General features: G+C 41.4%; 4 protein-coding genes across 4 annotated transcripts; all 4 read right to left on the reverse strand.

Annotated features, from left to right (window-relative positions):
• Positions 1-40,206: 40,206 nt before the first annotated feature.
• On the reverse strand, positions 40,207-40,761 carry LOC308084986 (gamma-crystallin M2-like; the record flags this gene model as incomplete). Its single annotated transcript, XM_080427997.1, has 1 exon — positions 40,207-40,761. The coding sequence occupies one exon, from the start codon at positions 40,759-40,761 to the stop codon at positions 40,207-40,209; it is 555 nt and encodes a 184-aa protein (XP_080284123.1).
• A 6,461-nt stretch (positions 40,762-47,222) lies between these two features.
• On the reverse strand, positions 47,223-47,777 carry LOC308085096 (gamma-crystallin M2-like; the record flags this gene model as incomplete). Its single annotated transcript, XM_080428168.1, has 1 exon — positions 47,223-47,777. The coding sequence occupies one exon, from the start codon at positions 47,775-47,777 to the stop codon at positions 47,223-47,225; it is 555 nt and encodes a 184-aa protein (XP_080284294.1).
• Positions 47,778-52,045: 4,268 nt separating this feature from the next.
• On the reverse strand, positions 52,046-52,597 carry LOC308085657 (gamma-crystallin M2-like; the record flags this gene model as incomplete). The annotated part of the gene is made up of 1 exon (XM_080428896.1): positions 52,046-52,597. The coding sequence occupies one exon, from the start codon at positions 52,595-52,597 to the stop codon at positions 52,046-52,048; it is 552 nt and encodes a 183-aa protein (XP_080285022.1).
• Positions 52,598-59,669: 7,072 nt separating this feature from the next.
• LOC308084985 (gamma-crystallin M2-like) lies at positions 59,670-60,224 on the reverse strand (the record flags this gene model as incomplete). The annotated part of the gene is made up of 1 exon (XM_080427996.1): positions 59,670-60,224. The coding sequence occupies one exon, from the start codon at positions 60,222-60,224 to the stop codon at positions 59,670-59,672; it is 555 nt and encodes a 184-aa protein (XP_080284122.1).
• Between the last annotated feature and the right edge of the window lie 11,865 nt (positions 60,225-72,089).

A 72,089-nucleotide genomic window follows, 5' to 3' on the forward strand; every position in this document is an offset into this window, starting at 1 on the left:
TGTATATTCCACACCGTTGGCTATTATGTCAAATCACGGCCCCGTGTTTAGATGTGTTTCACACCAGTGACAGAGAAACAAAGACTCGCTCTCACAGGGGGAAGTAATGCAAATCGATGTTAAGTTGATTATGAGGTCGCCATGTTTGTTATCAAGGTCAAGTAAAGAGAAAGGGATTTGTTGCATGTTGTGGGGGGGGCGGGGGGAGAAAACGGACGACAGAACATTGATTATAAATACAAAAGCCAAATGATTGAGGGGAGGGGATCGTTCTGCTGTTCATTGCTCATTAAAGCTCATGGGATATGCATGAGAAACGCAGTGACTACATTGTTTGGAAATGTTTTTTAGCGGAGTGCATGCTTACATTTTTACCTCATTGTTACCACTGACTAATCGACAAAACGTGACGTGAAGACTTATCCAAAAAAAAATACATCTCCTGTTGCAAGCAGAAGTTTTTCACTATAGCCGTTCAAGTAAGCCTAAATGATGCATGCATCAATGACCGCGCTGCACTATTGCCCCGCGGTGAAAAAAAAAATATGGCACCCGATATCGCTTTCTTCTGCTTGTTTTCATTCCGGCTGATTTAAATCGACGTTCATCATCGCCTGTGATTTAAGAGCGCACCAAAAAATCATCTGCTGTTGCATGAGAATAGGCCATATGAGGAGAGAGGTTCTCACACACTCTCCTGACGTTTTGCATCATCCAGGTCTTTTTTCCCTGTAATAATCAAACATCCACCTGGTATCATTGGTCCTGATGCACTTGGGTTTGTTTCCGTGACCCACAATGTTAAGAATGTATATTTAGATCAGTGGTTCTTCTAACCTTTTCACGTCAAGAACCCCCAGATTGATATGTATTTGACCTGATCTGAAAAAGGTTTTGTGCCAGCGACCCCCAGAAGAGAAGATTTGTGTTAAAACAGTAAAAGTAAAAAAATAGCAGATGTACAAGCTCGCAGCGGGGCACAAAGTGACACGCAAAAAAAAAGGCGGGTTAACACACCATCTCTCTCTCCTATTCTGTCTGTGAGTCTGTCACTCCTCTCTCTCGCTCCCCCTCTCTCTGTAAAGCAATTTAATGGACTTGCTTGTACGTGTTGAAAAGCCGGCTCTCTTTTTTTTTTTTTTTTTTTGCGTGTTGCGTGACGGGCTGGGTCGTTGATTTATTTATATTCATTTTTGCGAGACGGGCTGGGGCGGGTTCGGCTCCCGTGTGGCGCGGGTAATAAAAAAAACCTGACCCGTGCATCACTACACTACAGTGTGTCTCTCTGCATTCTGTATGTGTTTACCTTGCTTATTGTGAAGTCGCTCTGGTCAAGAGCGCCTGCTAAATGCCTACATTGTAATTGTAATGCACCATTTGTACTTTGTCGTATGACTATTTCGCATGCGAAAATTACCAGACCTATGAGCTCACGACGTGTCATGCATTGGATGCGTTGTGACTTGTGACTTATAGATTTGCTATTGCTCCATAGTACAACACCGTCGTACTATGGAGCATAAATTGCGTGTGACGAGGAAGACGATGTCAGCAATGGAGCATACATGTATAAGACCCGACATGAAATTAGCTTATTCTCATTTTGCTAATCCCATCGTCACATCGTCTCTGTCGGGTGGAAACCTCATATGTCCAAACTGTTACTTTTCAGGATTCAAATTCAAGAATAGCTACTTTTGATGCTTTTGTGTGACGCTGTAGTATGATCAAGTAGTAGGGCGTTAATTTATGAAGAAACACAAAGTTAAAATATGGAGATAAGAGGTTTCTGCCCGACGGCAACGATATGTGCTACAAAAACTCTGAGAAAAAGTGGGAGACTTGTAATGACATTTAGCACGGGTGAGGCAATGATAGCTGTACCATATTTGGTCTGTCCTATAAATCAGCTGGACTAATACTTGGAAAAGTCCTACTGTCGGGAGTGGGATTTCCTCCCTCTGTGCCCTAGCTGCTTGCAACTGAATTGTGGGAAATGGTCAGTGTTGGAAGAAGTACTATTTTTTTTAAACTTGGGTTAAAGTATCAATACCACAATCTAGAAATACTCAGTTACAAGTAAAAGTCCGGTATTTAAAATTGACTTTTTGAGTCAAGTTTGAGAACCACTCATATTATAGCAAGTCTAAAAAAAAGGAAAAAAACTGTTAGGATTTAGAAGACATTTGTAGAATCCAAAGAAGCAAAGATTTGAGTTACACATGTTCGCTTTAAGAAACACATTGTGTCACTAAAAATGACACAGATGCGTTCCCGGATTGAATGGGTTAAATGCAGGAAAACATGTATTTGTAGTGCAGAGTTCAACAATACCTTAAAAGTATAAGTACACTAAATCAGTGGATCTCAAAGTGGGGTCTGGGGTCCAGGGGGTCCCTAGCAAAATGTGTTAATATAGCGTCACAATCATTTTAACCACTTTATCCATTTACACGTTGGCTATTCAAAAATAGCAGATATACAAGCTTGCAGAGCTTGTACATCTGCTATTTGATTTTTTTTTTTATATTATCGAAAATGTATGGAACATTTTTTTAAACATTTTCTTTTAACTTAATTCTTGTCTTCTGGTGGTCCCTGGCACAAAACATTTTCAGATGGGGCCATATATATATCAATTTGAGGGTCCTTGCTGGCACGAAAACGTTTGAGAACTACTGAGACAAGGTTTGATTGAAACCTTTAAAACTAGTAAGTTAAAAACAATTACATGAGGTAGGGAGATTTAAGAGCAGGTTATTAAATTGTCCATAGGATATTGGGGCATTAAGTTTTTGCGCCAGTTGTAGAGTGTTAGGGTGACCTTGTGTCCCGACAAATATCTCTATAACAAATTATGTCAACATTCACTACGAAATTGTCCCGGTTTTCGACAGAATTAAAATAATAATAGTTTTCTGTGGTTGCATGGATGTTTATCATGTTCTTATCATGTAAACATGCTCACCTAACCAATCATAAAACATGAACAAATGCATTACGTGTCTGAATTCAACGCTGAGGCTGATGTTTGTCAATCAGTCGTCGCCTGTATGCAACACCTATGGTGTGTATACATGTGCGCGTGCATGAACGGCCGCGAGCGTGCACGACCAACGTGTACATTGATTTAAGGGCCCGGTTTGAGGGGCTGAATATTTGGTCACCCTGTCCATGAAGGTGTGTTGAACTACTAGAATTCTTCCTCAGGCAGCAAAGGAACTCTAGTACTTGGAAATGTGTTGCATGTTTGTAAGTCATTTAGTGTTTCTATGCTTTTTTAAGTTGCTGTTGAGGAGCATTAATACATGTGTTGTGTTGCTACCCTGTTGGGCTGTTCGAGGCACACATATCGAGTTCAGTCTGTCTAATAGGGGCTATGCTCCTCTGTCTGACTTCTCTGGCTCCGAATCTCTTTCCCTAAGCCGGTCGGACATTTCGATAGAAAGAAGAAAATGTAAGAAATGGTGAGCGTAAGGGCTCTGTTATGCAAATGTAACGCAAGAAAGATCCATTAATCCTCGCTCGAATTCCTCGCCTCGAACATTGTTGTTGAACGTCTTCCTAACCGGAACGCTTGCCAAGAGAAGGGGGGGGGGGGGGGAGCGAGACTGCTGCTTGAAAACCAGCGTCAACAAACTCACGTCAGCCAGGTTATGTTGTATGGAACAGCCAGACGGCTCATAATCCATACACGCAATTCAACATTCCGATATCCCTTGATCATTGCTGTCCATGTTGAATTGATGTAGTGCATGAGATGTGTCAATGTTGTAGGCCTACTCTTGTGGGAGCTTAATCATCAGAGCTTTACAGACAATCACTGCACACAAATGCCATCATACGAACAGTGCTGCGAGGCTGGTTTGTCAACACATTACTCTCTCTCTCCTCTTCTGGAAATCCTGTTGCTGATTTGTCCGTGTGTTAGACGTCGGCCTCTGCCAGCTGAATTTTGATGTATCCAATGCAATCTGAACATCTGAGAGAGGCAAAAAAACGCATTCAAATGTAATCATTTGGAAGACTTTGTGCCAACATGGCCTTGAAATGAAAGAGAAGTTGATTCATTCTCTTGAGTTATGATGTTACCCAGTCCCAGCTGTGTATCATTTTCTTGTTAACAATGACATCGTGTTTGCCTGATAACTCAGTTTGACGTGCTAGTGTTCGTTTGGCCATAAACATGAATTGGTTTTTATTTTCCTGAGGGGGGGTCGGGGGGTCATTATGATTAGATCAGCGTTTCCCAAATATGGGTTTGCGGCACATTTTGGTTCACAGACCCATTTTTATGGGTCACGACTCACGAGTAAATAACACTTTTAAAAAAAATTTTTTTAAACAAGATAAAATCTGACATTTTCAACAAAAAAACTATTTTTTTCCTGAAATGCTGCAACGTTTTGGGAAAAGCCTTGAATAGATGAAGCTACTCCATTTGTTCCACATTCTTTTCTCTGTGTTGTCCAGCAACCACATTTCGCCTTCGTTGAACCGAAGAGAGTTTTTTTGCCGTCGGCCTTTTGCAAATGTTTCATTTGTTTTATCGAGCGTTTCTCGTGTGGACATAATCCACATTAGTGTTTGTGTCTTGGTTGAGTTGTAGTCAAAAGCGTGGTGTAGTCGGTATGGCATGCCTGCCGCAGTGAACTGAAGATTGATCGCTGCTTCATACTTTCTACATTGCACACACCAGGTCCTGCTCTGCCAACCCACAGGACATCAATACACAGGCATTTTCACTCTCTGACACCTTGTTCTCATTCTGGATTATATGAACTTCATCTGTCAACCAAATTACTAATAGAAGCAGTCCCTTTACATCAGCGGTTCTCAAACATTTTCATGTCAAGGACCCTAAAAATGAACATGTATTTGGCTGCGGACCCGCAGTTTAAAAGATTTTGTGCCAGGGAACCACATAAAAGAAGTTGTTTCACAATTTCTCAAGATTTTTCAGAATATTTCATAAAAGAGCATACTGCATATACAATCTCTCGTAGATCAGATATTTGAGATGGATCTCACTTTGAGAACCATTTCACTTTACATCATACAAGACGTATGAACAAGTACTTCCACACCTAATTCGTTATTATACAAAATTTCAGAATCTACAGTATAGCCCATAAATGGTTGAGATTATTTTCTCACACTAATGTGCAGGGTTAAACGCATGGCAAAACGGCTGATGATTTGTGTAATTGAAACGCACACTTTCCATTTATCACAGAAGCCCAGCCCTCCTAACGTCTCCTCCTAAAATATCACAGCTGAACCAACAAGCAGAGGCCACTCAAGAACATCGTTCGGTCGGATCATTTATCCTTCAGCACAAATACGGTACAATGACATCTTTGCTGTATGCATAAGTGCACGGCATCATTTATCTAAAGTCATTTTCCTGGGCACTTAATCTGCTTTATTAACCTCTTGAAATGCATGCTCCCCTATTCTGGCTGGGGGTAACATTCACCAAGAAATAGCCGATCTGCAAGCTCACAACGCAGCGCAAACGCGAAGCGTTGTGAGCTTGTAGATGTGCTATTTTTCTGGCGATGAGATTTTTGGTGTAAGAAGGAAACGAGGGCAGACCCGGTACAAAGCAACTCTGGTCCGTTTCACTAAGTATCAGTGGCGTCGTTACGCGGGGGCTTCGGTGGCTATAGCCACCAATGTTTTATCCAAAGCCACCAATAATTTTTTTAAATATATATATATTTTTTTTTTAATTATTCATCTATAACCCTAACCTAACCCTACCCCTAACCCTAAAACTGAAATAAAGTAACAAAAAACGGGGGAGGGGACACATGTGTCCGTTGCCTGGGGGGCTAAGCCCCCAACCTAGTAGAGACCTAGGGACGCCTCTGCTAAGTATACAGGGTTTAAAGCTGTACTATGTAACTAAAATACAACTAAAAGATCTACAAGCTCATAGCGCGGCACTGCTATTTTTTTAAAATCTTGAACATTTGTGCAAATCTTTGAATATATATATACATTTTAAAGCGAATATTTGTAACTCAAATCTTTGCTCCTGGGGGTCCCTGGAACTAAATATTTTACAAATGTTCGCTTTGAAAAATATATATATTCAAAGATTTGCACAAATTTTCACGACTTTTCAAAAATAGCCAAAGAAATCCAAAATGATAGAGACACGTTTCCGGATTGAATGGGTTAACCATTGAGCCTTCTCACAGCAGACATTTTGATGGGGAAAACACAGCTGAAGGTAATAACAATAATATTTCATTTAGGTGTTACCGTGTGCCAGCGTGGACAGCTGCTGTACATTTAACCACATGCTGGCATTGAAACACATCCACAATGGACCTTTTTAAGTGCGGCAGGCGGTGGCTCAGGAGGTAGACCAGGGTTTCTCAAAGTGGGTGCCGCCGTGGCACCCGAGGGTGCTGTGACGCAAGGCCAGGGGTGCCCCAGAATAATATTTGGAATTTATACAAGATCACTTCAGTTCAACCACTTAGATGCTCTATACTTGCACTGTGCTTGATGCGTTTTTTTTTAAATCTACACCCCATCTTTTCGCCAAAAATAGCAGATCTACAAGCTCACAAGCTTGTTGCGATATGTATGTGAGCTTTTACTGTAGATCGGCTAGTATGAATGATTTTTTTTCCCAATCTGTGGATGTTCTCTCAAGTTTTCCTTGTGACATACTGTATCTCAGGGGGAAAGATTTGCATATTCCCTACCGCAATATGACATAAATGTAAGGTACTGTAATATAATTCAGGGGTGCCGTGGATGAAACGATTATTTACAAAGGTACTTAAGAGCCAAAACAGTTAGATAACCACTGAGGTAAACTCACTGAACCCCTAACTGCTCCCCAGTGGTGTAAAGTAACTAAGTACATGTACTCAAATACTGTACTTAAGGACAATTTTGAGGTACTTTGTACTTTACGAGAGTTTTTCCAATTTTCAATACTTTTATTTCTACTCTACTACATCTCAGAAGCAAATATTGTACTTTTACTCCACTACAATTATTTGATAACTTTATAGTTACTAGTTACTTTGCAGATATAAATTATCATATTATAAAACATACATTAACCACTTTAGCCCTATTTTATACATAGGCTATTTGAAAATAGCCGATCTACAAGCTCACAACGCGTCGCATCGTGACGCATTGTGAGCTTGTAGATCTGCTATTTTCAAACATTTTAGTACTTTTACTTTTGGTACTTTAAGTATGTTTTGATGCCAATACTTTTACTCAAGTAACATGTTTAATATTGGCCTTATATATATATATATATATTGACTTTATATTGTGGTATTGCTGCTTTTACTTACTTAAGTAAAATATCTGTGTACTTCTTCCACCACTGCTGCTCCCCAACCGCCCCTAGGTGGCAGCTTACTGCTCCAAATAGTTAGGATGGCTCAAATGAAGAGAAGGAATGTCCCCATGGTGATTGATACAGGTTAGAAAGAAGAAGAAAAAAGGTCCATGGTGCCACTAGTTCAGTCAGGACAACTCACACACTGATCTAATTTATCTAAGTTTATTGATGGTTAAGACCTGGAAATGGTTCCAGGTAGGCCTGGAAAACTGATATAAATAATCAATAACTGACAGTAACAAGAATCTACAAATGGAAACTATAATCTTGCTCATATAGGTTAATCAAATAATCGAGAAGCAGGTTTTTTCCCCCTTATATATCAATGAATCTACAAGAGAATTTTTTTTTTTATAATCGACTAACTAATAGATTATTTATAATCGACTCAATAATTAGTCTGATTAACCACTTGACCCTGTATCACTGTATTCTATACTTTGTTGCACAATGGTGGCGTACAAAAGTAGCCGATCTACAAGCTTACAATGCGTCGCATCGTGACACGTTGTGAGCTTGTAGATCTGCTATTTTCACGTTTTATTTTGTAATGTCATCAATAGTAATCGAGGCAAAAGTTTGAAATAATCGTGATATTGATTTGAAGTCATCTCGCCCAGCCCTAGTTCCAGGTTTGGTGGACTAGATCTGCCTTTAATGTATGTCTTACTCAGTGGTGTAAAGTAACTAAGTACATTTACTCAAGTACTGTACTTAAGTACAATTTTGAGGTATTTTTACTTTACTGGAATATTTCCAATTTCCAATACTTTTACTTCTACTCCACTACATCTCAGAGGCAAATATTGTACTTTTACTCCACTGCAATTATTTGAAAAGTTTAGTTACTAGTTACTTTGCAGATATAAATTGTTAAATTACAAAACATACATTAACCACTTCAGCCCTATTTTATACCTAGGCTATTCGAAAATAGCCGATCTACGAGCTCACAACACGTCGCATTGCGACGCGTTGTGAGCTTGTAGATCTGCTATTTTCAAACATTTTAGTACTTTTACTTTTGGTACTTTAAGTACATTTTGATACCAACACTTTTGTACTTTTACTCAAGGAAATTTTGAATTCTGGACTTTTACTTGTAACGGAGTACTTCTACATCGCAGTATTGATACTTTTACTTCAGCAAAACATTTGAGTACTTTGTCCAACCACTGCTCCAGTGGTACTGTACATAAAAGCAGAGGTCAGGAGGTGGAGCTGGGTGAATAGAGCAGCAACATTCTCTTTACAAACAGACCAGCAGCAGGGAGCACTTTCTAGTCAGGAGGTCAGTTTCTTTTCATGAGGCTTCTTTATGACCTACTGATGGATTCTAGCCTAGAAGACAAAAATGAATACAAATAAATAAAAAAACAGGCCGATTCATTTTTTGGCCTATAACTTTTGAACCGTAGGTCATACCATCAAAAATATTTTTTTCCCTGGACCAAAGACAGACTGTGTGCCGATTTGTGTGAGTTTATTGGACAAAATCTGTATGAGTAGTAGCAAATGATGTGTTTTGAAGATGGCAAAAAATCTTGAAAGCAGAAATGGGCGGGGCCTTTATGGGACGTTGAGGAACCCACGGAAAAAAGATTTTGTACACACAAGTTATTTAGCCTAACATCGGTTATTTTAACCATAAAATATCACTTACCCTACCTTTTAAGCTAGGTAGTGTTTATTCATTAGATCAATGGTTCTCAACCTGTGGGTCCCGACATTATTTTGGGGGGGTCCCCAGATGACAGTGAAGTGAAAATTTTTTTAATACCAAAAGAAAAAAAGAAAGACCATTACTGCATAAAAAGTTATCAACAAACTAGACTATAAAAGCTGGTCAAACGTTGGCCAAATTGGCATAAATTATGAAAATAGCCGATTTACAAGTTCACAACGCCTTGTAGATCGGCTATTTTCATAAAATGTATCTGTGGAACCGAATCAAACATAATGTAATGGCTCAACTCCTACATTTCCAAGTGCTTGTCAGGGTGGGGGGTCCCCTGTTCAAAATATTATTATTTTCGTGGTCTGAAAAGGTTGAGAACCAATGGATTAGATGACCATAATAATTGTGTTCCCTTTAGTTGTTGTTGGGTTATAGGCCAAGTACATTGACAAATATCTGGAACTGACTATAGCAGTGATTTAACTCTTCCTAACTATTAAGAGCAGTGGTCAACTATTGAACAGCACCCGAGGACCAGTTGGGGTTCTGTGTCTTGCACAAGGACACTTCAGCACTGAGCCACGAGCAGGGCCGCTCTATACCTCCTGAACCATGCACTACAATGGTTCACTTCACATGGAAATAATAGGCTTTGTTTGCTTTGTGCCCTGAATTCTATAAATATCTGTTTGATTACCGTGGAGCGTGGTTTGTTTACATGCAGTTTTAAGAATGCATCAATTTTGAGTTGTGTTCCGAATAAATTGCACTCAAAGTCTAAATGAAGCATTGAATATACAATAAGCGCTCTGTGTAAAAGCTTTATCAACACTACAGTTATTCCGACAGGAATAATGAGCTCTAAAACACCACTTTGGTTTAACGTCCAACACTGACTTCCAGCTTTTTGGCCATGGCACGTGGAAATATCACGTCACGCGACTTCCTCCAATCATAGCCGTTCATTTGGGTGTGTGAGTGTGTGTGTGTGTGTGTGTGTGTGTGTGTTCTGCACCATCTATGTTGCCACTATATGCACTGTAAAATCCTCAGTGTTCATTAACCCCAGAGAGTGTAATGTGTGTACAAATAATTTAACCATGGAACCAAATATCCCTGACAGTCTGTAAGTCTGCGAGTGTACAAATGGTGCCAAATGGACCCTTATGGGTCTGTGACGCCAAGAGAAATGGAACCTGGACCCTTAACGGATCTGTTACTCCAAGACCGTACAAATGGGGGTCCATTTGGTTCCATCTGTACTCTCTCTGAGTTAAATTGGCACTCAGGGTTTTCTCAGTGAGGTGTCTCAGGTTTTGTGTTAAGTTCAGAGCCCAGGCCCTGGCCTGTGAGAGGCTCAAAGCCAACATGAAACGTTCCTGTGAGGTTTCCATCGGATGATGTATGCGCACAGACAGAAAACAGGTGGCAAAGTGGTACAGCTTGTTTCCCCTTCCTTTACCATGTTCTCTGTGTTGAAAGAACGTTGACAGATTAAGGTCCCGGGCCGCATGGTTTCTGTCAGCTGGATGTAGACAACCTGTTTACTAGAATCAAACACTTTCCCCTCGACGGTGACGCTGGTCCTGTAATGTTGTGTGGGATGTTTTTACTGGCGTGGGGTTTAGGTCCCTGAAATCTCCCAAGTTCTCTGAGGTCACTGCTAATCGCTACTAGCAAATGTTTTAATGTTAAATTAAAAAGATGATGATGGAGAGTGATTTTGTCCCCACATCTGTACAGTGTAAAGTATTGACCATGCTATCGTCATGCTATGCTTGATAAAGATGCCTTATGTCATCCATGAAGCTACTGCTGGGTGTATCTCGATAATTGTAAGTCTGTAAATAATTCAGCGTTATTTGCTTTGTAGCATATGTATACAAAGTAATTTATAACTAAGAGTTAGACCCCACTGAAAGATACTAAACTACCACAATGGAAGGTTTAACCACGTACAGTATGCCCTCATTTATACATTGCTGTCTGAACACGTTGCATCGCAATGCCTTTGTTCACTTTCTGAACATTTCTGACAAATTCTGAAAATGTTCACCCACAGTATGATGACATGGCCAAACTAGGGATGCCAGGGTGAAAGTGATTTAAGAATCAAGAATACTTTAGTCACATCACAGGTTAACAGGCAAGTAGGAGAAATTCTTTTTTTTTGCGTATAGAAAGATCTAACAGTGATATAGTTTTTCCTCTTTTAGTATTTAGTTACATCCTCAGAATAGTAGGTATACTGTAATGAATGCATAAAGGCATCCCTTGTGAGCTTCATGACCAGGTGAAAAATGGTGCGTTCAGTCAGGAAACACTTTACAGTTACTGGCGGCCAACCGTTGGTCTACCCCAGCTCCACAGTTCTATTCTAAGGAATTTGCATTGCTCATTTGCTTGTTTGCCGCATTAATTTGTCTCATGCTGCTGCTGCTGTTGCCATTCTAGGAAATGCTGCTCACCCTCCACCACCCCAGCTACTGTTGTTTTGGATCAGATTTGATGTATTCTGAAGGCCTCCTATTTGTGATGTAGTGTGCTCCCTCAGAGTATACCTAAAAGCAGTACTCTAGTTAGAAAAAGTTCATCACCAAACCAAATAAATGTGTTGCTCATTTTATATTAAATGAAATTATTTTAAATTCAGTTCATGAGGTGTCCTTACTGAACTGAGTTTCATGTTCTTAAAACCATTAGCCTGGCCTCTACACTAAAAAACACCTCCAGTATTCGGTCAGGTCAGGTCAGCCTCTTCCTGCCTGAGCGAACGAGACAAAGATGTGTGACGATCGTGTTTGTTACACCATCTTTTCTGAAACGGCCTGTTCCTCCCTCAGGGAGAGCTAACCTTCACATCAATCCTGGAGCATCCAGCAAACAATAGTGGCTTGGCTGCGTTGCATCCGGTCCAATCTTCTGCGTGTGACAAGCCTGTTTTCCACTAGACGTTTTCTTTTTAAATGAATCCCATCAGAGCACATGAAATGATGACAGTCCGTCATCCGATGTCAGGGTGTTTTTAAAAACGGCTTGGTCAATGACCCTGCATTTAGTAAACTCCTGTCTCGAATGAAATACGATAGATAATGGTGATCGCCGCGCGGTGCACCCTGAAGTTCACATCTTGGAAACTGATCTGGGGATGTCATACTCAGAAGGGATAACGGCAGCAGACGTAGAGTGGAATTTCATCTATGTTAGTGCTTTTTTCTGTTGGTTTTGCTCCACAAAAGCCATAACGTCCTTCAGCGCAGCGTTTTCTTCTCAATAGATTTTCCAGATAGTGAAATATAGTACCTTTTTCCCTGGACTGTTGTTTAAGATTCTCTGCTTCCCCAGAGCGAGTCTTCTCTTTCACTCATGCATTTTTTTTTAAATCTGGGAGATATCGCTTCTTACTCTGTGGGAATTTTTGCTTCTTGGATGGATAGTACAAGGATGAAGCATGCTGTCATGTTGCCAGACAGGACACACTCCACTGCTGTTGGATGCTGGGCAGACGATGCTGCTGCCTTCAGCTTCCATAGGAAGCCTTGACCCATTAAGACCGGGGACGTATCCGAGTCATTTTCAGATTTCTTTGGCTATTAAAAAAACAGCAGATCTACAAGCTCATAGCACGGCACTCAGCTTGTAGATCTGCTATTTTTGAAAAATCATGAACATTTTTGAAAATCTTTACAAATGTCTTCTAAGTCCTTCTCAAACTTTTTCATGTCAAGGACCCCCAAAATTATATGTATTTGGCCACCGATCCACATCAAAATATGTTGTTCCAGGGAGCCCCCAGAAGCAAAGACTTGAGTTAAAAATGTTTTTAAAAAATTAAGTATTCATAGATTTGCACACATTTTCAAAAATAGCAGATATACAAGCTAGTAGCGTGGCACTCGGTGCGGCGCTATGAGCTTGTATATCTGCTATTTTTGAATAGCCAAAGTATAAAATAATGGTTAAAGTGGTTAAAATCTAAAATGACTGATGCTTACCTGGTGTTAATGGGTTAAACACTTAAACCCCTATATCTTTGCTGTCGGGCAGAAACCTCTTATCTCCATATTCTAACTTTTTTGTTTTTTCGTACATTAACGCCCTACTTGATCATACCACAGCGTCACACAAAAGCATCAAAAGTAGCAGATATACAAGCTCCTGAGCTTGTAGATCTGCTACTTTTGCTACTTCTGAATTTGAATCCTGAAAAGTAAGTTTTGGATACATGAGGTTTCCACCCGACAGAGACGATATACTTACAGTTGTATTTGTCCAGGGTTCCCAGGGATCTATACCAGGGGTCCTTCAACATTTTTCAGACCAAGGACCCCGTAGCTGAGAAAGAGATGAAGCAGGGACCCCCACTACATGTTGTATAAAATTATGTTCCAGATTAACCTTTTTCATACATTTCATAGCTTCATAGACTTGTTTGACAGCACTATCGTCAGTGTTGTGTCAATTAATGTTAGCATTGTGGCTTATGAAGAATCCAATAATCGGTGCTCATGGTCACTTCTCCTTTGGAATTAAGACCCTACTTCTGGTCTCCGACCTAAACCCATGTGACACAAATACAGGGAATCAATTGAAGTTTGAGAGTCTTGGGCTCTCTCATCGTATTTGTTAAGGGTGCCAGGAGAATTAATAGGTTTTCCTGGGTACCAGAGGTCCTTGTGTTGTTTGTTTGTTTATGTTTGATTTGAAGTGGTTGTGCATTATATATTCACACAGAACAAGACTACACAGCTTGTGTAATGTAGTTCCAACTGTGGATATGAATGCAGTATGAATCGGCCAACATTATAATACAAATGTTGTAAATCCGTTTTATTGTAGCGTTGGATAGTGGTCTCTGTCTGCCAATACTTCTGACATTCCAGAAATCATATTGAATTGGAAAACAGTGTAAACTAAATATTTATTATGCTTTCATTTTTACCTATTCCCATGTTACATGAACCAGACCCGTTAAATATTATTTGCTAGCGATACTAAACCGATAACTTGAACAGTATGCCGCAGCTTACTTAAGTGCCAACATTAAAAGGGAATGCAAATAACATTAATAGTATTATTATTATTATTGTCATATTAACTGGGATAGGAGAATAATACCGTTTAAGAAAATAGTTGCAAGAAAATACACCTTGACAAAGACATCACATACATTTAATGCTATAAATTCAAAAAATAAATAAATAGATGAAGTAATTAAGTAAATTAAGATGTCAAAACATGAACTCTTGCATACCTCTCCTAATATAGGAAGCCAAACTGGTTGATATTAGTAGTTATAATTTTGTTGTAAGGTATAGCTCAAAGCATATAGTTCCTTTTTATAGCCATATTTTGGCCAGTATAATGTTTTATTTCAGTTAAATGGATGGTTTATAACATGTCACATTTGCAGTTGGGAAAGCAGCTCAGAAGCGGTGTTGCCAAGTCTGCTTATTATGAGCAACTTGGGGTTGTTTTTATGTAAAGTCTCTTGTAAGTATTGGTGGTTGCGGTTTTTTTTGGGCTTGTTTCTCAATTGTAGTTGCTAAACCATGGAGCTTCCTAATGTTGTTTAAACCAGTGGTTCTCAAACATTTTCATGTCCCCCAAATGAATGTTTAAAAAATATTCTATATTATTTTTTATAGCAGATCTACAAGCTCACGGTCGGCTATTTGCAAATAGTCTTACGTATTTAGGATCGGAGCAACGGTGCGCATGTGGCCCTGGTGTGACTATTCTGATGGCAGACCCCTAACCAGTGTTGGTGCCAAGTTTGGTGCAGATGGGAGCAACGGTGCGCCTCACAGGCCCGGATGTTATGTTTGTGACCGCGGTCCACGGTCCCCCCACCCTCTAGGCAATTTTAATGCAGGATGCTGTCTTTGATATGTTGGTCATTTTTTTTCTTATTATGAACATTTTGGCCCTTAATGACATCCCCAAAATAGGGACACCAGGGTGAAAGTGGTTCCCATTTGTACAAGGTGTCAGCATTCCATTACTGTTCAGAAGAACACTTGCCTTGATAGATCTATCGATTAATTGATCGCTGGAGTGGCGCAGCCAGAGCGCTAGTATAGGCTGGGCCTGAGCAGGAGCGGGTGGGCATGCATGCGCGCGCAAATATTGTTATTTATTACGGGGCCAGAGCTCAGCTCTGGACCTGTTTTAATATTGCCTGTATTCTGTTTCTGCCACTTTTCGCAGTTCTGGCTGAACCGTGCTGTCGCTTTTTACGAAACTTGGCCATATGGTAGATGGTCATGAAAAACTATCAAGAAATAATTCTCACAATCTTTCGTCAAAAGGTGGCACTATAGCAAAATGCCAACTTTGAACAGGTACAACTCATGCCCTGTTTGACCTACAGCCATAAAACTTCAATACACACATGCGTCTACTCATGATGAACAACTTTAACCCTCTGACTTTTGACCTCTGACCTTTAGATCTCCCACCATTTTGAATTATATGAAAAGCAGCTAAAATCTATCTCCTCCTGGGATTTTTGAGTAATCTGCACGAAACGTTTTACACATGAGTAAAACTCCATAAGTGAAAAAATGAAGCTTTAATGAGCCAATGAATATTGCAGTTTTATGACAATTATTCATCTGCCCCTAACACATACATGCAGACTCACATTTCTTTGAAACTTTACGTTAATGTTGAGGGTCATTCCAAATATTACTGAAACCAATCTTACTCCAATTGGTCAAAGGGGGGCGCTATAGCGATTTTTTGAAAGTGCAAACTTTAAACAGGCAAACGTCATGCCTCGTTTGGCCGACAGCCATTAAACCTGCTTACACATGTGCCTTGACTCATGAGGAACACATGTATCACGTTGACCAGTAAGCTCCGCCCTTAGATTGTCCGCAATTTTGAGCAGTTTGAAAAACACTTCAACCCAGGATTTTTCAGCTATTTGCGTGAAACTGTATCATCTGTGTGATCTCCTTTTTCACAGGTTCTTGTCTGTTGGTCCAATGGCTTCTCCCTTAAACGTGTGCCTCACAACCTGAAGGTTGCCAGTTAAAGCCTCACTTGATTAAAGTTGCATTGCACACAACATGATTGTGTCAATTAATACATGTGCAATTGTTAAACATAACCTGAAATACTTATTTGAGAGGGTATGTTTTTGCAATGTATGACATACTTCATTCTGAAAATAGCCGATCTACAATCTCAAAACCTTTCAGATAGCAACGTGTTTCTGAGCTTGTAGATCGGCTGCTTTCACTGGTTCACTTTTATCTTCAACAGACAACCTCAGCCTGGACAAAGCTATAGCACTATAGGTAATGTTGCAGCCCGTCAATCCGAAGGTTGAGGGTTCGATTCCTGTTAATGGCAATAGGTTGACATGTCCAATCAATCCATTCTGCTTCCATCCTTCTCTCTCTTCAATCTATTGTTTCCATGTCTCTCTCTCTTCAATCTATTCCGTTTCCATGTCTCTCTCTCCGCCCTTAGATTGTCCGCAATTTTGAGCAGTTTGAAAAACACTTAAACCCAGGATTTTTCAGTTATTTGCGTGAAATGGTATCATCTGTCTGACCTCCGTTTTCACTAGATCAGGTCTGTTGGTCCAATGGCTTCCCGCTTAAGTGAATGTTTCACAACATCAAGGTTGCCGGTCGAAGCCTCACTTGGTGGAGACTTCATTTAAAGTGCATTGCAAACAACAAGACTGTATTAATGAATACATATGCAATTGATAAAGATAACATGAAATGCTTATCTGAGAAGGTATGTTTTTGCAATGTATGACATACTTCATTCTGAAAATAGCCGATCTACAATCTCAAAACTTTTCAGATAGCAACGTGTTTCTGAGCTTGTAGATCGGCTGCTTTCACTGGTTCACTTTTATGTTCAACAGACAACCTTAGCCTGGACAAAGCTATAGCACTATAGGTAGTGTTGCAGCCTGTCAATCCGAAGGTTGAGGGTTCGATTCCTGTTAATGGCAATAGGTTGAGATGTCCAATCAATCCATTCTGCTTCCATCTCTCTCTCTCTCTTCAATCTATTATGTTTCCATGTCTCTCTCTCTCTTCAATCTATTCTGTTTCCATGTCTCTCTCTCTCTCTCTCTTCAATCTATTCCGTTTCCATGTCTCCCTCTTCAATCTATTCCGATTCTCTCTCTCTCTCTCTCTCTTTCTCTTCAATCTATTCCGTTTCTCTCTCTCTCTCTCTCTCTCTTCAATCTATTCCGTCTCTCTCTCTCTCTCTTCAATCTATTCCGTCTCTCTCTCTCTCTCTCTCTCTCTCTCTCTCTCTCTCTCTCTCTCTCTCTCTCTCTCTCTCTCTCTCTCTCTCTCTCTCTCATAATTATGTTCTTTTAGAAAGTGAGCAACCGTTTCTCTCTCTCTCTCTTTCTCTTCAATCTATTCCGTTTATCTCTCTCTCTCTTCAATCTATTCCGTCTCTCTCTCTCTCTTCAATCTATTCCGTCTCTCTCTCTCTCTCTCTCTCTCTCTCTCTCTCTCTCTCTCTCTCTCTCTCTCTCTCTCTCTCTCTCTCTCTCTCATAATTATGTTCTTTTAGAAAGTGAGCAACAGCAACAGTCCACCTGGCCTATTCCCATGGATTGGATCTACCCACCTCACCTGCTGTCATTCCCTCTCAATCCATAATCACACCTGCCCTCACTCACTCCTCATTAGTCTCTCTCTCTCTCTCTCTCTCTCTCTCTCTCTCTCTCTCTCTCTCTCTTCCCTGGCCCCGCTTATCGCTGCTTGCAGCTATATTTTAATTCTTATTTTTGCCTGATTTTACCGTTTTTTTTTATCAAAAAAATAATTATACATTTTTGTTGCAAAATCGATTGGGTGGGCCAGCTTTCTATGTGGGTGGGCCACTGCCCACTCCAGCCCACCCATGACTGCGCCCCTGGATCGCTGTCTGCTTGTGTGGACATCCCTTTACTTTGGTAATGATTTAATTCCTCAAAACGGTCTGTTGGTGTTTTCACTTATAGTTGATTGTGCTATAATCCTTAAGTAAGAACCATATGCATGTACTGTATACAGCATGCATGGGACTGGGGGAGGGCAACATTTAGACCATAGAATTGCATTTTGATTAAGTGGTAAGTTTGATGTGATTTGAGGTGCTCAAGATCAATACAAATCATGAATATGCCGATATATCTCAAAAATGGAAAAACGATTCAATCCTATCAAACTAAGGGTGACAAATGATCCATGCACATCAAAAAGTTTGGTATGCTCCTTTGGTTTTCCACTGTTCTCTTTATTTCACAGTTTGCATGTGTTCCAGATGCAGAGTATATGATCCTTCAGAAATATTAGTACTTATACGCTTCAAGTGAAAAACTGGACAGAACCTTGATATTGTTCCTTGGACCAGTCCAGTACTGTCCCAGACAGGAGCAAACAGCATGAGTTCAGATCCTGTCAATTGGAGAACTGCAATAAAGTTACACATCATGTATTTGTTCCATTTCACTCATAGTGATGAATTCTGTAATATATTGCATTTCAAAATAACAATTTCAAGCGATACTTTTGAATTCCTTGAAACTCAGGAATCCTTGGATATTTCTTTAGTGTCTACCATTTAAGCCCTATTTTATACTTTGTTGTACAATGGTGTCAGACAAAAATAGCTGATCTGCAAGCTCACATGTCGCTATTCGACACGTTGTGAGCTTGTAGATTGGCATTTTTTGCTAGCCTCTTTTCATTTTTGTACCGTGATGACATGCCTAAAACAGGTTGAAAGTAGTTAAACAACTTTTCTTTATTTTCTCTCATGTACCTCACAAGCAAATGTTAGGTTGCTGTCCTGAAAGTGAAGATTTTAAATATAAAGACAAAGAACAGCATTCCCTGATGAACTATGGCTGGAAGGTTAACTTGCCCCCAAAAAATGAAAAGAAAAAAGCCAGTGATTTATTTTTGTTTCATTATTTGTCTTGGTTCCTGAAGTTAGAATAATCTTGGACTTGAGATGAAAAGAACTCTCTTTAAATGACCACATCCATTCATTGTTATCTTTGAAAGCGGGCGCGACGCGCACACACACACACACACACACACACACACACACACACACACACACACACACACACACACACACACACACACACACACACACACACACACACACACACACACACACACTCAAATTATTTGATTTTGCCGAGCTTGAGTTTCATTTTGAAATCAAAAGTCTAGTGGTTGCTATGAAAGCATGACATTGAAAACAATCCCCGTCTGGTCCTAACAGTATGACTGCATCATGCACTATGTCAGCACTGCATCACACCGCTGGCGTGTTCATGTTTGTCCCAGACAAACCTTGGCAAAGTTTTGGCAATCTATTTTCTCTTAACATTACTCTGTTGAATTTTATAGCCCTCTAATGGGTGTTCTGTCTGACATGGCCTTCCAGTCCCAGAAGAAAAGAAAAAAGACTTACAAGATTAAAAGACTGTTCACGTTATTTTCTTGGAGTTTTCTCATGGTGTTTCTGGGTCATGAGCCAAATGGTCATGAATTAAGTGTCATGACATTAATCAAAAGTTGCAAAAAATAAATAAATATAGAATTCTCTGGTTTTCTATCGTGGTTTTTAGTACAAATATTTAACTATTGAGAATTCTTAAGAGCTTAGACTTTAGGTAGTTTTTCGTTTGGTGGCAACCGCTGGAAAAGGACCTATAGTTTGAGTGTGGTAAATTGGTAAAAAAAAAGAAAAGAAAAAAAGGGCCTGTAGTTTGGCAAACTAAAAGGGAATGACAGAAATCTGTTCAAAAGGACATGCGGTATGTATTATACATGTTGCAATGTATTATAGCACATGCCACCTTAATAATAAACCATCTCTTATTTACACACACAGCAAGTCAAGACCAGTTTTGTCTTTACAAAATACATAAAAAATAATACATGATCAGATTAATATTAGTTTGTTAATAATAATAATAATATATTTTATTTGTAAAGCACTTAACATTTTTTACAAATCTCAAAGTGCTAAAAGAAAAAGTGCTCTCAAAGTGTTGTTCTCAACCTCAAGGGGGTAGGGGGGTGTGGCACCTGCATGGGGGCAGGGGTGGCCTCGGCACCCCTACAGTACTTCCCTTCATAAGGACGTAATAGTTTGATGATGGTGTAAATCGGTGAAAAAAGGACCTATACTTTGAGGATGGTATAAACCGGGGAAAAGTGCCTGCATATTGAGCGTGCATGGTAAACTGTTGCACCAGTGCAGTTTTCTCAGAGCATGTATTTGCTAATTCGCCGTGGGTGTCCTGATGGTGGGTGTGTTAGCAATATTCCGCTGACTATGTAATGTGTACGTTTACTAATGACAGCCAGATCTAACTAAAAACAATATTAAATATTACACCCTCCTTTCCCTTTATTTGGAGAAACATGTAGGCTGGGTAGTGTGCACATGCAGACACCATAAAATGGCAATATTAAAAAATTCAATAAAAGTCTTCTCATTAGGAGCACATTTTTAGTGCATTACTGTCAGCTGTAACCGGTGCCACAGCTGTGTGTCAAACTAACAAAACCATCAAATTGCGCTGCCGATAAACATTAATGTTTCAACTTTGTCACATCACAATCTTGTAGGGGTCCAATTTTGGTGTGCACAAACTGCAGTTTGCACACACATACATAATAAGAAAAATATCAAACATTAAAACAGAACAGTATCGTGTGTGTGACGTGTGTGTTCTCAGAAAAATAAAGGCACAGTACCTCAGACTCTTGTGCAAGTGAAGACGTCACGTAGCATCAGGTTCATAGTCTCATATACAGTATGCATACAGTATACACAAGACTGTATACTTTCAATGTATACAGTGCTAGTGTAATGGAAGCTTATACGTATGTGAGTGACATGACGATAACATTCAGCACCTGTTAAGCAGCCTGACGGCCTGGCTGTGGAAACTGTTCCTTAATCCTTAGTCTGTTCATATGGACGGAATCCCCTGCTTCAGATTGTCCTCTGTGGGAGTTAATGCCTAATTTTGCCTAACAGGAAATTGCATTTAGGAGAAGGAGAATAGGTCATAAAACCAGCACTGGTTGTTTTTGCTGCATTGTTTTATTAACTCCATCCGGGAATGCATCTGTGGCATTTTAGATTTGAGCTATAACCATTATTTTATACTTTGGTTATTTTTGAAAAATCATGAACATCTTTGAATATATATTTAAAGCAAAAAAAAATTACTCAAATCTTTGCTTCTGCGGGTTCCTGGAACAAATTATAATATTTTGAGATGGGGGTCCGCTGCAAAATACATATCATTTTGGGGGTCCTTGACATGAAAACGTTTGAGAACCACTGATATAGCAACATAAGTTTAACTTTTTTTTTTTTTAGGATTTAGACGACATTTGTAGAATCAGCCAAATTGCAAAAATGTTCGTGATACATTTTTTTTAGCAGATCTACAGTGCAGCTCTATGAGCTTGTATATCTGCTATTTTTGAATAGCCAAAGAAATCTAAAATGACAGAGATGGGTTCCCGGATTGAATGGGTTAAATTAAGGCTTGGTCCAAGGGACAGACCACATCTCTTGCTCTGTTCATGACCATTGAGTTTTCTAACTGATTTACAACTGAATACAGTTTTCCCATTAACCTTTGTAGATTGATTGGTCAGTAAGCACATGGAAACCTCATATGTCCGAAACGGATACTTTTCAGGAAAAAAAAACCTGTGTTCCAATGGATCCAATTCAGTTATTATTTAGCTACTTAATACTTTTCATTGGTTAAATATTTATCGACAGACACACTTAACCATTTTTACTTTCACTTTAAAATCTTTTCCAATATAGCAAAAATAGCTGAGCTATAGATCGACAATTGGTTGTGGGCTTGTAGATCGGATTCTTTTTCAACTTTTGTGAGACAATGTAGTATGCCAAAGTAGCACATTCTTTTACGAGGAAAAGAAGAAAAACATGAATAGTTGAAATATACAAGCTTTCTGCCGGACAGCAACGATATTCGCTCATTAAAATCTGGCTAGAATCCGTTTCATGCATTTTCTTTGGAACACTAGGCTGCTTCCCGAATTTAGCCCGATTTATACCTTGCCCTATGACGGAGTCGTGACCTAGAAAGTAGCTGATCTCCAAGCTCCCAAAGCGGCGAGGATGGACGTGTTATGAGCTTGTAGATCAGCTATTTTTGCCGCATGACTCAGTCGTACGACGAAGTATAAATCAGGCTATTATATCTTGGAGCAAAAATCTTAACATACTCTATCAATATGACAGTCCTATATTTTGTATACGGACCGGCACAGCTACATTTGTTAGTATTGGGTTCCTGAAACATTTCATATTAAGAAGGTGCTTAAACACTCAGACACTTGAATTAGTATGACTCTTTACTTTGGCATAATGGGTGACTCCGGAGTTATAATGCTAATGCTGATAATATAAACATTAATAACACATTTTCACGGTTGATGTAGTTTCATGAGTTTTCTCTTGCCGTGTGGTTTCACTGCAATAACCCACCTCAGCTGACCAACATTCAACTGAATGTAGGTTAAAGTAATGGTTGAATTTATTATATGACGATTTATTTACCTAGAATTTTATTTTACTTTAGAAAGCACGAAGTGAGCTTGCTGTTTTTGCCACCATATATATGGATAAAGTGGTTAAAATGATTGTGATGCTATATTAACTACTTTTGCTGGGGACCCCCTGGAACCTCCCCCCTCAAGGACCCCTGGGGGTCGCCGGACCCTACTTTGAGAACCAATGCTGTAAGCAATCAGCCTCTATTGCAGCAGAAGTTTGACAAAAAGTAAGATGGATGTATTAAAATCTCCCACTATCTCCACCCATTATCCCATGGCCATGCCTTTGACAAGATGGATGGATAGATAGACCGTTATTGATCCCGCGGGAGAAATTCAGTCGTCAATGACAGTTACAGCAGTCTGGAGCTCTGCAGGGTTGCTGGCTCCGCTGTAACGCCGCTGTGCGTCTATGTAGGTGCAGGGCTGTCACGATTATATGACATTTTAAGTGACGATTAATTTTCGCTCAAATAATTGTGATTAACGATTAAAATTACATTTCTACACCCTGAACGGTGGAGTGGGGATTTGCGCGCCTGGTGGTGATGAAAATGTTACAACATGGCAATGATTATGATGATTTTGACGATTATGCAAAACATTACTGCGATTATCTCAAATAATTGCTAAAGGTGTACCTTGAGGTTGGCTCCCACAGTGTCCGGTCGCTGTCAGTTGCTCGCCATCAGTGCCATGGGTGCCTGGCGCAGTGCCCAGCCACATCCTTGACCTTGTCCGTGACCCGTGGGAGGCCTTGCTGTAGAGGTCCATGTTTCTAATGTAGTCCTCCCATGTGACACCAAGTGCCATTCATAGCATTCTTGTACACACTATCCTGGGGCTTTTCCTGCTGTACTGTGAGTGTCCATGTCTTGGCCCTCTGTACAACTCGTTCTCACTCCCAAGGCGTCACATTTTGGTGCTCTGTCAGTAGCCCTGCAACGTCAAGTTTTGACGTGACGGGACGCCCTGAAAGTCAAGTTTTGACATGTCGGGACGCCATGGCGCATGTTGACAAAACTATGCCTAAACCTAACCCTAATCCTAACCCTAACCTCACAAAAATATGACTACCCCTAACCTCACAAAAATATGCCTAAACTTAACCTTAATCCTAACCCTAACCTCACAAAAACTATGCAGAGAGAGAGAAAAAGAAAAAAAGCCGTATCCGCGGTGGGATGCGATCACAGGCGGTTGCGGTTACTAGTCAAGCGCTACAACCAGGTAAGCCACCGACGAGGCAGCTGTCCAAATCCCAGATTCGAGTTGTAGTTGAAGCTCCATTGTGTGTATTTTAGTTGTTGTAGTCCTATAGTGACGCATTAGGGAGTGAAAATAGACAGAGCAGCAATGCCGCCTATCTGTGAGAATGTGTTGCTCTGTACAGCAGCACTGATTCTGCTGTTGTCACAAACAGCCAGGAGAGCTAATCTCTCAACTTCAAGGCAGATTTTCAAAACAAGATTTTTTTTTTACACCGAATGGTGTTTCCCAGAGCAAGCTACCAAACCCCCCCCCCCCGACGGTTCCCACCCAGATGCGCTTGCCTCTCTGGGAGGCCCCCACCGAGCTCCATAGTCCCTGCTGCGCATCACCTGACACCCACATCACATTGAGCCCATTCCACCACAAAGAATAAGCTTGCAATGGGTCCATTTCTTTTTTTTAAAGGTTTATTTTTCAGCTTTCACTTAATGAATCAATGGATTGAACAATGGACTAAGAACAACTCCAAACTCCCTCCTACTCCCACCCACGCTCCCCACCAACATCCCATTGGCATAGTGTTCTAAACAATACATACAATTAGACCATAATACAAATACAATTGATAAAGTAAGTTAAAGTCGCACTATGTAACTTTTTTTTATGAATAAAATGTAAGCTCTATTAGCTGTCAGGACCTGCGCAGGAAACCGGGTTCAAATCTGGGGTAGAAGAGGAAAGTTAAACTAAATAAATGATTGCATTAAGTCAAATAGAAAGGGGGACAAGAGAAATAGAGAGGACTGAGACCTACGTTACAGGCTGATCGATGTCAACCACCAAACTAGCATCCAATTCCTCAACAAAGTCTAATGCATTCTGAAAAGGGTTGCCAAATGTTATTGAACTTGGGTAGGGAGTCTCGTAAAGTGTGCTTAATTTTCTCCAGCTGCATATAGCGTAAGGCATCCCCAACCCAACAAGAATGAGTGGGACCCTTCCAGTGCGTAAAAATGAATTGTCTTGCCAGTAGGGTTAAAAACTTTACTGTTGTTGACAATTCACTATAATGGGTGCTGAGGTGCAAAATTCCCTGAGATCGTTCAAAAGTCGTACAGTAAAATACATCTAGCTTAATTGCAATTGATAGGAGTGAGTTTCTTGGGTGGTAAAACATTATTGTGTTATTCATACAGTACTGTATGTATGTTTTGGACCATTTATTGAACTAAGATTACTATATCGTCGCTATCGGGGCAGAAACCTTGTATCTCTGTTTTTCGTATGTTTGTTCATAAATGAAGGCTATTGGAACTGAATAAAGTATGATTAGAACATGCTTGAACATTTGACAGTTAAGGCCTAATATTTCTACAATTGCTACACATTTTGGGGCATAAAAGAGAAGTCTGTATGACGGTGTCCCGGCAGAAGTACCGGAAATAGCTGATCTACAAGCTCACAACGTGTAGCGATGCCTACATAGTCCATTTTCACTAGTTTTGAAAACCTTTGCCCATAATGACACCAAGTTGAAAGTGATAGTCTGTCTGTGGGGTCTCTAAATATTTAATCAATGAACTGTATTAACGAGAGATTAAATAATAACTACATTGGATCCATTTGACCACACAGATTATTTTTTTCCCCCATTTCCTGAAAAGTAACAGTTTTGGACATACAGGGTTTCCGCCCGGCAGAGACACACACTAGACGACATTGGGACTGAACATGAATGTGTATTTCCTTAAGGGGCCTGTTTGGGGTGTCTCTCTGGGAGGGTTTGGAATGGGATTTATGCCCATAAAGCATTACACTTGAATACCTTTTCCAAACAGAGGTCAACGGTCATACAGAAAATACCTCGGTTCCAAAATGGTGTCATGGGAAAATGATGGGGAATTTTATGCCGTGTTATTGAAAACCAATACCAACATATCAGATATAAATCATGATTCCATCACTGGCTGGCCGGTAAGGTGTTGGACTGAAAATTGACTCTTCTAACGGCAATAAATCAAAACTTTTCACACTTGGATTATATTGTAAATGTCTATTGGCTCGATAGTGTATTCTTACAAATCCCTGCGAGACGTCGTTGACATCATCACACTGATAATCTTACATAGTCTTCGTAAAAGTTCATTATTTTTGCTCACTTCTTATTGATATTAATGTGACGATAATGTTTAACAGCGGCACTTATTTAATTTTCCAGAATGCAGTTTGGCAGCGACACCTCTGCTGTTAGAAACATACACACACCCAAACCAGTCAGTTAATTTTCAACTTCATACTCAGTAAAATGGCTTGACAGCTTTGTTTATTATTTTATCCACCCATACTCCTGTACTATATTATCAAATTAATTGTAGTGTATAATCAAAGTTTTGGTGCTAGTTTCTCGCCTTCATTGTTTAATTTTTTTTACTTCATTACACTCTCTTTTCACTAGTTCAAAAAGTCGATCTACATCGACGCGTTAAGTTTGTAGATCGGCTATTTGAACTATTTTAAAATGTGGCAAAAAAGTTCAGGCATAAGGGGTAAGGCCCATATAGGCCCATATAGTTAGGGCCCATAGACTTATTTCCACTGTGGTGGGATAAAAGGGATACTTTTATACTTTTATAAAAGTGATACTTTTATTCCACACATTTTTTAAAACAGAACAAACAGCAGCCGCACACTCAAAACACTGAGCAGATATCAGAGTTTAATGCAAGTTCAGTCGTGTGACCTTCTTCAGGCCATACCATAATTAATTATAATTTAAGCCATACACACTGACATTCTTCAGGCATACCATGGCCTGAAGAATGTCACACGACCGAAAGCTTGCATTAAACTCTGATATCTGCTCAGTGTTTAGAGTGTGGGGCTGCTGTTCCTATTTTGTGCTCTTTTTGTTCAGCTCCAGCGCCTCATCTAGGTTTTTGTTTGGCGGCTGGGCTGGCCGGGCGAGGTTTATTTCACTGTTCTATTCCACAGATTTTTTAAAAGCTCTTTGTATGTTTTCTTTTTATGATCATATATTTTTTTACTCACATTAATGTGTGTGTGTGTGTGTGTGTGTGTGTGTGTGTGTGTGTGTGTGTGTGTGTGTGTGTGTGTGTGTGTGTGTGTGTGTGTGTGTGTGTGTGTGTGTGTGTGTGTGTGTGTGTCTGTGTCTGTGTCTGTGTGTGCGTGTGCGTGCGTGCGGGGTAGCCTTTAACTACTAATCAGCTACTATCTCACTGTCCCGATGGAGGAACTGGAACGGCATCTTGACCTGGAGTGTGATTCTTCTCCAGACAGTACAATAGCAGTTTGTTCCTCGATCTGTACAAGTTAACATTCATCTCAGTGTGTTCTCATGACCTGTAGGGGCGACAGACGGACACAGGGACAAACATGACAAATGAGAAGCTAAATACCACTGGTACACACTCTTATGTCTGGCTCATACTGTACATTCCCACCCCAAAACTACATATTATTAGACCGTCGATTAATCAAATCTAAACACCCCCTGGGTGTATTTATAGACCGTCGAAATGTTAAGCCACGTCAACTTGTACATATTTGGTTGTTTGCCCTTTTAACAAACTATAAAGTTGGGAGGACTTAATAACTTTGTATTGTCTGTGTACTGTTAGCAAGCTGTATTTGTACAAAAAGTACAAGCAGTTCTTTTAGATTTTTTGATTAGATTAGACTTTATTGTCCCAGAGGGACATTTGTTTTCATAGTCCTTTCAGCACAGCAGCAGCACACAGACATAAACACAGCAACACAACCATATAAACACACACAGCAGCATAGAGATGAAGACGTAGAATCTCCCCCGTCTGAAAAGGTTTTGTGCCAGGGACCCCCAGAAGAGAAGATTTGTTAAAACATCAAAATCAAAATTATTCTATTTAAAAAAAACATTTTCAATGTATTTAAAAAAATAGCAGATGTACAAGTGATGCGCTGTGAGCTTGTAGATCTGCTATTTTTGAATAGCCAACATATAAATGGATAAAGTGGTTAAAATGATTGCTGTGTTAACTGCTTTTGCTGGGGACCCCCCTGGAACCCCCCGGACCCCACTTTGAGAACCACTATCCTAAAGGTCTTCTTTACACACCAGGAGCGACGTGAATAAACAATGGGAAAATGTTGTTGCGACGATTTCAGATCAAACTTTTATTTTTGATGAATGCCTCATTCGTACAGGTTGATGATTTTATTTGCGGTAAAAATTCGACCGTTTCGAAAAATATTTACGCCACATCATCGCCTATAATCGCGCTCAGTGTTCATGTACTCAAATCCGTTTTAAATGTATGCGCATTAATCGCAAAAGCATAAACACACTCCTGCTGAAGAGAACTCTCCTCCATTTTACGTCCCAGCGTCCCCATGTCCCAATAGGCGAACATTCTGCGAAAATAGACAACCTACAAGGTCACAATGCGCTGCGTTGTGAGTTTGTTGATCGGCTATTTTCGCAGAAGAGTATTTGGTGTAGAGGGAAAAAGGGAGCGGACCAAGTGCAGACCCCAGGGGGGACTCACTCAGGTCAACGCACTATATAGGGTTTAAGTGGTTGTTAAAGTCCTGTATCTCTTCCAGATGGCTGCAATCTGAAGTGACGAGTGAGGGGGTGATGATGGGTGTCATTTACTAGACGTGTGATGGCTCTGTCGTTCGTATCTGAGGGTTTGGGGTGTGGGAAGGCCAATGATTTTTAGAGGCAGCGTGTGTGTGATGCTGGTGAGTTTGTTTTTATTGGAGAAGGTCAATATGTTATAGAAGCATGTGGAACAAGTACAACAGGATGGGTTGAATTCTGCACTCTGCAAAGTACCTGGATGTCTAGAGAGTGTGTCTTCAGTTCAATCCGTTCTCATGAGTTAAACTGTCTTGACTTTGCGTTATACCATAATAGTCTCTCTAAAGGGGTTAGGAGTGAGAATTTAGTTTTTTACTCTGTTCTCTAGATGAGGCTCCGTTGTGATATGTTGTGAATTTAGTGCTCAGACCCGGTGTGGTTTGTCTGCTTGGATGAGGGAGAGAGAGAGCGGATCTGTTGCCCTCCGCATAATCCCTAAGAAAACAAGTCCATTCATCAAACTGTTAATACTCTACACGGTTCTCTAAAGAATCTAATGTGAGAATCTTACTGTGTGTGTGTGTGTGTGTGTGTGTGTGTGTGTGTGTGTGTGTGTGTGTGTGTGTGTGTGTGTGTGTGCGTGTGCGCGCGCGCGTTTGTAGTATGAACACTGCTCAGTGGAAAGTGAAGTAGGTTCCAAAAGAAATAGTTCTCCTTTATTCCACAGAGGGTGTCTTAATGGTAGATTCAATACAGGAATGAATTAAATTAAGGCGTTGGACGCCATCCAATGGATTATGTCCATACAGCTGACAGATTCCTGGTAATTACATCACTGTTTTTATATTCATTCATTGTTAAGTGCAAACTGTGCATGAGTCGGTGGTGTTTGGAGAAAAGAGTGTACTCTGGTTACAAACCGGACGATTTGTATATTAATTGATTGCCTAGATCGAGTTAACTCGTTTTTAGAATCCATCACTTGATTGCCAAGATCGTTTTTAGTAAAAAAAATATTTTTTATTTTTATTTTTTTTGACCCAAAGACCAAGGAGATATGATTTTTCGAAGATTTAGACTCCTATCCACTTCCTTGTTAACTTAAAACTTAAAAATTCTGTATCTCGGCTCCTGAGTACTTTTTTTTGTTCAATGTAAAAACCCCTGGCAATAAACTGCAAAAAATCTGAAATAATTCTGGCAGTCAATGTGTTTAGAGGACTTCAGACTACTTAAGAATTAATCAGGTTGAATTCTCTTCAAACTTGTATGTTTATATGCAGCAATCTTTCTGAAAAGTGCAAATCTGGAAATTGCACCAATACTGCGTTGCTGTATGTACAAATATCTTGTGTTTTTAAAAGGATAAGAAAGCGGATTTACGATTATACTCCCATCTGGCTCTTTCGCCGTATATTGCTACATTGTGTCTCTTGCTATCACTTTGTAGCCACATTGGGTGATCGTGGACTGAAAAGTGTCAGGTGCTTTTTTGACGTGAAGAGAATTTATGTTCCCATGTTGCTTTTTAAAATGTATTTTCACTGACACCTTTGGAGTGCATCAATAACATGTTGTAGCTGTAAACCGGCTGAGGAGGGATTCCCAGCATGCCTCTGGGACATGCCCACCTTATTGTTGTTCATTGTGTTTATTGTTGGGTTGTGTGACTGAATTTATTTGGTTCGCTGGAGTTCACTTGTTTTGTGTGTGACCACCAAATAAAACACCAAATAAAGAATTTCCAATCACCAGACGTTGCTGTGCCTGATTGAATCCAAAAATCATTACTTTGGTGTCAGAAGAGGGATGACATCAGACGAAGAGGTGGAGGGGAAATGTACCAGCTTACGCTGCAGATGACACTCTTGAAAAAGGAGCCCAATCCCGCACTGAAAGAAAGCCACTGTCAAGCTGCCAGTGGGAGCACTATACCGCCATGGACGCCTGACTTTGTTTGCTTGGCGGGACAATACATCATCATGAACACAGCAAGTGGACGGGACACTGACCTACCTATACTGGCCAGATGGCGCCAATGGACCCCAATGTTGCCAGTGGGCGGTGATTGGTCCACTCACTGCTAGCCTGGGGTTGCATTGGTCAGCCACTGACCAAGTCTTATTGGCGGACAGCGAATAAAGGAGTATTCCCCACTGTTAAGCTTCACCTACAGACATTACAGCACTTACAAGACTGTATTCCTCCACAGAGGGAGCGAATGACAGTGCTTCCACTGCCACTGCCAGTCACAAGGCCCCGCCATTAAGCTTTACTGACGACGTGCCGCTGGAAACGGTTGACGCATCGACCCCGCTCCGAGGCTGCCAGCAAGCCCAGCCACTGGACATCAACGCCCCCTGCAATGGACTATCCACTGTGCCTTCCGTGGACACTTTTTTTTTTTTTATATATATTTTTTCATTTAAATTTTTCACAAAGTATACATACAACCCCCCACATACAAACCCACATACAAACCCACATACAAACCCACATACATAAAGACAGCACAGATAAAAATAATCAAAACATAATAAAAATAAAGGTACAAAAAAGAAAGAAAAGGAACTTCAAGAAGAGACAAATCTGTTGTAAAAACATTAAGTAGCTTCGAGAAATAATAGATCTAGACCGAGATAGCTGTAGATAACAACCTATACCATCTCTGATACAGGTTGAGGTAGGGACAACGTTTCCATATAGTCCAAATAAGGTTGCCAAATCTTCAAAAAAGTGTCAAACCCATTTCTTAAACTATAAGTAATCTTCTCAAGAGGGACACAACTGTTCATTTCTGAGAACCATCTCGCAATGCCGAGGGGGGGGGTCAGACTTCCATGTTATTGCAATACACTTCCTAGCCACTCCAGGTGCCACCTCTATAAATTTAATTTTGTGTCTTCTTAGTTTTGCACTGATAGCAGTGAAGTCCTTCCGTGGACACTTAACGACACCACAGGAGAGGCAGAATTGGCAGGGCCACGGCGACACACCACCAACGAGGCTCCGAGCACTCACGTCAGAGTGAGACAGAGCAGAACGGATGGAAGACATAGGAGTGATTGTTGAAGAGAAGAGGAGAACCGGGTGGACATGGAGAGAGCCTCATACTGGGGCATCAGATCCTCCGGGCGCTGGGGCAGAGAGGGAGGTGATGGCCTCAGCGTCCCATGACATTGTGTTGGGTGGGTGAGTGGGTGGGTGCGTTAGAGTAGAGTAGAGTGCCTAAGGTGGGGGCCGTGTGCAACGTTCGTTCCGCAATGTTAACTGATTGAGGAGAGATTCATTCCCAGCATGCCTCTGGGACACGGACACATTGTTGTTGCTCATTGTGTTATTGTTTGCCTATGGGAATGTGCTGGGGGGATTATGTCTATTGTCATTGATTTATTTGTTTAATAATGTATGCCTGTATTTGGGGAGAAAAGTGTGAGTGGTAAGGGTAGTCTGAGGGAGCAGCTGCTCCCCTTCTGTGTTTCAAGTTTTGAGTGAGTTGGAGTTTTGTGTGCGCATTGCACAATTAAAACAATATTCAATAAAATGTTCCTATCATCAGCATGTGTCATTCCTTATTGAACCCACGGTTCATTATAATAGTAAATCCTTACATATGCCCTCCCTCTAAAAACACATGGCAGATAGCATATTCTACCAGACATGCTGTAGGATTCTAAGCCTAAAAGACTCTGGGTTGCCAAAGCCCATCAAATCCCTCAATTTCATGCCAGCAGTTTGATCTAAGATGTCTGCGCACAAAGGGTACATTAAATAGACATTGTAGCACCGAAATGATTTTGGTATTTTTTCCCCCTGGCTGGGTCTGTGGAACAAGTATACTTTTTGTCTCTAACAAAGTTCGTCCCGCCTGTTAAAGCTCTTCACAAAACAATTGATTGAACAAATGACTCTTTACTACATATATTTCGTCATCTTAATCTTAACAAGATGTAAGCTGTACTCTTAATTGCTATAGCAGTGCCGCAGTATGACACACAGGACAAATACAGGTAAGATAAGAGAGATAGCCTACAACTACCATTAAAGTGAGGATTAATAAAGCTAAATAATAATAAATAGGCAAACTTAATGTCTGATCTAGTAATCTGCACTTGGACTGAATGGGTTAGAGTAATGTATAAACTATTAATGAACATGAATATTAGTAGTTTATTCATTATTATCTGTTAATCTGATTAATAGATTTTGTACCATAGAGCCCCCTTGTGGCTGGGATTGAGAACAGCTTTAATGCTCGTTCTGTCATAATATGTGTGCATTGATCTTATTCATCTGTGTGACCACTACTGTGTAAAATAGGCGGGTAGTTAGTTGTCATCAGAAAATGCGTGCTGATGTCACTTGAAGTTTGAAGGGTCCTGTAAATAAACAATAACCACAAAATGGCCATTTATTTTATTGACCCAAATTTGCAGGCCTCACGATGGGTCCCCTATGATCACATTAGCATGAAATTTGTGCAGTTAATGCCCACCATGTTTTATCTATTTACTTCTTGCTGGAGGTACAGCAGCGCAGTTAATAAGAGCCAGCAAGCACAGTCTCAGTGTTCTGGTGGTTTTAGCCCTGACCATGAGCCATGTGCAGTCTCCTGTCAACTAACAAGACTTCTCTCTGTGTATGGAACCACTGCCACTCCCTCCCAGAGCTCTACACTGTTGGCTCACATCACACCGTAGAGAGGCTGGGGGGAGGGGGGGGGGACTGATTAGTCCAGACGAAACGCAGCCATCCAGCACCATGGATAACAGTCTGAGTAAGAGAGGCATGACATGCACCGCACACTGCAAGCCAAAAGAGTCATGTTAATAAGCCAGACAAAGTGGACCTCAGCGATGGATGGAAGGACAGGCTCCTACAAGAGGGTTCACTATCAGACGTGACCCGTGCACAAATGTCTGTGTCAGCTCTGTTAACTGAAAAGCCGGTGGAGCTGCTCTGTCTTCTAATACCCCCCCTTCCCCCCAAGCCTGCCCACCCCACCCCACCCCACTAATCGTAGATTTATGGAGCGTTGGTCATGCCCCATGTTACAGTGTGATAATGGCACACGATGGCTGGTTTGTGTAAAGCCTGCATACATATATATGCATGCCTGACCTGTGTGTGAATTACTGTACATCACATAGGTTATGGTTATGGTGTAAGAAGTGTAGCCACTGTTGTAGATGCTGTTGCAAGCCAATTATGCCCCTCTGTAATCTCTCAAGACAATTGGATGTTTAGCATCACTGCCCTAAACATGTAGTGTTGTTGTTAGTAATAAAGACAGAAGCACCCGGGAGGAAGTGGACTAAGCAATTAACATAATGTTCACACAATCAATATACTCGTCAGAGCTCATAAAGTTTTGTTTTCTTATTGTTCTTTCTCTTATTGTTGTGTTTTGTCGGCAACTTTATCATAATGCTGCCTTCGTGGACGAGTCTCGTAAAAAAACAAACACAAAAAAGATATGTTTATTCTTATTGTGTTAAATAAAGCTTATTATAGAATATTTTTATTTTGAAATGTGTGTACTGTAGTGTTAACGGTCTTTTGGGTCTTTTTAAAGATATGATGTCATAATATCCTGTAGGAAATATGAATGTTTAACAGCTGTACCACACTGGCGTTTTGGATGGATGGAGTGTTTGAAGAAATCATTTGCTGTTTCACAAGATTCTCTCTTTAGCCAAACATGACCTCCTTAAAGGCTGAAAAGAATGTTCTCTATTATTGTCAGGAATTCTTCATTCTTTCCTCAAAAAAACATGTCTGGTGAAATGGCTTACGTTTGGAGACGAGCAATCATTGGTTTCTGGTTTTCCAATCCAATAGCTTTCCAATTGATTTCCTCTATTACATACTGTGAGGGCCTCGTAAAATTTAATAGAGACTTTTAAGGTGTACTTTATTTCATCCACCATGTGCCTGTCAGATAGGATTGTAACGTTCCAGCAACGATCCACTGACTAGCCATTCAATAACTAAACTAATCCCGATAAATGGCAGAGATACAAATCATTATCTTCTTGTTTCCAAATATAGCGCTCTCTCTGAATGATATAAATTTCACTTGGGATTAGCAGAGAAGTTTTTAGTTACCTAATATATTACACAGTGTACAGAATGTCATCTCACTATACAAATAGATACAAAGGATTAGAGGGAGAGACAGCGAGAGAGAGAGAGGGGGACAGAGAGAGAGTAGATTTTCCATTAAATGAGTCACTGGAATGGTAACTTTGAACCTGGTAGAGTTAATGGCATAACGTTACCTCAGATAATTAGTCCCATCAGACTTCTTCCTGTTCCTGGCGATAACAATACTTTCCAGAGAGACTTTAAACAAGTTGCATGTGGGTTAAACACAACAGAAGACAAAACACACATTTGAATTTTGTAAGGTAATCCTATCTCTCTCTCTCTTGTTGGCCTTCAGTGAACATAAATTTCCACTTATCTCCTAGGACTCACTTAAATGTGAACCTACAGTATACTCCTTGTAATCCCATTTTATTTCTTTTTTTATACGTTTCTCTTTTAACCAGTGAAGCCCTATTTAAAAAATCAATCCATGTAGATCCTGAGAGCCGCATGGGAATTGCGTGGCTCCAATGTGGATCCAGGTCACAGTGGTCCAGGGTTCCGTGAGGAGTTACGGGTCTGTAACTGTAACTCTTAAAGTGCTTAATCTATAGCCCCCCCCCCCCTCTGTATAGCTTTCTCTTTTTTCTGTCTGAGAGCTGTACACCAAATCAAATTCCTACATTATGTGAACATACTTGGCCATTAAACGGATCCTGATTCTGACACCGTTTGTACATACAGTACATGCACAGCAAGCATCACAGCAAGGTTATTACCGTTTGTGGGGCAAAAGAGGAAGTGGCATGAAGTTTCTATTAAGAAGTATATATATATATATGTCACAGGGAAATTGGCATTCCAGGGAAATTGAAAAAGGAGCGCTCGTTTTTAGGCGCGGGGCTTTTCGAGACAGGGTTTTTTACGCGAGTCGCTCCTCCTCGCGAGGAGGAGGAGGAGGAGGAGGAGGAGGAGGAGAAGGCGCGAGGCGGGGCTTTGATGCGAGGCGGACCTGGCTTTTGTTGTTCCCCCCACATAGCAACCAGGAAGCTACGCTATAGGGGAACGCTGAACACGCGTTCACACGCACACGTGATATAGTTATTGTCCATGACGGAGGCGCGCCGACTTAGCAGAGCCAATTTCCCTGTAACATATATATCTCTGCTGTCCGGCCGGAACCAGCTAAATCCAAAATGGTAATTGTTCCAGAAATGAAAAACTAAATATAAATTTTTCAGAAAATGAAGAAAACCTTATATTTTTAAAACAAAGCAATACTGCCTCATCAAACTTGGTATTGTGACTTTATATATTATCAGATACTTGCATGTGTCATTATATTATCACCACTTTACCCAAATCCAGCTCAAGTGGAGTTATGAGTTTTGTCCAAACACAAATCCAGCGCAAGTGGAGTTAGGAGGTTTTGTCCATCATTGATAAGAACAGCTGGCAATGGATCTCAAAGCTCACAACACATCACAACGCATTGTGAGCTTGGAGATCAGCTATTTATGGTGAGCGCCATCCTCATATACTAAGTATAGATCAAGCTGAATTCTGTACTTAAACAACTTTTATTTTAACATGCATTGTAAACAACCATGGATCTAACTGTTACCACTGTTGTTCTTCTACAGTTGAGTGCAACAAACAATTCTGCCTCAATACTCAATCATGTATTTAACAAAAGCAATCATGGCACACCAACAATACATAAATGGCATATAAATACAAAATACATTCATGAAAAATAGAATCTGTAGCCTATCAAATCTGTAGCCTACTGCACTAACAATAGCAACCACAGTTGAATTTACCTATCATATACCTATCAACATTTTATTATCACACTGTTGTGTGTTGTGTGTTGCGTGTGTGTGGTGGGTGTTTCTTAGTGCTTTAGATTGTCATAAAAGCTGTGAAAGTCTTTTGGCATGATCTCCTTGAGCTCTTGGAGATGTTCGAAACAAACTCCTGCACACACTCATTCTCTGTCCATTAACATTTAAAAAGAAAACACGAGCAGATGACCTTTGTGAAGACACCCTTCTCCTCTTTACTGGGGTGACATCTATCAAACCTTGCACGTACATTCTCTTCTCTTCCCAGTTTATGTTCTCCCAAAAGCATTGAAAAATCTTCTCCCTGTCTGCCTCACCTTAACGTCCATATGTATATCATGCACAGTATAAGTATAACATGCACAGTATACATACATTGCTGCTATGCTCAGGCACCTTAGTTTTTTATTATCTCAGGTACTTTGTAAATATGTAGATAACTTGTCTGGCCTTCTGTTGCTCTCTTGTTTTTGATCTCCTTCCCACTTGCCCCCCACCCCTCTTCTTCTCCCCCCCCCCCCTCTTCTTTCTATGGAAATTAACGTTGCGATGGGAACGATGTACAAAAACGAATTTCACCCACTTCTTTACCTTGTAAACCTGTGATGTGACAATAAAACTGATTCTGATTCTGATTCTGATTCATACAGAGCAGAGCTTCTCTGAGAGCCTGAGAGGAGGGGGGAGTTGTTTGTTTTTGACGGACAGTTTGAGGGTCCAATGGAGTTAGGAGTTTTCGTCAGAGGCGCTTTTTAATACTTTTCATATGTTATTATTAAAAAAAAAATTACACAGATGTAGAGGGGGTTCAATAGCGTTGATTTATGAAAAAAAAAAAAAAATGAAAATGGAGTTAGCTGGTCCCGGTTGGACACCGACGAATATATATTTACTTTGTTTTTTTGGGGGGAGAGAGATACGGGGAGTGACACGCAGCAAAGGTTGTCAGGCTCGGGATTCAAACCTGGGTTAGATCTACTGTATATGTGGTGTGCGTCTTAGCCACTAGGGCTAGGCCATCAGCGCACCAGAAGTATATTAAAACTGTAAATGTAAAGAAGATGCAAACCGCTCCGCTCATGATTGAGAGCACAAGGAGCTCGTTAACACCTACCTCATGTACATGTACCTCACGTAATCCAACGAAGATGTGACGAACGCTCTCTGACTGATGCTTGTGTTAAGATGTATTTTTAAAAAGTGTAAATGCAAACAAGTTGTTGCTGCAAAACATTCTGTTCTTGATTGAGAACAGAAGGAGCTCGTTAACACCTACCTCATCATGTATTGTGCCTCACATAAATCAATTAAAATGTGATGACTGCTGTCTGATTGCCTACCAAGGATGGAGTTTCGTTTCCCCCTGAAACTGTCATAGGCCTTTTTTTTCTCAAGCCTTTTTTATGTTCCTCCACAAGTCGGTCTGTTGTAATCAGCTCTGCTGCCTAATGCATTAATTGAGTCAAGACCTTTAAATATTGCTCCAGCTCTGTCTTGGCTCTATATTTGGAGCAATATGGAGGATTTGATGGACCAGTCCTTCTGGAGCAATGCTGAGAACAAAAATGTGTCTTTATACAGATACAAATGTAGATATTGTACTCCCACAGGCTGGTCAAAACTCACAGTGTTATATAGTAATCTTTACCATGTCCTCTGAGGAACTTGATGAGGGAGTTTATCGTTTGTGGTGATATTTTGTTAATTTTGGACTCTGCTATGGTCTCTTATATTGACTCGTTTTGCTTCTTCTCTGTATCCCACCGGGAGGATGAACCCTAACCATGACTGCATGATCTTATCTCTAGCGCGACCCTCAGGCCATATAATATACAGTAAAAGGCAGATTGCATGATGAACTACTTTTATTTTGGTGGCTGCATGGCTTTATCTCTCTTTTAAACAAATGCTGTAGTTTACAACACTAGTTCCCAACGTCTGGCCAGGGGACCACCAGGGGTCCAAATGGTCCGTTGCGGGTTGGTAACTCTGACAGTGTACAAGTCCATTGGTTCCATTTGCACACACTTAGAGTTAAATGAACACTGAGGATTTTACGGTGTGGATTGGGGGTCCCAAAGATGACAAATTGTGACAAATGGGGGTCCGTGGCCTAAATGCATAACAGGATCTTTGAAATGAAAAAGATTGAGAAGCAATGGTTTACAATATATTTTAATCCTTCAATAAATACACATTATATATTCCCCACCCTACTGTATTCTGGCATTAATAACTTATAGACTCTTGCTGTTGTTTTTAGGCATCCAATTTATGAACCCTGCTCCAAATTACAGAATTATGACCTTGTACGACTTTTAACCCTGTTTATGCCTATGTTTTTTAGGGATCTCAAAGATGCTGTGTCTCACATGAAAACATCCTCTAGCCCCGGTAATGCCGTTGAAATGTCCTCTGGGCGTGTTGGGAGTCGTTGACCCTTATTTGCTACCCATTTTTAATAGCTCCCTATCTTCTGGATCTGCTCCTGATTATTTTACGATTGCTTGTGTTCAGCCTCTTCTCAGAAAAGCCGGTCTTGAACGATCCCATTTGTAACAATTACAGGACAATTTCTAAAACAATCATTAAAACGGACAGTCTCATTAAAACGTCTGGCAGCCATGAAAGACGATCATTTGAAAAGTTTCAGTTGGGGTTTCGACATCACCACAGTACTGTAGATTGCACTTAGTAGGGTCACAAAATGATGTTTTAATGAATGTGGACTCTAGTGGTGACTTCCATACTTGGACTTGAGTACAGCATTGATTTGACTGCATCGATCACAATGTACTTATCAGTAGATTACAGTAGTGTTTTTTTTTGTGTATAACTTGGGGAGTGCCCCAGGGTTAAATTTTGGGATATTTTCTTTGTATATGCTTATCCTTGGCGTCATTATACAACGTATGTCATTGTTATACAGACAATGCAAACAATTATGATCTGGTGAATCCCAACAACCTTACAAACTAGTCCTGTTAAAGCTAAACTGTCTAGCTTGCAGATATTAAAGACTGGATGTCAAGTCAGTTGAACTCTGACGAAACTGAAATAATTCTCATAATTGGCCCAGATCACTTACATTCTCATATTCAGTTTATCTATCCAACGATGTCAAGTCCGTTGCCAAGAACCTAGCTCTTATTTGATCCCAGCCTATACTGTGAAAACCAATTTGGCAAACTTGTTTAGACTTTTTTTTTTTTTTATCACCTCAGGAATGTCATCATACTTTTCACGCTTTGACTATTATTGCAATGGTGTTGTCTTAACACTCAATAGTCTCCAAATTGTAGAGAAGTTACTCTGCCTAAGGCCTAAGGAGTAGGCTTTATACTGTATGTATATCTTTTTTTAACTTAATTTTGAAATGTTATTTGATTGCCTTAATGTTTTTATTTCTCACTGTGCTTTGTCATGTTTTTTTCTGTTGCCGATTTTATTAGATTTTTCTCTTCTGTAAGGCACTTTGTTTTATTATCATTATTATAGCAGTTTTAATTAACCACTTAAACCCTACACGTTGACCTGTGTTACCCCAGGGGTCTGTACTTGGTCCCCTCCCCTTTCCCTCTACGGTCAAAATAGCCGATGTACAAGCTTGCGATGCGTTGTGTGAGCTTGTACATCGGCTATTTCACAGAATGTTCGCTTATGACATGCCCAGAATAGGGGCGCTAGGGGTCATGTGGTTTTTGAAGTGTTGTCACAGAAATAAATGCATCATAATCCGTTCTTTTTGTTTTCCATATTAAAGCTGCTTTATTAGATGAGTTAAACTGCACATATTTAAACTAGTTGCAGGAATCCATGATGCGCCTCATGCTCATGAACCTCATGCCGCTGTCCATGCCCATGTTCATGAAGTTCCTGTACTCGCCGGGCCTCATGTACATCATCTTGCCTCTGTAGTTGGCCTGCTCGTACATCAGCCAGTGGCCGTCCATCACGTTGCAGGACATGCAGTTGTTCATCTGGTAACGGTCCATGATGTTCTCACAGTCGTCCATCATCTCGTGCATCTGTCCACCAAAGTTCTCCCTCTCGTAGATCTTCATCCTGTAGTTGCCCCTGTGCATGGGGATCATACGGCAGGACCTGATGGAGTCCCTCATGCCCATCATGCTCTGGTAGTCGGAGTACTCGCCCCTCCTCATGAAGTACTGGTTGCCCATGTAGTTGGTGCGGTCGTACACCATGAAGCAGCCCCTCTCCACCCTGCAGGACTGGCACCTGTTCATGTGGGAAGACATGTCAGAGCAGTCGCTCATGCACTCGTAGGAGCGGCCCTGGAAGTTCTTCTCCTCGTAGAAGGTGATCTTGTTCATCATGTTCATGCCGGAAGACATCTTTGTGTGGGAGTTGTTTCAGCTGCTGTTGCTGCTGCTACTGTTGCTGTTACTGTGGCTGTGGGTGAACTGACTTCCTACGTGACTGAAGCCTTCCTTTTGTACATTACCTGACCAGCAGAGACTGCTTTGTGTGCCAGGCAGCTCCCCTGACACAGCAATATTCCATAGAAGAGCATAGAGCACTGAGGTTGTTCAGCGTTTCCACCTCAAAACCCTTGGAAAGGATTTTTCTCTGACGGCACAAAGCCTTTACCGTTGCGACAATACAGACAACAAGAGGCTGAAAGGGTTAACAATGACTAGGGGTAGACAATGACCTAGCTGAAAGGCTGTTCTGTCTACTCTGTCTCCCTAGGAGACAGAGTATGGGATACCCCAAGGAAGCATTTTAGGACACTCCACAAACACTCCTTGGATGCCAGAGCAGAACCTCTGCCCCAATTTCTTCACATCGGCCTGTGATAGCGCCACCAGGAGGCCGATTTTTGCACAAAAAAATTTATATTACTCCTACATATTTTGTCCAAACATCAAGCAAATCGGTACACATTATGTCTATCCTCATGTGATCAAGACGGATCTGTCCGATGTTTTGTAGTACATCCTGAATGGATAAGATTGCCATCTAAAGTTTACAGGAGTGGCTTGTTTTGAAGAAAATGCTTCGGAACATTGCTGGCCCACAATAACCTTAATGAAGGAAAAAGAGAGATTCTCCTCCCTGGCCCCAAATCTGAGAGGGACAAATTACACTCAATGCTTGGATCTCTGGCTAGACAGGTAGAAACGGGACCGTACCTATGTTCCCCAGGTTCTATGTTCCCCGCAAAAAAGGTTCTATGTTCCCCACTTACCAAAAAAGGTTCTAGGTTCCCTGGGTTCTATGTTCCCCTTTTACCTAAAAAAAGGTTCTATGTTCCCCGTTTACCCCAAAAAGGTTCTATGTTCCCCATTAACAAAAAAAAGGTTCTATGTTCCCCGCTCACCCAAAAATGCAGGAAACATACATTTCTAATTTCCAATTATTAATAACATCTCTGAACACACACAACCGAACATAATGGGGAGAAATTACTATCAGAAACTTGCCCGCCCCTTTCCCCTGGTGGCCATCTTGGTGATATAGAGCACCTTGTAGCAACTCATAATGTAATAACGGCGTAATAACAGTTCATAATATAATAAACTAAATGTCATAAAAGCTCATAATGTAATAAAATCATGAGCGATAGCGTAATAACAGGTTTTTGCATAATATAATAACGTAATAATTTGTTACATTTTTTTAATATAATTGTTTTTGGCTTTATCTGCCTTTTATTAGATAGTATACAGTAGTCTGAGAGGAAATGGGGAGAGAGAGATGGAAGTGACACGCAGCAAAGTCCGTCGGGATCGGGAGTCGAACCCGCGACACGCTGTGCCCGGACCGCCACGCCAGCCGTCCGGGCCATAACTGGTCAAATTGTTGAGAAAAGTGTTACATCTTATAATCAGTATCAGTATCATGGTCAGTGTCATGGTCAGCATCATGCTCAGTTTCATGGCAAGTGTCAGTATCATGTTAGTATCATGGTCAGTATCATGGTCAGTACCATGTCAGTATCATGTCAGTACCATGTCAATATCATGTCAGTATCATGGTAGTATCATGGTAGTATCATGGTCAGTATCATGGTCAGTATCATGTTAGTATCATGGTCAGTATCATGGTCAGTATCATGGTCAGTATCATGTCAATATCATGTCAGTATCATGGTAGTATCATGGTAGTATCGTGGTCAGTACATGGTCAGTATCATGGTCAGTATCATGGTCAGTATCATGTTAGTATCATGGTCAGTATCATGGTCAGTATCATGTCAATATCATGTCAGTATCATGGTAGTATCATGGTAGTATCATGGTCAGTATCATGGTCAGTATCATGTCAGTATCATGCCCATATCATGACAGTATCAACTTTTTAAACATCATATAAACACCATAAAAGGCCTACACCAAAACGTAGGGGGGAAAAAAACAACCTTGTCAGACAAGAGGAAATGCCTGTCAAAAAGGCAAGGGGGTTGGGGGATATAGCCAATAAAAAAACATGCATCATTAAAAACAACAACAACAACAAAAGCAAAACAACACCAGAACTACACTAAAATTGAAGAAATTCCAGATATGCCTACAGTATCAAATTTGGCAAAATCAAAAATGTACACGGTATAGCCCATGTAAATGATACGGCTGACAGCCCTCCAGTATGAAGGCAGATCTCTGTGGCCCTGATTGTATTGCGGTTAAACATGAGGTATCATGTCAGTATCATGTCAGTATCATGGTCAGTAACATGTCAGTATCATTGTCAGTATCATTGTCAGTATCATTGTCAGTATCATGTCAGTATCATGTCAGTATCGTGTTCAGTAACATGTCAGTATCATGGTCAGTATCATGTCAGTATCATGTGTCATGTCAGTATCATGGTCAGTATCATGGTCAGTATCATGTCAGTATCATGTCAGTATCATGGTCATATGGAAAGGCATGGCGAGAGAGTATGTTTTACCCCCTGTCCGTCCGTTCGTCCGTCCGTCCGTGTGTGTGTCCTGTCCGTGTGTTACCAGCTAATCTCCGGCACCATTGGCCCGCTTGCTGCGAAACTGTGCACACACACTCCCTCGATACCAATTCAGAACCTCTGCCCCAAATTTTTCACATGGGCCTGTTATAGCGCCACCAGGAGGCCAATTTGTGCAAAACCAATTTTTTGACATTACTCCTACAGATTTTATCCAAACGTCATGCAAATCGGTACACAGTATCTCTATAGTCATGTGATCAACCCGGATCTGTCCGATTTCCCATATTCCATCCTGATTGGCTAAGGTTGGCTTCCAAAGTTTGCAGGATTGGTCCGTTTTGAACAAAATGCCTCGAATCATGAACGCAGCTTGCAATTTCCGTGAAATTTCACACGCACTTTCCCACTAGGCCGAGGAAGAAATGCCACCCATTTCACATTGGCCTGTTATAGCGCCACCAGCAGGTCTAATTTAGCAAAACACATTTTTGGAACAAAATGCCACAAATCATAAATGCAGTGTCCGATTGCCGTGAAAGGCCTAGGAAGAAATGGCACCCTTTTCACATTGGCCTATTATACCGCCACCAGGAGGCCACAATAACGTACCTGACCTGTCGTAGACCTGTGCTCCGAGGAGCACTTTTTCTAGTAACTTTTTTAATATGCTTTATAAATTAAGCACTTTGAAACTGAAGATGATGGCCAATGTTGATGATAGTAAAAATGATAATAATATCGTATCGATATTGTGAGCCCAATATCGTGTATCGTATCATATGTACCGTGAAATTAATGTATCGTGACACCCCTAAATAGATTTTGAGTCATGTCAAAGAAGTTTTCAAAACATGATATTTTGACACTTTAAAAACTGAAAAATTACAAATAACTAATGGGTATAAATAGATGTATTTAAACCTTTTTAAATGTCTCACCATTTCCTGCATTTTTGGGTAGCGGGGAACATAGAACCTTTTTTTGGTTGAGTGGGGAACATAGAACCTTTTTTAAAACCTTTTTTGGTTGAGTGGGGAACATAGAACCTTTTTTTGGATGAGTGGGGAACATAGAACCCTTTTTTGGTTGAGAGGGGAACATAGAACCCGGGGAACATAGAACCTTTTTTTGGGGGGGAGGGGAATATAGAACCTGGGGAACATAGGTACAGTCCCGTAGAAACAGGTCACACACCTGAATGTAATCTTAGACTCTGACTTAAATGTTATTTCTCCTTGTAACAAGGTCACAAGAACAGCATTTCTTCACTTAAGAAACATGGCTAAAGTGAGACCTCTTTTAAAAATCTGGAAGATGCAGAAGTGCTTATCCTTATCCATGCTTTTATTACAAGCCGGCTAGAGTATTGCAACTCCTCTTTGACACATTCCCTTGCAGGTATTAATTAATTAATTATGTAGTTTCTGCCTGGGTTTTTTACCTTATATTGACGATCTTTGCAGAGCCACGGGAGCCGTGATGTGTGCGTGCACGTAAACAAAGCATGACCGGGGGATGGGGGAGGGTCTGATCTGATTCAGAGAAAAAAAATTGTAACCGCAATCGGCCATTTTGTCCCGGTCGGCTGTTGTATAACAGCCGTTTTCACAAAAAAAAAAAAGAGAGAAAGGAGTGTTTTTCTAAAACTGATAAAGAAGGAGTGGACGAGAGTGTCATTTTTTTGGATGACGTCACATTCGTCATTTCCTTCTTTCAGGGTCCTAAGTTGTGTTAGAGCGCCCTCTTGTGGAACTTTCCAAAAAAAAATATTTAAAGACGGAGATCTCCGCTAATGGCGGTGAACGGGTGGATTTGAAATGACGGAGATCTCCGTCAATGGCAGGGAATGTAACAGGACTACCAAAAATATCTAAGAGAAAGAAATTTACAGGCAATCCAGACTGCGGCAGCTAGAATCTTAACAAATACCAGATGAAGAGATCACATTATGGCCAGACCGGACCAATGTAACTAGTTGCAACTGCCATTCAGAATCAGAATCAGTTTTATTGTCACATCACAGGTTTACAAGGTAAAAAAGTGGGTGAAATTCTTTTTTGTACATCGTTCCCATCGCAACGTTAGTTTCCATAGAAAGAAGAGGGGGGGGAGAAGAAGAGGGTGGGGGGCAAGTGGGAAGGAGATCAAAACAAGAGAGCAACAGAAGGCCAGACAAGTTATCTACATATTTACAAATTACCTGAGATAATAAAAAACTAAAAAAATCATAAATGGGGATAATGGTTGCAAGGAGTTGCATTGGTGTGGACTGGTCTTAAGTCCAGTCCTAGCAACACTGCCCTGACTACCTGTATCTTTTAGAATAGACTTTAAAGCACTTTTATTTGTTTACAAAGCACTTAATAACTTGGCACCTTCATATATTAAGGATTCTATAAAGTGTTATGTTCCAACCAGAACACTCGGGTCCTCCTCCGCTCTCGTACTAGATGTTCCCAAAGCACTTCATAAAAACACTGGTTAGGCCGCCTTCTGGGTCTATGGTCCTAAGTTGTGGAATACACTACCACTGGAACTTAAAATGGCCAGCTCTAGGGTTTTTAAGAGTAAGCTGAAGTCCTTTTCTTTCTATATGGCATTTAAATAAATTAATCTTATGTTCACGTCCTACGTTTTTTTTTAATTATTTTCCATTTGATTAATTTGTATTATTTTGCCCTACTTTGACTTGCTCTTCTAGCTTTAACTATACTGTTTAGTTATGTCTGTTTTTGCCAATTGTGTTTTTTAATCTGGCATCCTACTATTTATTATCTAAATTGAAGCAATTTGGCTACATTTTATGTATTCTTTATACGGATCCCCATTAGCTTCCACTGCCGTGGAGTCGCGGACACTAGTCTTCCTGAGGTCCTCATGAAACATCACAACACAAAACAACATACAATATTCATACAAACAACAACTGACACTTGTCAGTCTAAATCTAAGTTACACTATTAAAATGCCAATGATAATTAGATAATATAGGAACATAGGTTAAACATCATGTACACAAACATATTGATCATTCAACCTGTGTGGTCTCCCTCATTAATATTTGAGATATTTTTTTGTGAAGTATTTGCTATGAAAGGTGCGATACAAATAAAGATATTATTGGTATTTAGCATGGCTCATGACAGAAGGGAAAACTTTAGTCATGTGAACTTGAAAGTGTAGAGAGGACGCCTGGTAAACAGAAGGTCACAGGTTTGATTCCAGGCCGGCTAAACCGACTGGCCAGGAATAGTGATGAAAAGCTATAGCCTGATTAGAACTTCAATTGGTTTCTGTTGTGTAGATGAAGCAGAAAATTTGGCAAACTTTTCTCTTGATAACTGATTTTTGAACAAGAGTTTGAAATCTGCCCTTATACAGTAAGCAACATAATAAAGAATAAATCCCTCAGAACTCTGCTCAGCTGTTTCCAATGCTGATTTGTCAATTGCATGATCTTCTTTCTCTCAAGTTCAGTTTATTATGTTTTTATGGCTTATTGTGCATGTTGTATATTGCATCGCTTGGTCCCTGTGTTGCTGCTTGCGGCTATATTTATTATTATTATTATAATAAATCAGTTTTGATTAACCACTTAAACCCTGTGCCTATATACTTCGTTGACCGGTGTTCCCCCAGGGGTTTGGACTTGTTCCCCTCCCCTTCGGTCAAAATAGCGATGTACAAGCTTGCAACACGTTGTGAGCTTGTAGATCGTCTGTTTTCACAGAATGTTTTCCTATATGACATGCCCAGAATAGGGGCACTAGGGATCATGTGGTTTGTGAAGTGTGATATATAAATAAATGCATCATAATCCGTCCTTTTTTGTTTCCACATTAAAACAACTTTATTCAGATGAGTTCATCTCCTGATATTTAAACTAGTAGAAGGAATCCATGATGCGCCTCATGCTCATGAACCTCATGCCGCTGTCCATGCCCATGTTCATGAAGTTCCTGTACTCGCCGGGCCTCATGTACATCATCTTGCCTCTGTAGTTGGCCTGCTCGTACATCAGCCAGTGGCCGTCCATCACGTTGCAGGACATGCAGTTGTTCATCTGGTAACGGTCCATGATGTTCTCACAGTCGTCCATCATCTCGTGCATCTGTCCACCGAAGTTCTCCCTCTCGTAGATCTTCATCCTGTAGTTGCCCCTGTGCATGGGGATCATACGGCAGGACCTGATGGAGTCCCTCATGCCCATCATGCTCTGGTAGTCGGAGTACTCGCCCCTCCTCATGAAGTACTGGTTGCCCATGTAGTTGGTGCGGTCGTACACCATGAAGCAGCCCTTCTCCACCCTGCAGGACTGGCACCTGTTCATGTGGGAGGACATGTCAGAGCAGTCGCTCATGCACTCGTAGGAGCGGCCCTGGAAGTTCTTCTCCTCGTAGAAGGTGATCTTGTTCATCATGTTCATGCCGGAAGACATCTTTGTGTGGGAGTTGTTTCAGCTGCTGTTGCTGCCGCTGTTGTTGCTGCTGCTGTGGCTGTGGGTGAACTGACTTCCTACATGGCTGAAGCCTTCCTTTTGTACATTACCTGACCAGCAGAGGCTGCTTTGTGTGCCAGGCAGCTCCCCTGACACAGCAACACTCCATAAAAGAGCATAGAGCTGAGCTGAGGTTGTTCAGTGTTTCCACCTCAAAAAACCTTGGAAAGGCTTTTTCTCTGACGGCACAAAGCCTTTACCATTATGACAATACAGACAAGAGGCTGAATGGGTTAACAATGACTAGGGGGTCCACAATGACCTAGCTGAAAGACCGTTCTGTCTCCCTAGGTGATCTTGTATCAGATCCAGTTGAGACAGAGTATGGGATACCCCCATTTTAGAACCCATTCTCTTCTCATTGTCTCCACCAGATCGAAGGCGTGGCCAAGACTATGTTTTGCCCTCCGTCCGTCCGTCCGCGTGTCTTACCTTCCGTCTGTGAACAGCTAATCTCCGGCACCATTGGCCTGATCGACGTGAAACTGTACACACACACTTCCTGGATGCTAGAGCAGATTCTCTGCTTTTTAAAACAAATATTACTCCTAGAGCTTTTGTCCAAATCGGTACACAGTATCTCTTTAGTCATGTGATCAAGACGGATATGTCAGATTTTTCATATTTCATCCTGATTGCCTAACATTGGCGTCCAAAGTTTGCATGAGTGGTCCGTTTCGAACAAAAGCCCTCAAATCATGAACAAATCATGAATGCCATTGCTGTGAAACTTTGCACGCACATTCTCACTAGACCAAGGAAAAACCTATGCTTTGCATTTTTCTCATCAGCGTTTTATAGCGCCACTAGGAGGCCTACTTTTGCAAAACCCATTTCTTTATATTACAGATTTTGTCCAAACATCACGCAAATCGGTACGGATCTTTCTGATTTTTCATATTCCATCTATTGGTCCTGACAACACTTCACTGACTACCTGTATCTTTTAGAATAGATTTAAAGCACTTTTATTTAATTACAAAGCACTTAATAACTTGACACCTATATTAAGGATTCTATAAAGTGTTATGTTCCAACCAGTACCAACACTCGGGTCCTCCTCCGCTCTCATACTAGATGTTCCCAAAGCACTTCATAAAAACACTGGTGAGGCCGCCTTCTGAGTCCATGGCCCTACAGTAAGTTTTGGAATACACTACCACTGGAACTTAAAATGACCAGCTCTCTTAGGGTTTTTAAGAGTAAGCTGAAGTCCTATTCTTTCAATATGGCATTTAATTAAATTAATCTTATGTTCTCATCCTACCGTATTATTTTCCTTTAAATTCATTTGTATTATTTTGCCTACTTTGACTGGCTCTTCTAGCTTTAACTATACTGTTTATTTATGTTTCTGTTTGCCAATTGTGTATTTTTTTCTGGCATCCTACTATTTATTATCTAAATTGAAGCACTTTGAGCTACATTTTATGTATTCTTTATTCTTTATTCGGATCCCCATTAGCTTCCGCTGCCTCGGACACTAGTCTTCCTGGGATCCACATAAAACATCACAACACAAAACAACATACAATATTCATACAAACAACAACTGACACTCGTCACTCGTCAATTGCTAAATCTAAGTTACACTGTTAAAATGCCTATGATAATTAGATAATATAGGAACATAGGTTAAACATCATGTACAAAAACATATTGATCATTTCAATTGTGTGGTCTCTCTCATTAATATTTATTTAAGATATTTTTGAATAAGTATTTGCTATGAAATATATACAGTACAATATATATATATACAGTACAATGGCTATTTGAAAATAGCCGATCTACAAGCTCACAACATGTCACTAATGTGACGTGTTTTGAGCATGTAGATCTGCTACTTTAAAATGAAAAAAAAAATGTCATTCTTGAAACATTATAACTATCTTGTATGGGGGGTCCCTGGCACAAAATATTTTTCAGATGGGGGTACGCAGTCAAATACATATTCATTTAGGGGTCCTTGAGTGAGTTGAGCTATGCAAAACAGACATCATAATTTTGTCTGCCTTTCATTATTTTCAAGTAAAAAAATAAAACCTAATGGCCTTCTGTCATTGCTAAGTAAACTGCTAATGCTAAACTCCGGTTTATTTATGTGGCTTTACTCTCCTTAAAGGGATTTAAAATGTTGTACAAGTGTTGTTCCTATCAGCTTCTATGGAATACTACTACTTTTGTCTGAGAAGCTGGTTTGCTGGCAACGTTTCAAACTAATTTTACAAGGAGTGCAATGGACTTCTCATCAAGTAGGATAAACATTGAATTGTCATTATGAAAGTTTCTTGAAATTTGACAGAGCAGGTTAATTTAGGCTACAGTCACTATATAAGTCTGATGTATTATTACATTATTGCGCAAGGGAAGAGAGTGTATCTTCTGCTGCACTCTGCACAGAGCTGGGTGCAGCCAGCATACACGCACACACGCACACGCACACACACACACACACACACACACACACACACACACACACACACACACACACACACACACACACACACACACACACACACCGGAGCACTGTTTTTTCACGGCACACCACGATTTGTTTTGCTTCTGTGTGTGAACGTGAACGAACGGGTGAGGCGATGACTTCATAAACTTTATGTGGAACTAGAAAAAGTGCTCCTCGGAGCACAGGTCTCCACCAGGTCAGGTAGGTTATTGTGGCCTCCTAGTGGCGCTATAATAGGCCATTGTGAAAATGGTGCCCGTTTCTTCTTAGGCCTTTCACGACAATCGGACACTGTATTCATGATTTGAGGCATTTTGTTCCAAAAATTTGTTTTGCTAGATTAGACCTGCTGGTGGCGCTATAACAGGCCAATGTTAAAAGGGTGGCATTTCTTCCTCAGCCTAGTGGGAATGTGCGTGTAAAATTTCACGGAAATCGCAAGCTGAGTGCATAATTTGAGGCATTTCGTTCAAAACGGACCAATCCTGCAAACTTTAGAAGCCAACCTTAGCCAATGAGGATGGAATATGGGAAATTGGACAGATCCGTGTTCATCACATGGCTATAGAGATACTGTATACCGATTTGCATGACGTTTGGATCAAATCTGTAGGAGTAATATAAAGAAATTGGTTTTGCACAAATCGGCCTCCTGGTGGCGCTATAACAGGCCCATGTGAAAATTTGGGGCAGAGGTTCTGAATTGGCATCCAGGGAGTGTGTGTGCACAGTTTCGCAGCGACCGGGCCAACGGTTCCAGAGATTAGCTCCGGACAGATGGACACACGGACGGACGGACGGACGGACAGGGGGTAAAACATACTCTCTCGCCATGCCTTTCGGCCTGGCGGAGACAAAAATGCGGGGATTGTGAAATTAAGCGAGCCCCGCATATTTCGCGCCATTTGGCTGTTTATGGAGGGTCTAGCTTATTGCGCATATTGTGTTTTACATATTATATATTGCATTGCTTGGCCCCTGTATTGCTGCTTGCAGCTATATTTATAATTATTATTATGATTATTATATCAGTTTTAATTAACCACTTAAACCCTGTAAAATACTTTGTTGACCAGTGTTCCCCCAGGGGTCTGGACTTGGTCCCGTCCCTTTTCCCTCTACACCAATCCTCTTGTGTATATATAATAGCCGATGTACAAGCTTGCAACACGTTGTGAGCTTGTAGATCGTCTGTTTTCACAGAAATCATGTGTTTTTTGAAGTGTGATATATATATATATATATATATATATATATATATATATATATATATATATATTCTGCTCAGCTGTTTAGAATGCTCATTTGTTAATTGCATGGCCTCCTTTCTCTGAAGTTCAATCAATTCTATTTCTATGGCTTACTGTTTATATTGCATTCCTTGGCCCCTGTGTTGCTGCTAGCAGCTATATGTATTATTAATATTAAAGCAGTTTTAATTGATCACTTAAACCCTACAGTATATACTTCATTGACCGGTGATCCCCCAGGGGTCTGTACTTGGTGTCTCTACACCAAATCTCTTGGGTCAAAATAGCCGAGGTACCAGCTTGCGTGAGCTTGTCGATTGGCTATATTCACAGAATGTTCGTGTATGACATGCCCAGAATAGGGGCGCTAGGGGTCATGTGTTTTTTAAAGTGTGATAAATGTTGTCACAAAAATAAATGCATCATAATCCGTTCTTTTTGTTTTCCACATTAAAACAACTTTATTCAGATGAGTTCATCTACTGATATTTAAACTAGTAGAAGGAATCCATGATGCGCCTCATGCTCATGAACCTCATGCCGCTGTCCATGCCCATGTTCATGAAGTTCCTGTACTCGCCGGGCCTCATGTACATCATCCTGCCTCTGTAGTTGGCCTGCTCGTACATCAGCCAGTGGCCGTCCATCACGTTGCAGGACATGCAGTTGTTCATCTGGTAACGGTCCATGATGTTCTCACAGTCGTCCATCATCTCGTGCATCTGTCCACCGAAGTTCTCCCTCTCGTAGATCCTCATCCTGTAGTTGCCCCTGTGCATGGGGATCATACGGCAGGACTTGATGGAGTCCCTCATGCCCATCATGCTCTGGTAGTCGGAGTACTCGCCCCTCCTCATGAAGTACTGGTTGCCCATGTAGTTGGTGCGGTCGTACACCATGAAGCAGCCCCTCTCCACCCTGCAGGACTGGCACCTGTTCATGTGGGAGGACATGTCAGAGCAGTCGCTCATGCACTCGTAGGAGCGGCCCTGGAAGTTCTTCTCCTCGTAGAAGGTGATCTTGCTCATGTTCATGCCGGAAGACATCTTTGTGTGGGAGTTGTTTCAGCTGCTGTTGCTGCTGCCGCTGTTGCTGCTGCTGTGGCTGTGGGTGAACTGACTTCCTACCTGGCTGAAGCCTTCCTTTTGTACATTACCTGACCAGCAGAGGCTGCTTTGTGTGCCAGGCAGCACCCCTGACACAGCAATATTCCATAGAAGAGCATAGAGCTGAGCTGAGGTTGTTCAGTGTTTCCACCTCAAAAAAACCTTGGAAAGGCTGTTTCTCTGACGGCACAAAGCCTTTACCATTATGACAATACAGACAAGAGGCTGAATGGGTTAACAATGACTAGGGGGTAGACAATGACCTAGCTGAAAAACAGTTCTGTCTCCATAGGTGATCTTGTATCAGATCCAGTTGAGACAGAGTATGGGATACCCCAAGGAAGCATTTTAGGACCCATTCTCTTCTCATTGTCTCAGCCAGATCGAAGGGGTGGCCAAGACTATGTTTTGCCCCCTGTCCGTCCATCCGTCCGTACTTCCTCTGCCCCACATTTTTCACATTGGCCTATTACAGCGCCACCAGGAGGCCGATTTTTGCACATTTACTCTTACAGCTTGTGTCCAAACATCACGCAAATCGATACACAGTATCTCTATAGTCATGTTATCAAGACGGATTTTCATATTCCATCCTGATTGCCTAACATTGGCTTCCAAAGTTTGCAGGAGTGGTCCGTTTTGAACAAAATGCCTCAAATCAGCCTCATGGTGACGCTATAACAGGCCGATTTGCGTTTTTACCTGTAACTGCACCGATCGGCGTGTAACTTTGCATGCACACTCCCTAGAGGCCAAGGAAAAACCTCTGCTCTCCATTTTTCACATCAGCGTTTTATAGCGCCACCAGGAGGCCGACTTTTGCACACAAAAAAAATATATATTACAGATTTTGTCCAAACATTACGCAAATCTGTACACATAATCTCTATAGTCATGTGATCAAGACTAACCTAACCCTAACCCTAAACCTAACCCCTAAACCTAACCATAAACCAAAACGTTGCAATGGAACGAAAATGTAAAAATGAACGTTTTTGTGGTCCAGAAACTTTGTATGACAACGTTTTCTCTGGCGATAGGGTTGACCTGACATGGCGGAGACCTTTGCTCTAAGGAGCACTTTATCAAGCTCTAAATGTTGCCACTTGGTCACATCATCAGATGCCATAATGTCAACTATCATTGCTGCGCAGATGATACACAGTTGCACATATCCGTCTCACCAGACGACGCAAATGCTCTGAATGGTCTCACTTCTTGTCTCAATGACATTTATCTTTGGATGTGCAATAACTTTTTTAAATGTTATGAAGGAAAAACAGAGATTCTCCTTCCTGGCCCCAAATCTGAGAGAGACAAATTACACTCAATGCTTGGATCTCTGGCTAGACAGATTACAACAGATAGTCCAGGGGCCAACACTGATATTTTCACTAATTGGTACCACCTAAGGTGACCGTAAAGTTTTTGTATTTTTGTCTTCCTACTATTCTCTAGTTTATATTTTGGTATGATAACCCTTCCAATCTTGTAGCTTAATGGCTGTTATCACTACCTACCCCTATAGGAAAATGTAATGTATGTGAATCATTCATATGACTTCTAGACAATACTTTTTGGAAAGCAATGGTCTTATAAACAGTTGGCCTACGGTGATTCTACCAGTAGAATCCATTTCTGCTGAGGAAATGTTGGTATTGTGCATATTTAAAGAGATAATTTGCATAAATGAACACATTTGTGTAAATAATTACATGATAAATACAATTACAGCTAGATATTTCAAAAAGTGTGATATATATGTGAGAAAAAAATAGTGGAGATACGTCTGTGACCTACTGACAATGTGCACAAGCAATTTGGTGCGGATCGGCCCAATGGTTTGCGAGATTAGCTAGGACAAACTGCTACAAGCTGTAGTTGTAATAGCTGGAAGGGAATATGTAAAACATCATAAAGATTGTGCAATTAGTGACAAGTTTTAGATTTTTGGCATGGGGTTAGGTGAGGGTGTAAAGTTTTCAAAAAGTTGGGCTGGCCCACTAGTGGCCGGTATGCATGCAGAAACTCCAATATTAGAGGGGTCAGGGGTCAGTATGGTTGAACCCCAAATAATTGAATTAATGTATTTTTTCAATGGATTATGTTACTATTGGGTATGCTAAATAGCATACTAACAATCTAGGACATTTATTTTTCCGGAAAGGCGCCATTTTCAAGATGGCGTCCACGACAGTTTTCTCTCAATTACTATTAGACGTAAAAAGGTGGTTTTGATGTCTAACCCTAGGGTTTAGGACTCAAGGAATGCAACTGAATCTGTGAAATTACCAACAGTTAATTATTAATAGCCAAATCCAAGGTGGCGTCCCAAGGTGGTGTCCCATTCTACTAAATTACTCAAAAACAACAAATTAACCTTTCTTATTTTTATTTTGTTATTGAAAATGAACATTATAACTCAAATTTAATATAGTCAAGTAAAGGTAAATGTTTTTGGAAGCATACTTCTATTACTAACCACAAAGTCGTCAAGTAATCCAGTAAGCCAGGTTAACCAGCCCATTATGCAGTAAGCACTTGTGTTATGCAGTCACTATTTATCATCATTCTCTGACTCCTCTGGAAGAAACTATTGTGGAATCGTCACATTCCTTAAGTTGACACAGTCCACAGACAGTAGTGCAATTCAGAGAAGTTGTGTCCAAAGACTAGCTGATGGCAGTTTTAAAGTGTATAACATGGACCATTTTTTAATAAATCCTCAGACATATCAAGTGTTCTCAGGGGATATTCATCCCTGCTGTGATTGGTTGTGACACAACTTCTCAGATTTTTGGTGTTTGCAAAAAGACTGCTTTAGGGTGGTCATAGCTGAATGGGTAGAGAGTCCCCCTGGGAAACTTAAGGTCCCAGGTTTGATTCCTGGCCCCAGCTATGTGTTGAGTTGTCCATGAGCAAGACACTTAACCCCTAACTGCTCCCCAGAACCAGTTCCGGCAGCCATCGGCTGGGTGAAGCTGAAATCAATAATGAATGCTGCTCCAGAAGCATTCAAGATCATTCATTGTAACTTCTGCACTGCTTACAAGACACTCTGCTGCTTTTGTAGAAGATATGGACAACCATGTAGGCCTACTACTATCTGTGGACTGAGGAATGTCTCAATTCCACATAAAAAGGGAGTCAGAGGATGATGATGAATTGTGATTGTAGTCTGTATAACCAAACAAGTTCCTATAATGGGCTTGTACCTGCTTATTAGATTACTTGACAACAGTGTGGTTATTTAAGTAATTGTGTAAGTAAGTAATAGATATATCTTATCTTACATCCCCCTTTCTAAGTTGAATAGTAATATAACCATTATAAGCTCCATCGTGGACGGCATCTTGAAAATTACGCCTTTCCAAAATGTACATTTTCCTAGATTGTATGCTATTTAGCATGCCCAATAGTAACATAATCAATTGAAAAAAGATGTTTGTATCAATTATTTGGGGGTTCAACCATACTGACCCGTCTAATATGGAGTTTCTGCATGCATACCGGCCACTAGTGGGCCAGCCCAACTTGTATGCGGTGGTTTTTGAAAATCTTACACCCTCACCTAACCCCATGCCAAAAATCTAAAACTTGTCACTAATTGCACAATCTTTATGATGTTTTACATATTCCCTTCCAGCTATTACAACTACAGCTTGTAGCAGTTTGTCCTAGCTAATCTCGCAAACCATTGGGCCGATCCGCACCAAATTGCTTGTGCACATTGTCAGTAGGTCACAGACGTATCTCCACTATTTTCTCACATAATATATCACACTTTTTGAAATATCTAGCTGTAATTGTATTTATCATGTAATTATTTCCACAAATGTGTTCAAATATGCAAAGTATGTCTTTAAATATGCACAATACCAACATTTCCTCAGCAGAAATGGATTCTACTGGTAAAATCGTGTGCCGCGCTACGAGCTTGTAGATCTGCTATTTTTGAAAAATCAAGATTTTTTTATTTTTATTTCTTTTCAAAAAACTGTTAGGATTTAGATTTTTTTAAAGAATCGCATCAGGTCTTAATGGGTTAAATGTTATTTCTCATTGTAAAGGTTATAAGAACAGCATTTATTCACTTAAAGTTATACAATGCAGGTCCACAAATAAGGTCCACAAATAACGATTTTTAGCAGCCTCTGCTGGTCATTACCGTCACTGCAGGCCGTTCGTTTATTCCTCTGTTACCCAGAATTCCATTTGTTTTCACCGGAAGACGGAAGCGTTTCAAAAAGCCTTCTTTTAATTGTTTTATAAGATCTGTGGATCGTTTCTCTTAGCCAGTGGAGCTTTAGTTACCGTGAGCTGTGTTTTCTTTTTCTGTTGTTTTTCGATCTTCAAATCATTCAATCTCTTCAAATCAGTGTGAGTTTCCTTTTTGTTATTAGCGTGGTAGTTCCTGGCCAAACAGGAAACCGGTGCGGTAGTTCCTGGCCAAACAGGAAACCGGTGCATTTCCGCTTCCGTTTTCCGGCCAGATGACGTCATTTTCGCGGGAGAGTCTCCCCCGACACCGTTCAATAGAAAATATATAAATAAAAGGCTTTCGGGGGTGAAATTCATGGAGTGGGTGTTGTGAAACATTTGCCACTCACAAAAGATATACAATTTAACTTTAGTTTTATTGAAAAAGTTACCTAGTATTACTTTAAGAAACATGGCTAAAGTGACACCTTTTTTTTTTATCAGAAAGATGCAGACGTGCTTATCCACGCTTTTATTACAAGCCGGCTATACTAGCCTTTTGTAACTTTTTACAGGAATATGAAAAATATCTATGAGAAATTTACTGGTAATCCAGAATGCGGCAGCTAGAATCTTAACAAATACCAGAAGAAGAGATCACATTAGTCCAGTCCTGGCAACACTGCGCTGACTACCTGTATCTTTTAGAATTTATTTTTAAAGCACTTTCATTTGTTTACAAAGCACTTAATAGCTTATGTTCCAACCAGAACACTCGGGTCCTCCTCCGCTCTCTTACTTGTTGTTCCCAAAGCACTTAATAAAAAGCACTGGCTAGGCCGCCTTCTGTGTCTATGTGTGTCTATGTGATAATGATAATTGGATAATATAGAAACATAGGTTAAACATGGTCATGACCCTGAGGTCATAATGTATTTTATGCCTGTATGTTTTAAACTGCTGTGTGTGTGTGTGTGTGTGTGTGTGGTGTGTGGTGTGTGGTGTGTGGTGTGTGGTGTGTGTTGTGTGTGTGTGTGTTGGCCTGCTGGTGTGTCTCGCTGATTTAATATGTGAGTGAGTAAATTTGCAGGGAGCTGATTTGGTTCAAGCCTTGGGAGAGGGAAGTTTAAGAGGCCTGCTTTACAAAGCTCCTGTGGGCTCTCCTCTCTTCAGTTCCAACAAGACTGCCAGCCAACCCGTTGTACTATGTAGAATGTTTGTGAGGAGTTATTGTTGATCTTGAGTCCTCATGTTGATCTGAGTTTCTCCTGTGTTTTGATTATGAGCTACGTTAGTGATTTGTTTCTTTTGATTTGGTAGGTTCAGGTTTTTAGGTTTCTTCAGGTTCTTCAGGTTCTTACGTTACATTTATTTGGTTTATTGTTTTGATTTAACGCCCACCCTGAAGTTACTGGCTTTTGATAGAAACTAATAAAAAGGCTGCAAACCCTTGTTGTGTTGTGCCTTATAGGTTCTATGACATTCATTTTCACTTTTTTATTTTTTATGTTTTTTGGGGGGTTTTATGACCTCAATTACACAAAAAAACTGAGCTTTGAACATTCAGTGGATTTTCTGTGGTCTGTTTTTTTTTAATGAAAAGTAATCTTGGATTGGTCCCTCAACAGCGACACCCGCCGCAGGCAAAGATTACTTTAGACATTGCAGTTGAAAAGGCTTTAGAAATGTGAGAGAAAAACAGCTGCAATGGCTCACTGGAGTGGAATTTTCCGTTAAAACTTTGTATACACGTTTGAAGGACCATTACAAAGACTTTTAATGTGTTGTAAAACTGAATGTCATGAAACCTTTAAGGATCCCCTAGGCCGGGGCGTAACAAACATTTACTAAACCGTATTGATAATTCCAATTGTGTGGTCTCTCTCATTAATATTTGTTTAAGAGATTTTGAACAAGTATTTGCTATGAAAGGTGCAATACAAATAAAGTTATTATTATTTATTTTAAATGTTGTGACGTTTGTCCGAGTGAAATGGGCAGAAAGGAAAACTGAATGCTTTTCAGCAAACTTAAACAGGGCTGTTGTGGCTGAATGCGTAGAGAGGATGCCTGGTAAACAAAAGGTCACAGGTTTGATTCCAGGCCCCGGCTAAACTGGCCAGGAATAGTGATGAAAAGCTATAGCCTGATTACAATACTTCAATTTGTTTCTGAAACAGAGGAATTGGCCAACTTTTGTCTTTATAACTGACTTGATAACTGAACAAGAGTTTGAAATCTGCCATTATAAGCAACATAATAAAGCAATTTAATATCTACAATCCCTCAGAACTCTGTTCAGCTGTTTCCAATGCTGATTTGTCAATTGCATGGTCTTCTTTCTCTCAAGTTCAGTCTATGTTTCTATGGCTTATTGCGCATGTTGCATATTGCGTTATACATATAGTATATTGCATCGCTTAGCCCCCGTATTCCTGCTTGCGGCTACATTTGTTATTATTATTATTATATTATATCAGTTTTAATTAACCACTTAAACCCTGCGCTTATATATTTCGTTGACCAGTGTTCCCCCAGAGGTTTGTACTTGGTCCCCTCCCTTTTCCCTCTGTACCAAACCTCTTCAGTCAAAATAGCCAATGTACAAGCTTGCGGTGCGTTGTGAGCTTGTAGATCAGCTGTTTTCAGAGAATGTTTGCCTTTATGACCTGCCCAGAATAGGGGTGCTAGGAATCATGTGTTTTTTAAGTGTGATATAAATATATATATACATATAAATAAATGCATCATAATCCGTTCTTGTTTTTTTTCCACATTAAATAACTTTATTCAGATGAGTTCATCTCTTAAACTAGTAGAAGGAATCCATGATGCGCCTCATGCTCATGAACCTCATGCCGCTGTCCATGCCCATGTTCATGAAGTTCCTGTACTCGCCGGGCCTCATGTACATCATCTTGCCTCTGTAGTTGGCCTGCTCGTACATCAGCCAGTGGCCGTCCATCACGTTGCAGGACATGCAGTTGTTCATCTGGTAACGGTCCATGATGTTCTCACAGTCGTCCATCATCTCGTGCATCTGTCCACCGAAGTTCTCCCTCTCGTAGATCCTCATCCTGTAGTTGCCCCTGTGCATGGGGATCATACGGCAAGACCTGATGCAGTCCTTCATGCCCATCATGCTCTGGTAGTCGGAGTACTCGCCCCTCCTCATGAAGTACTGGTTGCCCATGTAGTTGGTGCGGTCGTACACCATGAAGCAGCCCTTCTCCACCCTGCAGGAGTGGCACCTGTTGAGGTGGGAAGACATGTCAGAGCAGTCGCTCATGCACTCGTAGGAGCGGCCCTGGAAGTTCTTCTGCTCGAAGAAGGTGATCTTGTTCATCATGTTCATGCCGGAAGACATCTTTGTGTGGGAGTTGTTTCAGCTGCTGTTGCTGCTGCTGCTGTTGCTGTTACTATGGCTGTGGGTGAACTGACTTCCTACCTGGCTGAAGCCTTCCTTTTGTACATTACCTGACCAGCAGAGGCTGCTTTGTGTGCCAGGCAGCACCCCTGACACAGCAACATTCCATAGAAGAGCATAGAGCGCTGCGGTTGTTCAGCGTTTCCATCTCAAAACCTTTGGAAAGGCTGTTTCTCTGACGGCAGTCACGGCACAAAGCCTTTACCATTACGACAATACAGACAAGAGACTGAATGGGTTAACAATGACTAGGGGGATCGACAATGACTGGTAACATCAACAGATCTTTTTACCGTGGCCCACACAATGGCTGTGGTATTGTAGACACTCACATTGTACTGTATAGATTGGTCACAATGTTTTAATGAATGTTGACTCTTTTGTTGACTTCCATACCTTGACTTGAGTGCAACATTGATTTGACTGCATTGATCACAATGTACTTATCAGTAGATTACAGCAGTGGGTTTGCCTTGCAGTGGCTTACATCATATTCGACTAATTGTAGTTTTTTGTGTCAATGGGTGACCGTGATTCTTTATACCCGTACAACTTGGGGAGTGCCCCAGGGTTACATTTTGAGGTATTTTCTTTGTATATGCTTCTCCTTGGCGTCATTATACGACGTAGACATGACACTTCCTTTCATTGTTATACAGACAATAGAAACAAATCTATCATCTGGTGAATCCCAGTAACCTTACAAACTAGTCCTGTTTAGCTAAACTGTCTAGCTTGCAGATATTTAAGACTGGATGTCAAGTCAGTTGAAATATGAGAAATAATTCTCAGAATTGGCCCAGATCACCTATATTCTCATATCCAGTTATCTATCCAACAATGTAAAGTCTAAGGGTGTCACGATACGCCTAATCCACCATTCGACTTTACTGATTTGTAAAGAAAAACACTTGTTTCTCAATAAATATTGAATTATTTGAATAATAATTATAAATAACAAATTAGAATCTAGAATAATAAAACATATTAAACTTTGGGTTTTATCAACTGTCATTGACATTTTCAGATTCTTCTTTAAGAAGATTAGTTAACATTCTTTGAAAAGTTATGTTTTTTTTCCAATTCCAAAGTATGCGGGCCCTGGGTAGACAACCCGGCCTGGCGGAGATTGGCTGGGATCTGCACTCTGAGCACTCTGAGCCTTCTATTTAAGGCAATCAATTCTACATGGCTCAGCCCATCAGTAACGGTTCTCTTGCCTTCATTTCTCATACATTGCAGACAGCAACACATTTTTGCTCAAATACAATGTGCTTGGCACGTTAGAATCCAGCGTTCTCTACCCCGACTGCTCTCAATATTGAGCACAAATTATGTGGGAATTTGGAATTGTTGGCTGTCATATTTTTACCGGAGCGATGGGTAAATGAAGGTAATGACAGACTGGACTTTACAATGCAACATTGCCAGCCTTTCTCTCTCTGTCAACTTGGTTGTGGCAAAAATGTTCCCTGTAGGAAGCAGGAATGCGGGGCATGCGCGGAATGCAAAGATAAACAACAGTGCCACGTGGCTTCCCTCGGACTTCCAATGTGCAGGAGTAACATAATGAAATAGCGCTAGAATCGCGATACGGCTTGTAATTTTGATACACTGTATCGAGTATCGTGACAGCCATAGTAAAGTCTGTTGCCAAGAACTTAGCTATCTTATTTGATCCTAGCCTAAGCTGTGAAAACCAATTTGGCAAACTTGCTTTTTTTAATCACCTCAGGAATGTATCCAGGATCAGACAGATATGGAGTTTTAGACAATGACAATGAAATCATCATACTTTTCACGCATTGACTATTATTGCAATGGTGTTGTCTTAACACTCAATAGTCTCCAAATTGTAGAGAAGTTACTCTGCATCACCTTGCCTAAGGAGTACTTACTTATGCTCTTCGCCCTCTATGGAGCATAAGGCATCGATAATGTTTCTCCACCTACAGTATCATAGTCTTTGGCAACCAGTTGTGCCTTGCCCCACGAGAGACCCATCTCCAGCAGCTCAGCCTCTACAGTTCTGCGCCAGGTGATCTTAGGTTGGCCTTGTTTCTTTCTCCCGGGTGTTGTCCATCTGAGGGACGCTTTGGGGATCCGCTCTGGGGGCATTCATAGTACGTGTCTAAGCCATCTTAGACGACAGTGTTTAATTTCTGTGATCACGTCTCGGCAGCCGGTCTTCATGTGGATTTCCTTGTTTGATATTTTATTGGGCCAGAATATATGGCAGATCTTCCTCAGGCAGCCATTGTTGTAGAAAGAGCTGACTTTACTCATGTCTCGCTATTCGCCAGCACTCAGCCCCATATAGTAGAACCGGCTTGACCAGGGTGTTTTATAAACGGATCTTGGTTTTGAGGCTGTAGGTCAGGGTTTCCGCTAGACAATTTTTGGGCCAGCCAACTTGACCGACAGGATTATATTTTACCGGCCAAAGAATACATTTATCGGCCATAGTATAATTAACGTCACATGCATGTTTGCAGATACATGCATGATGCACCCAACTGATCATTACATCTTGTTACGATAGCGCTGCGCTTTTTCCCACTTTGTCACAGATGCGATCTGTGCCTGTTATTATAGTTAACTAAATAATATCTAATCTGCTCCATCATGCAGAGGTGTTGCGCCAAAAAATAACTGAATAAAGTGGCCGTGAGGGAACTGCTGCACGACACCGTACGTCACACAGTATAAACAAATTAATATATGTTTTGGGCTTTACATCTCATTCAACCTTAATATGCAAAACCTACAGCTTTTGTTTTGTTTTGTTAATGTTATACATGAATAATGTCGCAAGGGAGGTTGATTACTTGCCTCAGTTGCCTGCAGTGTTTCACCAACTTTTGCCACTTTGTCCATTGCAGACAGACAGTCACTGTGCTTGCTTGTATAATATCCACGACCAGTATGAGTTCGGGTTTTGACGGTTTTTATGATCGTCAATTGGGTCCGGCTTGGTTCAGATTCTATCACTTCGGGACCCCGGTTCTGTTTATCATAACACCCGTACCCAGCGCTGATTAGGAGTAGACGCAGTCAGCTGTGTAAAGCTTCATTTGTGCTTCGCCGTATGGTGGTGTTGTGTATCGAAAATGAGAGACATACATACAAGCTCACAACGCGGCGTGTTGCGACGTGTTGTGAGCTTGTAGGTCTGATATTTTCAATGTGCTGGGAATGAACCCGCACTGACATTGTCAGATCATGATAAAAACTTTAAATATTTATGATGGGTTTTAATGGTTATACTACTTTATCCAAATAATAATATTAATAATAGGCTTAAATGATAAAATAGCCTAATTGCATTTTCCCAATCGGTGGCCGGTGATGTTACTTAACGGCCAATTAAACACTTTATCGGTCAATTGCCGATAAATACCGACTAACTGAAACACTGCTGTAGGTATTGGACTTCTAGATCTATGTTGTGGAGTCTTGTGTATGTGCTGCGTGCTTGTCCAAGTCTGTGCTGGATTTCTTTTTTTTGCAGCATTGTCCTGGGTAATCAGACTTCCCAAGTACACGAAGTCGTCAACGACTTCAAGCGATTCATCATTTATGGTGTTGCATGCCTGTGTGATGGTGTTGATGGACATCACTTAGATTTTTGTGGTGGTGTTGTCTGTAGAGCATACTTGGTGAGTCGATCAGTTTATTTAACACAACGGGTGCCAGCGTTTTATTAAAACAGATTACGTTGAGTGCCAGAGATCTCACCGTTTGTAACGCTGTGCTGTTTATAGCTGTGGACTCCACGGCGAGCACCCACACGCAAACAATGGATGCGTGCACGACGATCGATGGTCCTGGCCAACGCTTGGAACAATAACATCTCTCACGCGAGTCGCCATTACAGAGTAATCGCCCATGGAAAATTACTCGTCTTCCCCAATGTAAAAAGTTAAGGAGATACAAAGGTTTTTATCAAGGAGATAGAACGGGAACCGACGGGGAGCCATGTTTTTTGGCACGGTGTCCCTTCCTTCTCAGAGTTCTGTCAGATAACTCACGAATAGATTGAACCAATATTATAGACCGAATATATTTAAGCAATATTATAGAATGAGAATACAAGTGTGGATGTAATATTTTATCTTGGCGTTCAGGCTCTGCTATATTTTTTCTCCCTGCTCAGCACAATCATACATCCATCATTAACCATAAGAGCAGGGAGATAGATATACATAACAACCCCCCATCGGGAACAGACCAATAGCAGAGCCTACTGGTGGTGCTGGGGTGGTGGTGGGAGCAAACGCTGCATGACAACAAGCTAGAACACACAAGCGGATGGAATGCCCTATTCAAGAGAACTTAAATACCCACCCAATTGGACAGCTGATTGCCACGTCAGTGTATGACATATGGATCTTGCATGACGCTGTAAACAGCCACATAGAATGAGCATGCATGTAACCTATCTCGAGTGTATGCTGGCCAGAACTAACTCGCAGGCTACGTATAATTTCTGTCAGATAACTCGCGAATAGATTGAACCAATATTATAGACCGAATATATTTAAGCAATATTATAGAATGAGAATACAAGTGTGGATGTAATATTTTATCTTGGCGTTCAGGCTCTGCTATATTTTTTCTCCCTGCTCAGCACAATCATACAGCCATCATTAACCATTAAGAGCAGGGAGATAGATATACATAACAACCCCCAACACTAACAACCCCCAACACTGCAGAACCAAGAACGCCCTACGGTGAACGCTCACCGATTCATCCAAGCAGATATCCCACTTGACTCCTTATGGAGACAGTGACGAAATTGCCGCTAGCAATTCTGGATCATGCTAGGATAATTTAACATTATGTGAACTTCTATGTGAGGCCATGGCTACATACCGCCGTTAGGCAATCCCTCTAGAACCTACCAGTGGAATTATTCTATCTGATGAGGAAAACTATGTGTGGGGTGAATTCCCAAACCCATACCAATTGACCAAGCTGATATCCCATTCCTTTCCCCCAAAACCCGAAGACCAGTCACATTTATCAACGAATCCTATACAGCCAATCCTAGCGTACATTGGGTCGGAGCCTTGATAAATGTCACGGCTGAAACCGAGCGTCATTTAAATAACACACCCTTAAATATTCTCGAAACACCCTGATTTTACGACATGGAGAACCAGAATACGACCAAATAAAGCATGGAAAGCCAATAAGAAAGAGTTTCGCCAAGTCTCACACACACACACACACACACACACACACACACACACACACACACACACACACACACACGCACACACGCACACACACCTACTTGAAGCCCAACTGCGTAACGGTACAATCTTTGTCAATCAAGTAGGCTAGTAGCTTACATGAATGACAGATTATGATTTAACCCATACCGAGCAGTGTGCGTTCGAGTTACACTAAAATACAGCAGTCAAGGATTCCCATTTCCCAGTGAGACTCGGACACATTAATGAGAGATAGCCTGGAGAGAACATTAATGGATGAAGCCTGGTGTGTGTTGGACCGTGGGTTAAATGTCTGATCTCCCGGTGGCCATGAAAATATAACAGCAGCGCTGCTGCGCCGGTCTAAACTCCCGAAAATGCGCTCGCAGAAGCGCTCGTATATTTTGAAAATAGCAGATCTACAAGCTCACAACACGTCGCGATGCGACCCGTTGTGAGCTTGTAGATCTTCTATTTTCAAATAGCCAATGCAGCCAGATCTGCAAGCTTAACTTAATGACTGTTAAAGCAGTTTGTTTAAATTAGTTTATAAAAATTTATATTTTCACAGGGTCCCCAATTACACGTTCCCCCCCCCTTCTATCGTTTTCTTTGATCTCAAATCTCCATATTTTGTGTGTGTGTGTGACTGTGTACATTATATCCTAATGCAGTGGATCTCAACCTTTTCAGGCAGCGACCCCCCAAAAGAATCATATTTGAACTGGGGACCCCCCACCCTGAGGAAGCACTTGGAATTAGGAGTTTGAGGCATTTAATTTAGTTTGACTCAGTTCCACAGATACATATTGTGAAAATAGCAGATCTACAAGGTCGTTTTTTTTTTTTTTGTAAATCCGATCTACAAGCTCACAACGCCTTGCTTGTAGATCGCCTCTTTCTTATATTATTTCACAATTTTGCCCGTATTTATAGTAAAGTTTGTTGATTAGTTTTGATGCAGTAATAGTCTTTTTTCTTTTATTTCTTGAGGTATTAAAAAGATCTTAAAAGTCCTTAAATTGTGACTTCACTGTCATCTGGGTACCCCCCCAAAAATCATGTGGGGACCCCCCTGGGGGTCCTGACCCACAGGTTGAGAACCACTGTCCTAATGTACATTCTATTATGCTACTTGTTGTAGTCACAAATTCAGAATACAGGGTACAAACTACGATATAAAGTTCATAATAATAATATGAAGAAGATAATGTACACTTCATAGGAGCAGAGATAGATAGGAACTAAAGAACAACAACACTTTGTGGAAGGGGGAAGAGAATGTAAACGGAACAGAGATATTTGTTTAAGAAAAGTAGATGTTTGCGGCAGTATTTATTGCTCTGGTGTTTTCTTCTTAAAAAGTGGGATTCCCTTCAAATGATTTATGCTTGTGTCGCACCGAAAATAACGATCTGAAAACAACGTGTCGCGCGTCGGTGTTTCGGCTCGCGGCTCGCTTTGGTGCGTGGCTCGGTTTGGTTCGAGGCTCGGTTTGGTTCGCGGCTCGGTTTGGTTCGCGGCTCGGTTTGGTGTGCGGCTCGGTTTGGTGCGCGGCCCGGTTTGGTGCGCGGTTTGGTGCGCGGCTCGGTTTGGTGCGCGGCTCGTGGCTCGGTTTGGTGCGCTGCTCGGTTTGGTGCGCGGCTCGCGGCTCGCTTTGGTGCGCGGCTCACTTTGGTGCGCGGCTCGCTTTGGTGCGCGGCTTGCTTTGGTGCGCGGCTCGGTTTGGGGCGCAGCTCGCGGCTCGCTTTGGTGCGCGGCTCGCTTTGGTGCGCGGCTCGGTTTGGTGCGCGGCTCACGGCTCGCTTTGGTGCGCTGCTCGGTTTGGTGCGCGGCTCGCTTTGGTGCACGGCTCGCGGCTCGCTTTGGTGCACGGCTCGCGGCTCGCTTTGGTGCACGGCTCGCGGCTCGGTTTGGTGCGCGGCTCACTTTGGTGTGCGGCTCGGTTTGGTGCGCGGCTCGTCAGACAAGGCTGCTCCGCAGGTCTAGAATGGAATAAACGGGCACAGCCAACGTCAACAACTGGTCTCGACCAGACGTGAGATCTCAGCGTACGGTAGGATGAAGCCAACTTCAGGATATATTGATAAATGCCGAAAGTTGCGGTGATCTTGCCGTACGCCCATTATTTGGTCTGCCCATTACATGGCAGCACTTAACCATTCCTCTAATGCCACATAGAGGAATATACTACTTAAACTGAAAATGATGTGTTAATGAAGTGTTAATGCAACCGTGATGCAAGCATCAGCCATATGATGCTACCCAACCGCATCAGCCATATGATGCTACCAAACTGCATCAGCCATATGATGCTACCCAACCGCATCAGCCGTATGATGCAACCCAACCGCATCAGCCATGATTAAAAAAAATAATAATAATCAGAGTTGATGCCCCCAACTGCATCAACTCTTATGTTACCAAACCGCATCAGCCATGATGCAACCCAGCTTTTTTAATATTGGATTTATTTATTTATTAATGTATTAATTAATTATTTAATTTTTTCACATGAGCTCTGTGTGAATGCAACCAATGAGAACGCTGAGTGGCGTTTCTGCCATTTACCATTCCTCCAGTGCCAACTGAAGAATACCTTACCATCTTAACGAGAGCTCTGAGTTTGAACAACCGCTGAACTCCTCTAGAGCCAACTAAAGGAACATTTTAAACTTAACATGACTTGAGTTTAACTACACCTTAACTTCACCCAGCGACCACCAGATATGCATGGTAATAACAGAACTACCATTTACATTTAGCGATTACAACACTTGTATTCGTAACATCCTGAGCCAACAAACTCTCCCCATTTTGGCACACATAACGATCATAGCACTAAGGACCATTTTTTTATCAGGACAGTTCATCTGTGCACCAACTGAAATATGCAGAAAGTTGAGATTTGTTCTGCTGAATTAAAGCTTAAACTGAAGATGGGATGAACAAATGAGCCACCCACAGATAAACAGAATAGTGCTTTGTGTGAGAACAGACTAATATCTGAGAGTTAACAGCTAAGATCTATGACTGCCCCATCTAACCACAGATTGACTTCCTAATTAACAGAATAATACTGAAGCAGCTTCCGAGGGAAAGACTTAAGATAATTCATAAAATATCCCTCCATAGAAATGCAACATCAAATGATGGATGCATGTCTAGCTCTTGATATACGCTCAGATTAGACTCCACATGGATGAAAGCAGTGTTTATCGACTTGGCTAGTAGTACTAACATTATTTAATCTGAATCCAGTACTCCCTTAATATTACATTGCTTGTAAACTTGCAACCTTGCTTCAAGACTGCAAGGAGAACCACGGCCAACATAATACCAAGAATGATAAGCCACCCTTTAAAGAACATAATTAAATGTTTGCCTCCTGAGCAGATTTTAATTAACGGCCAGAACATCCATGATTCAATAATCAGAATCAGAATCAGAATCAGAATCAGTTTTATTGTCACATCACAGGTTTACAAGGTAAAGAAGTGGGTGAAATTCGTTTTTGTACATCGTTCCCATCGCAACGTTAATTTCCATAGAAAGAAGAGGGGGGGGGGGGGAGAAGAAGAGGGGTGGGGGGCAAGTGGGAAGGAGATCAAAACAAGAGAGCAACAGAAGGCCAGACAAGTTATCTACATATTTACAAAGTACCTGAGATAATAAAAAAACTAAGGTGCCTGAGCATAGCAGCAATGTATGTATACTGTGCATGTTATACTTATACTGTGCATGATATACATATGGACGTTAAGGTGCTTAGAGAAAAAAGAGCACAATAATAAAAAAACAAAAAAAGTCAGTGCGTTATACATGGGATTAAGGTGCAAAAGGTCAGTGCGTGTCCACCTAGGGTGGACTGACCCTAGTATAATCCGCAAGTAGCTCCATGAGGGAGTGCAACAGAAAAGTCATTTGTACCTGGTGTAGTCCACAGGTGTGTCCGGGGGGGAGCTAAGTCCAAGTCATTGTCCCTGGTATAATCCACAGGTGTGTTCAGGAAGAGCCAGAAAAGTTTTTGCACTGCCTGCTGTCAGGCTGCTGAACAAGGCTTATGCCTCATTCAGCATCCTGACAGCAGCCGGATTAAAACTGCACCAGAGCCTGGTGGTGGAACTCTTGATACTGCGGTAGAGCCCCTTGCCCGGTCGCGGTCGTTGTAGGGGTTTGAACAGTCTGTGACTTGGGTGGTGCTTGTCCTTGATGATGCGCTTGGCTTTGACCACGCACCGCTTTTTGTACAGTTCCTGGAGCGCTGGGAGCTCGATTCCCATTGTCCGCTCTGCCGATCGCACTACTCGCTGTAGGCTGATCTTTTCTCGGGCAGTACAGTTCCCGTACCAGGCCGTGACACAGCCTGTTAGGATGCCTTCAACAGAACTGTTGTAATACAGCCTGAGGATGCGACGTCCTACTCCGAGCTTCTTCAGGCGGCGGAGCCAGTACAGTCGCTGCTGAGCCTTTTTCCTCACGTGTGTGGTGTGCGTCTCCCATTTGAGGTCCTCCTCGATGTGTACTCCGAGGAACTTGAACTCGCTGACCCTTTCCACTGCAGCACCGTCGATGAGGATGGGCGCATGGTCTCTCCGCGGCCTCCTGAAGTCCACGATCAGTTCTTTGGTCTTGTCGACGTTAAGAGAGAGGTTGTTCTCCCTGCACCAGCGCGCCAGTGAGTTGATCTCCTCTCTATAGTCAGACTCGTCGTTGTTGACGATTCGGCCTATCACTGTCGTGTCGTCCGCGTACTTTATGATGGTGTTGGAGACATGTGTGGCTATGCAGTCATACGTGTACAGGGAGTAGAGGAGAGGGCTCAGCACGCATCCCTGGGGTGCTCCGGTGTTGAGGGTCAGGGGGTCGGATGTGATGCTGCCCATTCTCACCACCTGATGTCGGTTGGACAAGAAGTCCTGTATCCAGTCGCACATGCTTGGGTGTAGCCCTAGGTCTCTGAGCTTTTTGTCAAGTATTGCTGGGACAATGGTGTTGAATGCTGAGCTGTAGTCCACGAACAGCATACGTACATATTTGTCCTTCAGCAGCTTGTTGTCCATGTGCGAGAGGACGGTGTGGAGAGCCATGGCAATAGCGTCATCGGTGGATCTGTTTTTGCGGTATGCATACTGCCACGGATCCAGCGAGGCAGGTAGCGTGGAGCTGATGTATTCCCTCACCAGTTTCTCGAAGCACTTGCTGACGATCGGGGTGAGAGCGACAGGTCTCCAGTCGTTCAGGCATGTCACTTTGGCCTTTTTGGGAATGGGCACAATGGTTGACATTTTGAACCCTGCAGGGACCACAGCCTGGGAGAGGGAGAGGTTAAAGATGTCAGCGAAGACACCCGCCAGCTGGTTTGCACATGCCTTAAGGACCCGGCCTGGAATCCCATCAGGTCCGGCTGCCTTGTGGATGTTGACCCGTGCGAAGGCTGTACGCACTTCTCTCTCCGAGATGGTTAGAGGGTTCTCCTCTGCTGGTGCTGCTGATGGCCCCGCTTGGCTGCCGCGGTTGGGGCTGATCTCAAACCGGCCGTAGAAAGTGTTCAGTTCGTTGGGGAGGGAGGCAGGCGGGTTCACCTCGCTTCTGGTTCTTGTTTTGCAGTCTGTCAAGGTGTGTACCGCCTGCCATGTGCTCCTGATGTCGCCATTGCTGAGTTTGTCTTGCATCTTTTTTGTGTAGGCCTTTTTCGCCTTCCTGATGGCGCTGTTTAGGGCCGCGCGCGTCGTGTTGCGCGTTTCCACGTCGCCAGATTTGAAACCAGCATCCCGTTCATGCAGATGTGCACGTACTCCGCTGTCCATCCATGGTTTCTGATTGGGATAGATCCGAACTGTCTTTTTTGGGACTATGTCATCTATGCACTTACTGATAAAGCCAGTGACTGAGTCTGAGAGTTCGTTGATGTTATTCCCAGCGGCGTTCTTAAACATCCCCCAGTCAGTCTGGTAGAAGCAGGATTGTAGCATAGCGTCTGTGTCCTCAGACCAGATTCGGATTTCCTTCTCAACGACCGGCTCCCTTTTTAGCCTCTGTTTGTAGGCAGGTAGCAGCTGGATGGCGTAGTGGTCAGAGCTTCCTAGCGGTGGGCGGCGGAGAGCTTTGTATCCATCCTTGAAGGGCGTGTAGCAGTGGTCAAGAATATTGTCACCACGGGTACTGCAGGTGACATGCTGGTGGAATTTGGGAAAGACCTTTTTTAAGTCTGTCCGGTTGAAGTCGCCTAGGCAGATGACTGCGCAGTCCGGGTGGCGATTTTCTTGTGCACTGATCGCCTGGTGTAATTCCCTCATAGCTGTGTCCTTATTAGCTCCAGGATGAATGTAAACAACGGCTACAATCACAATGCTGAAGTCGCGTGGTAGGTAGAAAGGACGGCAGGCTATGATTAAAAGTTCAAGGTCTGGAGAGCAGTGACTATCTAGGATTTTAACATCTTTGCACCAGTTGTTGTTGATCAAGGCACAAACTCCCCCCCCACGTTGCTTACCGCTTAGTACAGGGTCTCTGTCTTTCCTATACACGGTGAAACCAGGGGGAGTGATGGAAGAATCAGATGCTAACTCCGTTAGCCACG

This window comes from Gymnoscopelus braueri (assembly GCF_963280865.1).
Source record: "Gymnoscopelus braueri genome assembly, chromosome: 5".
Lineage (NCBI taxonomy): Eukaryota > Metazoa > Chordata > Actinopteri > Myctophiformes > Myctophidae > Gymnoscopelus > Gymnoscopelus braueri.